The sequence below is a fragment of the Salmo salar genome, chromosome 19 (genome assembly GCF_965601325.2).
Source record: "Salmo salar chromosome 19, fSalSal1, whole genome shotgun sequence".
NCBI classification, from domain to species: domain Eukaryota; kingdom Metazoa; phylum Chordata; class Actinopteri; order Salmoniformes; family Salmonidae; genus Salmo; species Salmo salar.
The window spans coordinates 13,262,731-13,334,819 of NC_138309.1; the positions used below are offsets into that span (position 1 = coordinate 13,262,731).

General features: G+C 43.0%; 4 protein-coding genes across 5 annotated transcripts in view; 1 reads left to right on the forward strand and 3 right to left on the reverse strand.

Annotated features, from left to right (window-relative positions):
* nrros (negative regulator of reactive oxygen species) overlaps positions 1-1,056 on the reverse strand; it is a 19,392-nt gene extending 18,336 nt beyond the window's left edge. The window contains exon 1 of the mRNA XM_014157306.3: positions 925-1,056. The gene's annotated coding sequence lies outside the window, so the exon portion shown is untranslated. The remainder of the gene's footprint in view (positions 1-924) is intronic.
* A 10,946-nt stretch (positions 1,057-12,002) lies between these two features.
* On the reverse strand, positions 12,003-36,300 carry sh3glb1a (SH3-domain GRB2-like endophilin B1a). Its single transcript, XM_014157307.3, has 9 exons — positions 36,032-36,300; positions 33,220-33,361; positions 25,957-26,085; positions 22,810-22,943; positions 22,345-22,437; positions 15,086-15,175; positions 14,650-14,750; positions 14,257-14,485; positions 12,003-14,015 (listed from the first exon to the last, which is right to left on the reverse strand). Exons 1-9 carry the CDS (start codon positions 36,092-36,094, stop codon positions 13,908-13,910), a joined length of 1,089 nt encoding a protein of 362 aa, XP_014012782.1. The 5' UTR covers positions 36,095-36,300; the 3' UTR covers positions 12,003-13,907.
* Positions 36,301-39,089: 2,789 nt separating this feature from the next.
* selja (selenoprotein Ja) lies at positions 39,090-51,015 on the reverse strand. Its single transcript, NM_001193497.1, is given in 10 exon segments — positions 39,090-39,520; positions 39,981-40,120; positions 40,740-40,817; positions 41,444-41,559; positions 47,187-47,343; positions 47,616-47,708; positions 49,511-49,609; positions 49,760-49,939; positions 50,564-50,630; positions 50,950-51,015. Coding segments are annotated over 10 exon segments (1,035 nt in total). The 5' UTR covers positions 50,953-51,015; the 3' UTR covers positions 39,090-39,418.
* An 18,988-nt stretch (positions 51,016-70,003) lies between these two features.
* Positions 70,004-72,089, forward strand: part of vav3a (vav guanine nucleotide exchange factor 3a) — a 121,189-nt gene continuing 119,103 nt past the window's right edge. Inside the window, exon 1 of one of the 2 annotated variants that reach the window (XM_082965630.1) lies at positions 70,004-70,532. In XM_082965630.1, coding sequence (XP_082821756.1) covers positions 70,326-70,532 — 207 coding nt within the window. In that variant the 5' untranslated portion in view covers positions 70,004-70,325. The remainder of the gene's footprint in view (positions 70,533-72,089) is intronic. The other variant, XM_014157310.3, reaches the window with a different exon arrangement.

Below are 72,089 nucleotides of genomic sequence, written 5' to 3' on the forward strand. Positions count from 1 at the left end.
ATGAGTTCTGATTATGTAACCCCACTCTCCTCTACATGTGGTGATTTCTCATATTGACGAAACATAAAACAAACATCCTGCTAAAATAAACCAGATGTGATAAATAACTGCGTGCTATACATTTTTCGGAAGCCAGTCAGGATTTCCCATAAATTTGCTGGACCTTTTTGCATTGTTATAATCTGATGGCGCAATGTGTAGTTGGTTCCCTGCCTCTAAGGGCCTATGTTGGCCTATTGTGTGCGCATGATGTGTGTATGTGTGTGCAGAAGTCTTGTGATGCAAACTGTTGCTAAAAGTGGCCGAGGAAACATGAAATTTCCTGTTTTGTTGAGATGTGCAGCAACTGCCCAGTTCTTTATCTCAGAAAAGAGGGGTTGGCCTCGAGTCGCATTTGTGAGGCACAGCTACAACATTGGCCACAGGGACCGCATCCAGTATTCCACCAATATGGCTTTGAAAGGTACAATTTTAGTATAAAAGTGTGTTAGACTACGGCACAACTTTATCCTTCACATTTGCTATGTTGTCAGTCCTATGTACTGAACTAAGAGCAGTTAAAGGTTATGGATTTCCTAAAAGTATTGTGCTTTCACTGTGTTTAAAACTGACAATCACTATGCTCCGTACAAATAAACCTGCCTAAAGTGACGCACCAATTAACACCTGAGGAAATAAATGACATAGCTCAGAAAGCATTAACAACCTGTCTCAGGAGACACAGTCGTTCAACACACACACACACACACACACACACACACACACACACACACACACACACACACACACACACACACACACACACACTCTGTAAGTTGCTTTGGACTGCACCCCAGTAAAGAAACAGTCAACTGGCACACGGGCCACATTTCACGATCGGCACATGGGCCAAAATAATAAAAGTATGTAAGAAACAGCACATACCTTTATCTTCATGCTCTTCACTTCAGCTCTAGTTTAGTGTATGCTTGTATACCTTTAACCTCATCTGGTCATCTGGGCATGATGTGATGAAACGTGTGTCTTCCATAGCTCTAGGTTGAAGATGACAAAGGTTAAGACAACGGGATTCTAATATAGCATAGCTCTTTGCAACAATGGGACCAGTTTTCTAGTTAGCAACAGCGCTGGTAGTTAACAACGGTGCTGGTCCCAAATTTGTGACGACGTTGACTTAACCTGTATGTTTTCGACTTAGCTGCTTCCTGTCCTCCATTGCAGATGTAATCTCCTCCTCCAGTCCGGTGTCCCTCCTGAGATGGTCCTCATAAGTGAGCCTACGAGTGGAGAAATTACAAATTACAAATGGATTGAATTACATGTACATTTAATAAAATAATGGTTTGGTTAAATTAACCAGTCATTAATTCAGTCCAAATTTAAAGCCAAAGTTGAGTATTTTATTTTTGCTCACACTGAAAGTAGTCTATGAGCCAGGTGAAACTGTAATCCACAGCCACTACAAACTTCAGCTAACCTTAGCCACAGCTCGCTAACAATCAATGGAAGGGATAGGGGCAACCGGTTGATTTCAGTGAATATAAAAAATCCTCTTCATGTTCTTAGCCTACATTGGAAAGTACATAGACTTTTAGTTTATTAAAAAATAAGCAACCTGCCATGTAGACAGTAGACACCCATATAATTAAATAGAAATGCAGAATCCAGCAGAGGGGAAACCCATTTTCACAAAATACTTTTATGATGAGACAACTTAACCTTTACAGAAAGCCAGCAAAAGTCTAAATAAAAATAGCAGACTTTACGCTTTAGGCCTACTCCACAGGCAGCAGTTTTTCAAAATGGCCACCAACCATCTCAATGGGACCAAATTAGGCCTAGGGCTACTAAGAGTGGTTTAAATGGCAACAACTACTGAATGGCTTAAATAGCTTGAGATGGTCTGGAAGACCAAATAAAATGAAACAGATATCAGAACAGTGAATTACAGTCAAATAGCGAATTCATCCTTTAGACAGCTGAATCAACACACATTATCTTTAAAAGTTTTACTTTACCAAACAACCACACAGTTGTAAACCTCTAAAGTAGTTACACGAGAAAATGCCGTATTATTATGTTTCTTAATCACTGCACCACACAGACCTTAGGCCTTGCTACTTAAAACAAAGTTACAGAATAAAAACCTTGGCAAAAAACAGAATCCTATAGATCTAGTCGGAGACCGGGGCACAAAGTAACACAGGGCACAAAGTAAAAACTAAATTCTACATTGCTAGGAAGTTTTGCTTAAATCCATGAATTAAAAAAAAAAATGAATTGACAAGAAAAATCATTTCTGGCCTAATTCTAAATATTCTTGCTGCCACAAATTTTTTATTATTGACCTGTGCAACATTCCCCATGAAGGCTATCTAATCATAAATCATTTTGATCAGTAAGAAGAGATCTTTTGATTGGTATAGTTTATGACAATAATTATTGTTGTATTGTCTCACAACCCCTTACCTAAAATGCAGTGGTATTTTATATGGTATTTACAGTAGACACATTCACATAATATCACTAAACAGGGATTGGATCAATTTCCCAAAAAGGAACTGTTATCATGGTCGAATTGCCGGCCAGGGGGACCCCCATGATTGTGTCAGTCTCACTCAGATATCATATAAAAAAATGGCAAACATTTCCGTAGTCCGGGAAGGAGGGTTGCTGATGGGGCTAAAAGCATCTTATATAAAATGTATTCATTTTGGCTACTCCGTTTTTGGTCAATATGATATGACTACAAGATTAAATTAAGAATTTATCATTTATAATTAGTGTATGTTCATCCAAATATCAGTTTAAAATCAGAAATCTTTTCAATAACCCCTAATTTTTACAATTGAAGCCAGTAACCAGGTTTCGTTCCAACCATTTCATGCAGATTAATTACCTGACGCATGAAAAAAGTCAAGTCCGGGCTGATGGAAACAGGAAATGCCGGTACAATTTTATAAATGTCGACAGACAATTTGTTCGTCTGACATGGTGGGATCTTTTTGTGTCGGTGGTTGTATTTGATTAACATTTTAGTAAAAGTATGCATTTCAGCAAACAAAGAAAGGCACCCAACTACAGAGAACAAACATACGTACAAGGCAGGCGTTTCCTAAATTACATTTTTTGAAGTATTGGCCTTGGGCGAATTGATGTAGGCGGATCTGAATTCCACAAAGCCTGGTCTCTGCTCAATTCCGTTGGTGGAGTTCATCAGAAAATTACTTCACCATGGAGTTGAGTTTAGTCATCTAGCTACCTTAGCTCTGGTATGTAAAGAGTGTTGGTGTGTGTGTATCAGTTCAGGACTCTCAGGGTTACTGGCAGGCAGGCAGTACTGGGTGCCGGTCAGGATGGCTGTGGAATGTAGAGCAACCGTGAAGTGGAGTGAAGGTTTAACCAGAGCGTAACCAGATTACCACTGTGGTTATGCTGTGGCTGTAGGTCATGGTGGTTGGAACCATAGAGATAGATAGAGGACTCTAGTGCCCAAAATCCCATTTTAGCGTTGGCAGTGCTTTTGAGAACTTTCACAATATTTAAGTAGTCAACTGGGTGGTACTTCCTATGGGTTAGAGAAGGACCACGTAATTCCATCCAGGTCACCAGGAGGGATCAGCCAATGAATTATATTCGTGAGCAAACATTCCATAACTGCAGGTGGCAGTAAATTGCCAACTTTGAGTTATACCCAAAGTTAAGACACAGCTTAATGTGAGCTCTCACATTTTCAACATGTTTTTTTACAAAAGGATAGATTTGGAGTTAGACAAACTTGGATTTTTCAGCAGGTACGTATGCAGGATGCTACACTCCACAGCATGGCCTTCGCTCCAGATCAAAACTCCAAACCTACAACCTAATTTTAACCAAAATTAACCAGAGAGATTACTGCTTTCAAGGTTTTTATTTTTTCCAGCTATAAAGAGGGTGCTCTAGCCAACAAACAGCAGAGAACTGAGGACACCATTCCAACCTGGAACTGAGCCAAATACAAATTCAATTAGCACTAAGGTGTGAAGTAAAAGACCTTTGGGCCAACAAGTGTCAGGAGTTTTTGAAGTGTCCTCTGAAGCCCCCTCCTGCTGTTCAAAGACTGGCATTTTCTACAAGAAATCTTCCTCCAGAAGTAAAAGCTTCTCCCAAGTGGGTGGGACACCTACTCCCATTGCCTGCTGCTTGGATTCCACCTGGTGACCTGTTCACCATCTGCCCTGGCATGTCTCCCCATGTCTGGTACAGGTACCTCCACCACACTCACCCCTCTCTCCCAAGCACCTCCAGCACACATGCACTGTTGGGGCAAGTGACTCTGAACTTTTATTTGTACCTTTATTTATCTAGGCAAGTCAGTTAAGAACAAATCCTTATTTTCAATGACTAGGAACAGTGGGTTAACTGCCTTGTTCAGGGGCAGAACAACAGATTTGTACCTCGTCAGCTCAGGGATTTGAACTTCCAACCTTTCAGTTACTAGTCCAACACTCTAACCACTAGGCTACCCTGCCACCCCAACTTACAACAGTTAGCCCCAAGTTGTTATATATATAATTTTTTTCTTGTGCATTTTGCTATTTGCCTCATGACTCCTGCATACTTTGATGACTACAAACTTTCTTTACCCAACCGTGGGACAGACTATGTTTGCTCCCACACTCGGGACTCTGACTCTCTATTGGTTACACTGACTTTTGGCCTCCCATCTTATTCTAACCACCTCTTTGTATTCATGTTACCTGATTAAATTGCTGTACAATTTGATCTTGTTGCCATCTGATGCACATTCAGATGTCATAAATCAGCACTGCAGAGCTCCCCCTGTCCTATGCCGTGCCTTGATTGTATTACTGTTGATGATATCTGGAAATGTGCATGTAGACCCTGGCCCATCTACAGTTGCTAGCCCCAATTCTGACTTGTGTTCTGATATCTGTTTCACTGATTTCTGCTCTCGTAAAAGCCTGGGTTTTCTGCACGTTAACACTAGAAGGTTATTACCTAAAATGGATCAATTGAAAGTGTGGGTTCACAGCTCCAATCCAGATGTGTTGGTCATTACTGAGACGTGGTTAAGAAAGTGTTTTGGATAGTGATGTTAACCTTTCTGTTTATAACCTTTTTCGGCAAGACAGATCTTCCAAAGGTGGTGGAGTGGCAATCTTTACCAATGATCACCTTCAGTGCTCAGTTGTCTCCATCAAGTCTGTCCCCAAACAATTTGATTTGCTGGTTTTAAGCATTAAACTTTCAAATAGCTCTTTGTTGACTGTTGCTGGGTGCTATCGTCCTCCATCAGCACCGGCCTGTACCCTACCTGCCCTAAGCTCGCTCCTGGCCCCTTACACTAAGTCTGAATTTGTCCTGCTAGGTGACCTAAAGTGGGACATGCTTAAACCACCTGACCAAGTCCTAAAGCAATAGGACTCCCTAAATCTTTCTCAGATTATTACCAATCCCACAAGCTTTGACTCCAAACACCACTCTCCTCTATGTTATCCTCACAAATAATCCTGCTAGGTATCAGTCTGGTGTTTTCTGTAATAACCTTAGTGATCACTGTTTTACAGCCTGTGTTCGTAATGGCTGCTCAGTGAAACGACCTGTCCTGATTTGTCATATACGCTTGCTAAAACACTTTAATGAGCAAGCCTTCCTTCATGAACTGGCCTCTGTAAAATAGTATAGAATCAGCTTGATCCCCTCTGTCGAAGACGCTTGGACCTTCTTTTTTGATATTTTCAGTGGTATTGTTAACAAACACTCCCCCATAAAGAAAATGAGAATTAAAAACAGGTTCAGCCCCTGGTTCAACCGTGATCTTACAGTTACTCCACCTCAAGAATTGCATTTGGCGAAAGGCTCGGCACACGCATACTCAAGCTGACTGGCTATCGTTCAGGCAAATGAGAAATAAGTGCACTCAGGCTACCCGGAAGGCCAAAGTTAGTTATTTTAAGGAGCAGTTCTCTCTCTGTGGGTCCAACCCCAAGAAGTAGGGAAAACTGATAATAAACCCTCCTCCTCACAGCTGCCCATGTCCCTTTATGTTGCTGATGTGGTTGTTACTGACAAGAAGCCCATGGCTGAGCTCTTTAATCACCACTTCATTAAGTCAGGATTCCTATTTGACTCAGGCATGCCTCCTTGCCCGTCCAACATTTCCCCATCTCCCACCCCTTCTAATGCGACTATCCCCGATGCATCTCCCTCTTTTCCCCCTGCCCCGCTACAAAGTTTCTCCCTGTAGGCAGTCACTGAGTCTGAGGTGCTAAAGGACCTCCTTAAATTTAACCCCCAAAAACATATGGGTCAGATGTTTTAGACCCTTTCTTCTTTAAGGTTGCTGCCCCTATCGTCGCCAAGCCTATCTCCAACCTTTTTAACCTGTCTCTCCTTTCTGGGGAGGTTCCCATTGCTTGGAAGGCAGCCACGGTTTGTCCTTTATTTAAAGGGGGAGATCAAGCTGATCCTAACTGTTATAGGCCTATTTCTATTTTGCCCTGTTTATCAAAAGTTTTGGAAAAACTTGTCAATAATCAACTGACTGGCTTTCTTGATGTCTATAGTATTCTCTCAGGTATGCAATCTGGTTTCCGCTCAGGTTCTGTATGTGTCACTGCAACCTTAAAGGTCCTCAATGATGTCACCATTGCCCTTGATTCTAAGCAATATTGTGCTGCTATTTTTATTGACTTGACCAAAGCTTTTGATACGGTAGACCATTCCATTCTTGTGGGCCGGCTAAGGAGTATTGGTGTTTCTGAGGGGTCTTTGGCCTGGTTTTCAAACTACCTCTCTCAAAGAGTGCAGTGTATAAAGTCAGAAAATCTGCTGTCTCAGCCACTGCCTGTCACCAAGGGAGTACCCCAAGGCTCAATCCTAGGCCCGACGCTCTTCTCAATTTACATCAACAACATAGCTCAGGCAGTAGGAAGCTCTCTCATCCATTTATTTGCAGATGATACAGTCTTATACTCAGCTGGCCCCTCCCCAGATTTTGTGCAAAATGCTCTACAACAAATCTTTCTTAGTGTCCAACAAGCTTTCTCTACCCTTAACCTTGTTCTGAACACCTCCAAAACAAAGGTAATGTGGTTTGGTAAGAAGAATTCCCCTCTTCCCACAGGTGTTATTACTACCTCTGAGGGTTTAGAGCTTGAGGTAGTCACCTCATACAAGTACTTGGGAGTATGGCTAGACAGTGCACTGTCCTTCTCTGAGCACATATAAAAGCTGCAGGCTAAAGTTAAATCTAGACTTGGTTTCCTCTATCGTAATCGCTCCTCTATCACCGCAGTTATCAAACTAACCCTGATTCAGATGACCATCCTACCCATGCTAGATTACAGAGACATAATTTATAGATCGGCAGGTAAGGGTGCTCTCGAGTGGCTAGATGTTCTTTACCATTCGGCCATCAGATTTGCCACCAATGCACCTTATAGGACACATCACTGCACTCTATATCCCTCTGTCGCAAGACCCACTGGTTAATACTTATTTAAAAAAAAACCTCTTAGGCCTCACTCCCCCCATCTAAGATATCTACTGCAGCCCTCATCCTCCACATACAACACCCATTCTGCCAGTCACATTCTGTTGAAGGTCCCCAAAGCACACACATCCCTAGGTCACTCGTCTTTTCAGTTCGCTGCAGCTAGCGACTGGAACGAGCTGCAACAAACACTCAAACTGGACAGTTTTATCTCAATCTCTTCATTCAAAGACTCAATCATGGACACTCTTACTGACAGTTGTGGCTGCTTTGTGTGATGTATTGTTGTCTCTACCTTCTTGACCTTTGTGTTGTTGACTGTGCCCAATAATGTTTGTACCATGTTTTGTGCTTCTACCATGTTGTGTTGCTACCATGTTGTTGTTATGTTGTGTTGCTACCATGCTGTGTTGTCATGTGTTGCAGCTTTGCTATGTTGTTGTCTTAGGTCTCTCTTTATGTTGTGTTCTCTCTATTGTTGTGATGTGTGTTTTGTCCTATATTTATATTGTATTTTAAATTTTATTTTTAATCCCAGGCCCCCGTCCCCGCAGGAGGCCTTTTGCCTTTTGGTCGGCCGTCATTGTAAATAAGAATTTGTTCTTAACTGACTTGCCTAGTTAAATAAGGGTTAAATAAAACATTTCAAATAAAAATTATACCTGTTCAAACAACACACTCCAGGTGGCAGTATGCACCCTTTCCATTTGTTTACCAACTCATAGAAGTAGTAGAAGAGGAATATTGACTACTTCAATATGGAGATGGCCTCAATGGCGCTGCCTCAAGGCCCCAGGGTTCCGTTCTGGAGCACACTTTCCACTGTGCCCAGAGGACAGCAGTTCATATATACCTCAGTGCCTTGCCCCTGCTCACACAGACACAATAATGGGACAGATACAATAATGCAATGCCTATCTATGGTTGGAACAGAGGGAGAAAGAGAAACGCAACAGGCAGGGAGGGAAGGCCTTTGAGAAGCCTGGAGCTCAGGCTGCAGTGGCATTTATGAGGGTTCACTCTCTCTGCACACTTCAGGCTGCTCTCCACACCGGGGGTTATCTACTGAGCTGACTGAGAATAGGTTTGTGTATTGGTTTGTTCATTAAAAATACATGTAAAACGGCCATCTCCTGATGAAAGAGGAAGTGTGCTTTCACAACTCTAAAGTAATCTATGATGTTGTCTCTACGTGCACACCACTGCACCCAGTCTCATTGTAAACAAGTAATGATGCAATGCAACGGCAATCAAACTCAAAACAACAGAAAACTATGTTTAATGTAGGCCTATGTGGAAGCTTAGACATTCCTCAATGCCACTTTATTCAACCAAGTTGTGAAAAGTAGCAGACCCAATACAGATACTGGGTAACAGCCCAACCACAAGGGGCTTTGCCCTGAGACCAACAAAGCTACAGTACAAGTAGACTATATATATATAAAAGTATGTGAACAACCCTTCAAATTAGTGGATTTGGCTATTTCAGCAACAGGTGTATAAAATCGAGCACACAGCCATGCAATCTTCATAGACGAACATTGGCAATAGAATGGCCTTACTGAAGAGCTTAGTGACTTTCAATGTGGCACCGTCATAGGATGCCACTTTTCCAACAAATCAATTTGTCAAATTTCTGCCCTGCTAGAGCTGCTCGGTTAACTGTAAGTGCTGTTATTGTGAAGTGGAAACGTCTAGGAGCAACAACGGCTCAGCCGCGAAGTGGTAGGCCAAACAAGCTCTCAGAACGGGACTGCATTTCTGGGGGGAATGGTCCTAGCCCTCACCCTCCGATCCAACAGGTCCCAGATGTGCTCAATGGGATTGAGATCCGGTCTCTTCGCTGGCCATGGCAGAACACTGACATTCCTGTCTTGCAAGAAATCACACACAGAACAAGCAGTATGGCTGGTGACATTATTATGCATGTCAGGATGAGCCTGCAGGAAGGGTACCACATGAGGGAGGAAGATGTCTTCCCTGTGACACACAGCGTTGAGATTGCCTGCAATGACAAGCTCAGTCTAATGATGCTGTGACACACAGTCCTAGACCATGACGGACCCTCCACCTCCAAATTGATCCTGCTCCAGAGTACAGGCCTCAGTGTAACGCTCATTCCATCGACGATAAACGCAAATCCGACCATCACCCCTGGTGAGACAGAACCGCGACTCGTCAGCGAAGAGCACTTTTTGCCAGTCCTGTCTGGTCCAGCGATGGTGGGTTTGTGCCCATAGGCGACGTTGTTGCCTGGTGAGGACCTGCCTTACAACAGGCCTGCAAGCCCTCAGTCCAGCCTCTCTCAGCCTATTGCGGACAGTCAGCACTGATGGAGGGATTGTACGTTCCTGGTGTAACTTGGGCAGTTGTTGCCATCCTGTTTCTGTCCCAAAGGTGTGATGTTCTGATGTACCAATCCTGTGCAGGTGTTGTTACACGTGGTCTGCCACTGCGAGGACGATCAGCTGTCCGTCCTGTCTCCCTGTAGCGCTGTCTTAGGCGTCTCACAGTACAGACATTGCAATTTATTGCCCTGGCCACAGCTGCAGTCCTCATGCCTCCTTGCAGCATGCCTAAGGCACGTTCATGCAGATGAGCAGGGACCCTGGGCATCTTTCTTTTGGTGTTTTTCAGAGTCAGTAGAAAGGCCTCTTTAGCGTCCTAAGTTTTCATAACTGTGACCTTAATTGCCTATTGTCTGTAAGCTGTTAGTGTCTTAACGACCGTTCCACAGGTGCATGTTCATAAATTCTTTATGGTTCATTGAACAAGCATGGGAAACAGTGTTTAAACCCTTTACAATGAAGATCTGTGAAGTTATTTGGATTTTTACAAAATATCTTTGAAAGACAGGGTCCTGAAAAGGGATGTTTCTTTTTTTGCTGTTCTGGGTGGGCGTTCTGGGTGGGCGTGGTTACATGTGGTCTGCAGTTGTGATACCCGTTGGACGTACTGCCAAATTCTCTAAAATGACATTGGAGGTGGCTTATGGTAGAGAAATTAACATTAAATTCTCTGGCAACAACTCTGGTGGACATTCCTGCAGTCAGCATGCCAATTGCACGATCCCTCAAAACATGTTGCATTGTGTTGTGACACAAAACTGCACATTTGAGTGGCCTTTCATTGTCCCCAGCACATAGTGCACCTGTGTAATTATCATGCTGTTTATTCAGCTTATTGATATGCAACAGCTGTCAGGTAGATCACTTTGGCCGTGGAGAAATGCTCACTAACAGGGATGTAAACAAATTTGTGCACAAAATGAGAAAGATAAGCTTTTGGTGCGTATGGAAAATGTATGGAATCATTATTTAAGCTCATGAAACATGAGCCAACACCTTACATTTGCGTTTCTATTTTTGTTCAGTGTAGTTGATGATCCCTGATCTTAGTGCTGCGATGCATTTGGGAAACCCATCCCAGGAGGGTTGCTATGTGGCGGAAGCTGCGTGCGTGGGGCCCTGGTTTGCATACATGGTTACACGCTCATGTTTTTGGGAAGGAACTGCTCTGGGCCTCTGCCCCCGTCATGTGAGCATGAGTAACAGGCAGCAACACTGGAAGGTTTCTAACTGAGCTCCACTTCCTCTTAACCCTCTCCTCTCTGACCTCAATCACAGGCTGGTGGATTGCAACCAAAGAGAAAAGGCCTACTAGTGTACAATAGTGTTTACTTCAACCATGGGGTTTAATAGACTCTGTCCCAAATGGAAGCCAATTCCCCATAGGGCTCTGGTCAAAGTAGTGCACTCTATAGGGGGTAGGATAACATTTGAGATGCAAACATTGTATTAGTGTAAGTGGGCCTTAAAGTTATACAAACTAAATGAATCCTGACATATATATTTTTAAAGTTCATAATCAATCATGTGTCAAGGCCAAGCAGGATGAACCTTGATTATGTACCGGCCTTTATATAGTGCCTAAAGATGCATTTCCCCATGGGGATAAAGTCATTTGGTTACAGCTGTGCATACATAAGATAGACTAAGGACATATACAGGTAGAAAAAGTGCAATTCATGAGCAGATTAAACATTGATCGTACACAACAGAACACTATATAAACTACGTTAGCCATAGTCCAACCCGCTGTTCCTACTTGTGGATTTAAACATTCAGAAGCCTTACTGCCGTTGGGACAGAGGATCATTTGTCCCTAGTTGGATGCTTTGTAATATGTTGTGCAGAATGCTAATGAATATCCACAGAGAACAAGTTCTTGACAGTTTTGTAATGGGTCTCATTTGAATTTCCTTGACTCCGTGTCCCATCTCCTCGCTTCCTTCTCCAAGCGCATCGGAGAAGGCCTGAGGGAGGAACCTCTAACCTTCTCCAGTGCGTTTTGAAGAGGCAAGGAGAGGACATGAGGAGCACAATTGAGATTGACTCTTGGTCCTCAGAGCAGTCACAAGCCTGTCCTCTAGTGGTTACAAAAAGGAATAAATGACTTAATGTGACATGCTGCATGTTAATATGAAGAAAAACAAGAGACGGTCAAGCAATACGTTATTACTTTAATACCAAACTGCATATATTCTTTACAATTCTATGATTACAGTTTTAAAAAATGAGCAGCAATAAGCCATTATATAATTTAACCCCCCCCCCCCCCAATGAACTAGTGTGTGTTTGGGGTTGGTGGCACCTTAATTGGGGAGGACGGGTTTGTGGTAATATCTGGAATAGTATCAAACACATGGTTTCTATGTGTATGATGCCATTCCATTTGCTCCCTTCCGGCCATTATTAAGAGTCGTTCTCCCCTCAGCCTCCACTGGTGTGTGTGCTGGGGGTCTGGTTGGTTACACACTACATGTTAGTACTGAAAAAATGAAGACCACCTCTTGCTTTCCATTAAGGCACTGTTGCCCATCAAAGTAAACAAAGTCTAGCCACACACCGCAGAGCACCGAGGACAGCCCATATTAAAACTGACTAGTTAACCATATTGTATAATCAAATCAGAAGCAGTAAGAAAATACCTGAAGCTGCTTGAGAGTTGCTGCTACTGAATGAATGAAATAAAAAGGCTTACCTAAAGTCAAAATGTGCTTTCCTAAAATAATGTTGCCGAAGGTGAAAATGTTGGTCCCTAACTCTCAGACAACGTAAATAATATATAGATTAGGGGTCAATATTAAGAAAGAGGGTTGTTTTGAAATGGTTTCTTATTAACAAATACTTTACTGGGTAGCTACAGTTATGGCATACATATATATAACAGGGTCTTAACAGGGTTAACTGTAATGTTTAACCCACCCTTACATCAGAGATACAGCTCTCCAGATACCTCTGTCAGATTGAGAATGTGAGGCACATGCCTCTCCTAGCCGTGCCAGACAATCCTTAATGCAACTTACAGTAAGACCTTACCCATTCTAACTGCATTCGAATCTAATGGAATTTTCCTGGACCATTGTCATGGTTAAGGTTCCACAAAAGGCACTGTGCAATTGTCAAAAGGCAACCAGTAGCTAATATTTATTTAACCTTTATTTAACTAGGCAAGTCAGTGAAGAACAAATTCTTATTTACAATGACGGCCTAGGAACAGTGGGTTAACTGCCTTGTTCAGGGGCAGAACAACAGATGTTTATCTTGTCAGCTCGGGGATTCGATCTAGCAACCTTTCGGTTACTGGCCCAACGCTCTAACCACCTGCCGCCCCTGATTATGATATACAAAATAATACTTAATGTTAAGATCAGTTTATTTTTAAGTCGTCCTATGCAAATTAAAGTGCTTTTTTGTCTTGTTGAAAATACAAAAAAAAGACATGCCTAGCATTTCAACCATATTAAAAACGACTATAATTGGCAGTGAGTAGAAGAAAAAAAGTCACATCAAAAAGCACTAAGACCAACATCTGAATTGTATTTTAAACAAAAGGTTTGGTTGTACAAATGGAAGGTTGTGGAGAAAGTCTGGCACATATTGAATTAAGATTGCATTGAGCGAAAAACAGGCATCGAAGCAGCTTGTATAAACATAGTTGCATACATGGCACGGCAGGGATAGGGTCAGTTCCAATTCAATCCATCCAATTCCTTTGACGAATTTCAATTCACAATGTCATTGTCACCGTTTTTCATTGACTTACAATTCTCCTGATGAATTGACAGAATTAGCATGGAGCAGACCATATCCCGTGGTAGACAGTATAAATAGGGAAACCTTGCTCTACTACACTGGGCTTGCTTGTTGCTTTCCTCTGGATCCTGGTGCCTGTATTAACAAAGCGTCTCAGAGTATGACTGCTGAACTAGGATCAGGTAATCAGATCCCGCCTGTCCATATAGTTATAATCTAAAACTGATCCTAGGACCTACTCTGAGATGCCTTATGAATACGGGCCCCGCAGTCTGGAGTCTCTCCCACATACAGGCATCCCTCCGCTCTGATCAGTTCAACAGCTCCAGATAGGTGATGGGCACTTTACCCTTCTGGGTACCCCGCTCGCCCAACAGCCAATCAGAGTCCATGCCTGGGACACTGCTCACCATGATGACCTGGAAGTAAACAAGACATAACACGCCCCTTCTCAGTCATGCAATCAGCAAGAACCTCAGATGTTGCAGTCGGAACAAACAAGAGGGAAAGAGAAAGAAAAAGATGAGAAGGTGGGAAGGAAAGAAGGAGAAAGCTAAAAGGCAAAGAGCGAGCAAGAAAAACCAGAGAGACGGAAAGGCATGCCCAAAACCAGAGCCCATTAAAGCTTTTGAGAAGTGCTCAACCCCAGTCCCATGTTACCTCATCAGCAAGCAGGGAGAGTTCACTGCTGCCAGCAGCATCGTAGTCATAGAGAACGCGGGCTTTACGGCTGCCGCTGGAGATCCGGAGCTCACTGAAGCCTGACAAGCCCCGGCCGGGAGAGGGGCTGAGCATTGAGGCAGACAAGGGGATGGTGGGTATTGAGATACTGGCCCCACCGGAACTACTAGACGACTGGTTGTTGTTGGAGGAGAACGTAGATGGGAAGCTGGGGAGAGAAGAGGACCACCACTGGTAAAAAGAAAGGCTAACTACATTTAAGAACAGATCGTCACACTTTACAAATGGATGTTATGCTGCGCCAACAAAACTGTAGTAGAATAAACCACACACACTTAGATGGAGGTGATTTGTCAGAGTAGGTAAACATACCTCCCCAGTTGCTTCTGGAGGTCAACCATGTACTGGTAAGACTGGGCATAGTATGTCGTCTGGGCCTCCACAAAGTCAGTCAGACAGCGGAGGTGGTGTGCCTATTGTAAAGAGAGTACAGGGATTGGGGAGGGGGTGGCAGAGATAAGTGGAGAAAGAGAGGCATGTCTACCAACAGGAAAACTCCTCTACAAACAGGTATTTATGAATTAAACCAAAGATGCACGCTGGTACAGTAATTGACCCTTTGGGTTAGACAGAGTCTAGGTCATGCTGGCGTCATGGAGGGTTGTGGGCAGGGACAGGCAGGGCACCCTATTCCGCTAGGATCTGGTCAAAAGTAGTGCACTATTAAAAAAAAGGCAATAGGGGGCCCTTTCAGACAAACGTTGATTGAGGTCATGCGAGTCGTGGGGTCAGAGGTCAAGGTACGTACATGGGTGCTGCTGACCCCCTCCAGGAGCAGCCTGGTGATCTCAGCCTGTCGATCAAACTCACTCTGGGTCATCCTTAGGTCCTGCTCTGCCTGGGAGACACACACACAACACAGTCATCACAGACGCACAGAAACTTGAGGTCGACCGATTTAAATCGGAATGACCGATTAATTAGGGCCGATTTCAAGTTTATAACAATCGGTATTTTTGGCCACCGATTTGCCGACTTTAAAAAAAATAACTTTTTTACACCTTTATTTAACTAGGCAAGTCAGATTAAGAACACATTCTTATTTACAATGACGGCCTAGAAACGGGGGTTAACTGCCTTGTTCAGGGGGGATTCATTTTTGCAACCTTCGGTTACCAGTCCAACGCTCTAACCACCTGCCTTACATTGCACTCCACAAGGATTAACAGGCTGACTACCTGTTACGCGAGGGCAGCAAGAAGCAAAGGTAAGTTGCTAGCTAGCATTAGACTTATAAAAAAACTATCAATCTTAACATAATCACTAGTTAACTACACATGGTTGATGATATTACTAGTTTATCTAACGTGTCCTGTGTTGCATATAATCGATGTGGTGCCTGTTAATTTTCATTGAATCACAGCCTACTTCGACAAACGGGTGTTGATTTAACAAGCGCATTTGCGAAAAAAGTACTGTTGTTGCACCAATGTACCTAACCATAAACATCAATGCCTAACAGGAATATTTAGACTTAGCCACCCGTTAGATAAAATACGGAACGGTTCCGTATGTCACTGAAAGAAAAAAAACGTTTGTTTTCGAGATGATAGTTTCCGGATTCGACCATATTAATGACCTAAGGCTCGTATTTCTGTGTGTTTATTATATTATAATTAAGTCTATGATTTGATAGAGCAGTCTGACTGAGCGGTGGTAGACAGCAGCAGGCTCGTAAGCATTCATTCAAACAACCCTTCACTGTGCTTCAAGCATTGCGCTGTTTATGACTTCAACCTGGGTGTGTATAATTTGTGGAACGTTCCAACAGGAATCTATTCCAAAAACTTCGTAAATAACAAGGTTTCCAAAAAAACAACGCATACAAAGTTGTATAGCGGCAGAATAAGATACCGGGTAGGGAGTGGTCCATTTCATTGCGTTTTTCACTCATCACGTTTATTCCGAAAAATGTCTGTCCTCACTGTGGTTGCCTATGGACAAACATTAAGAATAAGCTACATGGTGAGTTGATGCCTATTCGGCAGCTAGTTAGCTAGGTTTGTATGCGTTGTTGGTTGGCAACCTTTTACTTTACGTTTTTAGGAACAGATTCCTGTTGGAACTTTCCACAAATTATACCCACCCCTTCAAGCCTATCAACTCCCAAGATTAGGCTGGTGTAACCGATGTGAAATGGCTAGCTAGTTAGCCGGGTGCACGCTAATAGCGTTTCAAACGTCACTCGCTCTGAGACTTGGAGTAGTTGTTTCCCTTCCTCTGCATGGGTAACGCTGCTTCGAGGGTGGCTGTTGTCGATGTGTTCCTGGTTTGAGGCCAGGTAGGAGCGAGGAGAGGGACGGAATCTATACTGTTACACTGGCAATACTAAAGTGCTTATAAGAACATCCAATAGTCAAAGGTATATGAAATACAAATCGTATTGAGAGAAATAGTCCTATAATAACTACAACCTAAAACTTCTTACCTGGGAATATTGAAGACTCATGTTAAAAGGAACCACCAGCTTTCATATGTTCCCATGTTCTGAGCAAGGCACTTAAACATTAGCTTTCTTACATGGCACATATTGCACTTTTACTTTCTAATCCAACACTTTGTTTTTGCATTATTTAAACCAAATTGAATGTTTCATTATTTATTTGAGGCTATTGATTTTGATGTATTATATTAAGTTAATAAGTGTTCATTCAGTATTGTTGTAATTGTCATTATTACAAAAAGCAAGGGGGAAAAAATTAATCGGACGATTAATCGGCACCGGTTTGGCCCTCCAATAATCGGTATCGGCGTTAAAATCATAATCGGTCGACCTCTAACAGAAACACAACACACTTTTCAGGGATGAAAATATGGTAAACCAGCTTTATTAATATACAGTTGAAGTCGGAAGTTAACATACACCTTAGCCAAATACATTTAAACTCAGTTTTTCACAATTCCTGACAATCAATCCAAGTAAAAAATCCCTGTCTTAGGTCAGTTAGGATCACCACTTTATTTTAAGAATGTGAAATGTCAGAATAATAGTAGCGAATGATTTATTTCAGCTTTAATTTCTCTCATCACATTCCTAGTGGGTCAGAAGTTTACATACACTCAATTAGTATTTGGAAGCATTGCCTTTAAATTGTTTAACTTGGGTCAAACGTTTTGGGTAGCCTTCCACAAGCTTCCCACAATATGTTGGGTGAATTTTGACCCATTCCTCCTGACAGAGCTGGTGTAACTGAGTCAGGTTTTTAGGCCTCCTTGCTCACACACTCTTTCAGTTCTGCACACAAATGTTCTATAGGATTGAGGTCGGGGATTTGTGATGGCCACTCCAATACCTTGACTTTGTTGTCCTTAAGCCATTTTGCCACAACTTTGGAAGTATGCTTGGGGTCATTGTCCATTTGGAAGACCAATTTGCGACCAAGCTTTAACTTCCTGACTGATGTCTTGAGATGTTGCTTCAATATATCCACAGTTTTCCTGCCTCATGATGCCATCTATTTTGTGAAGTGCACCAGTCCCTCCTGCAGGAAAGCACCCCTGTGCTTCACGGTTGGGATGGTGTTCTTCGGCTTGCAAGCCTCCCCCTTTTTCCTCCAAACATAATGGTCATTATGGCCAAACAGTTCTATTGTTGTTTCATCAGACCAGAGGACATTTCTCCAAAAAGTATGATATTTGTCCCCATGTACAGATGCAAACCGTAGTCTGGCTTTTTTATGGCGGTTTTGCTGTGGATGTAGATACTTTTGTACCTGTTTCCTCCAGCCTCTTCACAAGGTCCTTTGCTGTTGTTCTGGAATTGATTTGCACTTTTTGCACCAAAGTGCGTTCATCTCTAGGAGACAGAACGCATCTCCTTCCTGAGCGGTATGACGGCTGTGTGGTCCCATGGTGTTTACACTTACGTACTATTGTTGGTACAGATGAACGTGGTACCTTCAAGCGTTTGGAAATTGCTCCCAAGGATGAACCAGATAGGTTTTGGCTGATTTCTTTTGATTTTCCCATGATGTCAAACAAAGAGGCACTGAGTTTGAAGGTATGGCTTGAAATACATCCATAGGTACACTTCCAATTGACTCAAATTATGTCAATTAGCCTATCAGAAGCTTCTAAAGCCATGACATCATTATCTGTCTTTTTCCAAGCTGTTTAAAGGCACAGTCAACTTAGTGTTTGTAAACTTCTGACCCACTGGAATTGTGACAGTGAAATAATCTGTCCGTAAACAATTGTTGGAAAAATTACTTAGGACATCTACTTTGTGCATGACACAACTGACTTGCCAAAACTATAGTTTGTTAACAAGACATTTGTGGAGTGGTTGAAAAACGAGTTTTAATAACTCCAACTAGGGCTGGGCGATATCGATATAAAAAATATCGATATATTTTAAATGTGATATGAAATTAGACCATTTCGCATATATCGATATAGTTCAAATTTGCGCTTTGATCCTTGCTCCAAGCAAGCTGCAGACCCGGAGCTCTGTGCGCTGCTCCCCGCGCCCCGCCCCTCTCATGCACAGAGGGCGGAGGGGCAGGAACAGACACTTCAACAAACATGGAGGAAGCAACAGCGTCTGCGGAGCGTTTTGAGGAGGAATTGGTTAGTAAAAGAAAAAGCATTGGCTCAGTAATTTGGAGATGGTTCGGATTCAAAGTATCAGATGAGCAACAAAATCACGTTATATGTAGGCAATGCCATAAAAAAAGTTACAGCCAGGGGTGGAAGCACTACAAATCTTTTTCACCACCTAAAACAGTGGCACAAACTGCAATACGAAGAGTGTGTGAAACTGCGCGCTGCAGAAGCCCCAGCCGCAAGCCGTCGACAACCCGAAAAAGCTCCAGCCCCGAAACAAAGCTCACTGCAAACTTCATTTTCCCGCAGTGTGCCCAATGTCTACCTCAAGACAGCATTACTGTTTATCAAAGTAAAAATAGAGGGGGAAAATGTTTGAGTTGATAACAAGTTGCACAAGAAACAGACTGAGGCTGTTCAGATAAGAAATTGAGTTAACAAAAAGCAAATGGTAATCTCAGGCTGATGTTTAAAAAACATTTTCTCAAACTGAGCACTTTTTTGTTCTTTATTTATATATAATTGCTGCCCTTACTAGGGTTTGTCATATTTTATTATTTTGTAATGTTCGTTATTTGCATCTGGGGATTTGTTAGAAAGGAGAAGAAATCTGTAATTTGATTTTAATAAGCCATTTAAAGTTGTCAAACTAAAAAAAAGTTGACTTTTCTCATAAATATATATATTTATTTCAGAAAAAGATAGGCCTATTTTATTTTATAGGCTATTTTTGTTTAAGATATTTTATTTAAATGTGCACCTTATGGAGCTTTGATTTCAAAAAAGGTACTCCTGTTGTTCTACAGTGTTTATGTTTACATGTTATTGTTATTTGAACAGCTGAGCATTTAATCTGAACCAGGTGAAGAGCCCTGTTTATTATTTATTCATTTGATTTTTCAACTGTTCACTGAAATAGCCGGTTTCAATAAAACTACTTGAGACGTCATATCTGGCTTTGACTTTGACTGAACATTTGCTCTCACTTTGCGGAAAAAATATCGGGATATATATCTTATATCGATATTCAGCCTAAATATATCGGGATTTGACTTTTGGTCCATATCGCCCAGCCCTAACTCCAACCTAACTGTATGTAAACTTCAACTGTAGGTATGTTTCGGAGAAACTTATTGTGCATAATGAACCCATTTGTGAAGACCACAAAAGGAAGTTCAGGGCATTTGTTTCAACCAAGTGAAATCAGGACAACCTTTGTTTTTCATTAGGCTGTGTGGTAACTCTGTGGTTCAGGAACAGGAGTTATCAGGCAGAGTGAGGACAATGCCATATTCTTCTGACTCATTTGACTCTAGTAGTTGCATGCAGAGGAAAATACCCATAAACATTGACTGATGGCCACTGTGACATTGACAATGGTGTTGGACCCCTCTGTTCCTTCCAGCTTTACACTATTATTCCAGAGAGAGAGCGCGAGATGGCAGAGAGAAGGAGACCGAGAGTAGAGCGAGAGATACGGAGAGAGATGGGCGAGAGAGACAGACAGAGCGAGAGACAGACAGACAGAGCGAGAAAGACCAGAGTAGAGCGTGAAAGACCAGAGTAGAGAGAGATACGGAAAGAGAGGATGGGAGATAAGAGAGACGGCAAGAGACACACAAACAGCTGCTAACCATGACGCCAGCAGGAGGTGTTCCGGTCCTCAGTTCCAACATGGCTGCTGAACATTCCACTCACCTCGGTCACTTCCTATGGCCACATCTGTTCGTTAGTGCGGTGTGAAACAGTGACAGAGTCATTATATTAGAGCTACAGCTGCTGTGACACCACAGCCAACCATCCCTAGACTGTCAACAGCCAACACAACACAGCCTCCTATCCTGATATTGTGTGTGTGTTTATAGTACAACAGTCTGACTACAACACACAATAGTGCATGTCGGTTGACTAGTATTCACAGATCCACAGACTGATACACAAGCTGCACTACAACCACATGACACAGTTTCTCAACAAAACGCCAAGCGGCCTTCTCTTGCTGTTGTCGACATCCTTTAGGGAAACGGCAGACGGCTGTGCCAACAAGTTGACTGGGGCCTCCTACAGTACAGTACAAAGATACACCGCTAAGCTAAATGTAACTTTAGGTTCGCTGGTTACATTAAAGCCAATCTGGGATTGGTATAACATTGGTTACATTTCTCCATCCCTCATCTTTTTACCAAAACATTGGCGGGGTGACTGACCACTTTGCTGGTGTTTGAATCCCAGAACGCCCTACGGATCACGAGGATATGTTTTTTTTTTATCCATCACTGCTACTTGTTTCACAATGTCCCCCTTCATGGTTTGGTAATTTGCTGTGCCTGTTGTAACAGTCAACAGCTCAATCCTCTGAAGGACATGGTCAGTCAGTCAGTCATGATGACACATCCGATCATATCAGTCGGACTGGTAACAACGAGGCTTGCAGGGGAACCCAGGCCACAGCTAAGGTCTAGTGCTAGCTAGATATTGACGGGTGGACCACAAGATATGGCAGACCGACAGTCGCCATCTGATGAGGGAACACCACTTTACATCGACCTTTGACCCTAGATACGTTAGTGGAATAGGCCTGTTTCAAGCTGCTCTGTAGTACAGTATGTGACATCCAGTTCTCTTGTATAATAGGTTAAGTGCTGTAAGTAAATTACTAGAGCAGGGTTCCAAAAGTATTCCCACGCATAAGAGATATGTGATCGTATAGAAAATGTAAGCAACGTTTGAAACGATTGTTTTAATCTAATATATTTGTTCGGGATTCATGCGGTTAATTTGCAGTCTACAAATTGTTTGTAATTATGTTCCGGCCCCCTGACCATCCGCTCAACAAAATAAATGGGGCCGTGGCTGAATCTAGTTGATGATCCCTGAATTAGAGTATGCACGTACCTGGTCGGGTAGAGGCTAGTTAGCATTAGCCTAGAAACTATTCCACTATAGTTTTCAATGACACAGGCCATGCATTCACATGAATGAAAAGACAACCAACCTTCAGCCACCCATGTGACGTGCAGGAGACTGAACCTGTAGCCAGAAAGAGAAGACGTGCACAGAGGAAAGGACAGAGTAGAATGGGAGTAAGGAGGAGGAGTGCTACAGGAAAACAGGATTGTGGAAGAGAGAGGAGCTCCAGAGAAATTGAAAAGAGGAACTGGCCCTTCTCATAACGAGCCATGTGACAGTGTGTTGGTCAGGGAGGGGGAATGGTTCAGCCAATGTTGTGTAACCAAGGCCACAGAGTTGTAGGTCAGTCTAGTGACTTGTGTCTGGAGACTTAACAGACTACGCCCAGATAACTTTCACCCGTCCGACAACGTCTCCCTCGACAAGGTGTTTTGTTGTTCTTCTTAGTAATTTAGTTATCTACAAATGAACACGGTCCTATATTACCATCCATTTCAGACGTGCGTGCGCATGCGTTTTGAAACTAAAGGAACAGTAAAACAGCCCACTCACCACTGCTCTAGCATCAGGAACTCTGGCTTTCTTTAGCCTGGTTTTTGCCGCGTCCAGATCCAAACGCTTCACCTGCAAAAGCTTCCGTTCTTTCTGCACACAACACAACAAACAATGACAGATTACTATCAAATCAGCTGCATCGTCATTACATAGAGTAATGACAATGAAACTAGAGTGTACTGTACGAGGGACTGCAGAGAAAGAGCAAGATAACGTCATGCCACAAATATGACTGGACTGACTATTACATCTATTAGGGCAATTAGCTTTCACGTGGTGGGCACTGGCAGAGAAAAGTGACCTTCACTCTTTTAGATTCAATTACTTCCAACCACCTAGTTTCAATCCAAAAGGTCATGACCCTCAGGGTAATGAATGGGGACTGGTCAAAAGTAATGCTGCATTACATAAGGAATAGGGTGACATTTGGGACGCTGAATGGATCATCCCGTTGACACTCACCAGGATGGTTTTGAAGTCTCCTTCTAGAAAGTTCCTGAATGGCGTGAGGAAGTTGATGGCTGAGCTCTGGATGAACTCTCTCTCTGCTCCTCCAATCTGCTTCTCCGTCTCGCCACATTTAATAAGTGCGTTTCCTGTAGGGACAGGATTTTTTTTTTAAATGATAATATAGTGCTAAAGAAAATAAAGGGAACACTTAAACAACACATCCTAGATCTGAATGAAAGAAATAATCTTATTAAATACTTTTCTTTACATGGATGAATGTGCTGACAACAAAATCACACAAAAATAATCAATGGAAATCCAATTTATCAACCCATGGAGGTCTGGATTTGGAGTCACACTCAAAATTAAAGTGGAAAACCACACTACAGGCTGATCCAACTTTGATGTAATGTCCTTAAAACAAGTCAAAATGAGGCTCAGTAGTGTGTGTGGCCTCCACGTGCCTGTATGACCTCCCTACAATGCCTGGGCATGCTCCTGATGTGGTGGTGGATGGTCTCCTGAGGGATCTCCTCCCAGACCTGGACTAAAGCATCCGCCAACTCCTGGACAGTCTGTGGTGCAACGTGGCGTTGGTGGATGGAGCGAGACATGATGTCCCAGATGTGCTCAATTGGATTCAGGTCTGGGGAACGGGCGGGCCAGTCCATAGCATCAATGCCTTCCTCTTGCAGGAACTGCTGACACACTCCAGCCACATGAGGTCTAGCATTGTCTTGCATTAGGAGGAACCCAGGGCCAACCGCACCAGCATATGGTCTCACAAAGGGTCTGAGGATCTCATCTCGGTACCTAATGGCAGTCAGGCTACCTCTGGCGAGCACATGGAGGGCTGTGCGGCCCCCCAAAGAAATGCCACCCCACACCATGACTGACCCACCGCCAAACCGGTCATGCTGGAGGATGTTGCAGGCAGCAGAACGTTCTCCACGGCGTCTCCAGACTCTGTCACATGTGCTCAGTGTGAACCTGCTTTCATCTGTGAAGAGCACAGGGTGCCAGTGGCGAATTTGCCAATCTTGGTGTTCTCTGGCAAATGCCAAACGTCCTGCACGGTGTTGGGCTGTAAGCACAACCCCCACCTGTGGATGTCGGGCCCTCATACCACCCTCATGGAGTCTGTTTCTGACCGTTTCAGCAGACACATGCACATTTGTGGCCTGCTGGAGGTCATTTTGCAGGGCTCTAGCAGTGCTCCTCCTGCTCCTCCTTGCACAAAGGCAGAGGTAGCGATCCTGCTGCTGGGTTGTTGCCCTCCTACGGCCTCCTCCATGTCTCCTGGTAGCGCCTCCATGCTCTGGACACTACGCTGACAGACACAGCAAACCTTCTTGCCACAGCTCGCATTGATGTGCCATCCTGGATGAGCTGCACTACCTGAGCCACTTGTGTGGGTTGTAGACTCCGTCTCATGCTACCACTAGAGTGAAAGCACCGCCAGCATTCAAAAGTGACCAAAACATCAGCCAGGAAGCATAGGAACTGAGAAGTGGTCTGTGGTCCCCACCTGCAGAACCACTCCTTTATTGGGGGTGTCTTGCTAATTGCCACCTGTTGTCTATTCCATTTGCACAACAGCATGTGAAATGTATTGTCAATCAGTGTTGCTTCCTAAGTGGACAGTTTGATTTCACCGAAGTGTGATTGACTTGGAGTTACATTGTGTTGTTTAAGTGTTCCCTTTATTTTTTTGAGCAGTGTATAACATAGGAATTCCTTGGCACCTGGCCAATGTGAATGTTGTGCTCAGCTGAATGAGGCAACTCTATACAGATTTTAAATATGTCCAATAAAATTGATTCAGTCACAGGCGCATCAATATCCATAAACGCTCATTCCTTTTTATTTTAGCAACTGCATTGTTGATAAGGCATAGCCTATACAGGGTTCTACACCATTTTTTCCCCAGTTGGTGGCACCAGTAAAATCATTTATAATGGTCTGGCCTGTGTCCAATAAAGTTCCTGCATTCCATACAGAACCAGGATAATAACGACTATCCATCTTTTAAATTAGCATGCCCTTGTTTTTACATTGATTTGGATCGATTTACAGCAACAGAAAAGAGACTTAAAATGAATTGAAAAATATTGGAAAAAAACGACAGACAAATTAAATGGGGAGGACTGATTTCCCCTAGTTTCATCAGGTTTTACTCTCAAAACACTTAATAGAAAAACACCAAATGTGGATGTTCCAAGTCTACAACAATGCTTAAACCACGTCAGGGGACCATTTGAGGTCTGGGAAAAATCAGATATTTTTTTGTGTGTGCACCAGCCAGGTTGTTTGGCTAGTGGTGTTTCTGTAGCGCACCTGTAATGGAGTTTGCGCACTGAGCAAGTAGCCTATTAGGTTATATGTTTGCAGCGCACGTGTGATAAATAATGGTGAAAAAGGTAACTCAAATTCAACCTAGCTAATTTCCAATTCATACAAAATTGTTTGACTATAGAGGTAGCAAAACTGTACTTCCAATCTATGCTACTCCCCCACTTAACATACTAGTCTTCCTGGCGTCCGACACATAACGAAAAAGACATTACAGACAAAAATACTTTACAATTTACATACATTATCATAGACAATGCCAAAAGTGTGCAAAGGGTGGCTACTTTGAAGAATCTGGTTACTACATGATTTTTTGGTTACTACATGATTCCATGTGTTATTTCATAGTCTTGATGTCTTCACTATTATTCTACAATGTAGAAAATAGTCAAAATAAAGAAAAACCCTGGAATGAGTAGGGTGTGTCCAAACTCTTGACTGGTACTGTATAATTTATTTTTAAAAAGACAAAAATAAACAATAAAACGAAGGAATCATAGTGTGTGTACATCTACCAGTTACACATACATGTCAGTACATACACACAAGAATTAGCAGTTGTCAACAGTGCCATTTCTGATAGATGACATTGAGTTAATTGGGGGGGGGGGGGTGATATGACAGTGTTCCCTCCTATCGGCCTTTGTTCACTCCTTGTGGAATGAAACGCAGCCTAAGGGTAGTATTCATTTGGAACCAAGCAGAGCAACAACAAAAAAGAGGGACTACCAGCATTTGTCCAATAAGAAATGCCTGTTTTGATTTTCCGTTGCACTTATTAATGCACCCCAGGTACAACTCACTCACCATAGGCCGTTCCAGGGCCAAACTCAGTCCCCGACTCGATCATGGACTGGCCAAGCAACTCGTGGTTGTTCATCCGCGTGGGGACTTTCTTCTCCAGTTTCTCGTACAGAAATTCCTCTATTCTGACATCTGAAAATTGTACGATAAACTCAATTAGAGAGAAAGGAGAGTCACGAGGAAACAAGACTAAGGAGCAACCTTGTGCTGCATGACCCGACAGCCAGATAACAGGGATATCACACAGGCTATCCAGGCAAATCCAGTCTACGATCTAGTCTAGTAAATCTTCAACAACATTACTGGGGTTCAAAGAGCCTTATAGTAGGCTAATTGAGCTAGCACAGACTTACATAAGACCGTACACTGACTACACAAGTCAATTCTGGCACTAGGCTAACTAACCACCTTTGATGGAGCCAACTGCTTTATCTACTAAACCAGAAACTATAAGACTAGCTGCTGAGTACAATCATAATAACTATGCCTAACAGCAAGCAGAAGTAGGTGTGCTTTGGTTGTGAGTGTGCCTGGAGATAAGATGTGTGTGTGTGTGTGTGTGTGTGTGTGTGTGTGTGTGTGGCCCTAGCAGCAGACTGAGCTATGCAGCACCATGGTGTAAACTCAGAGGGTCCACAGCTGAGCTTACAGTTGCATAGACACCCAACTGTGGTTTAACAGTCCATACTCATAAGTACACATGGTGTGGTTCGTTGAAGAATTGGCAATATGGCTGCATTTACACAGGCAGCCAATTCAGATCTTTTTGACCATCTTTTTCAGATCTGATTGGTTAAAATACCAATTAGTAAAACATTTTTTTTAAAGATCAGAATTGGGCTGCCTGTGTAAACGCTGCCTATGAAGCCTAGGCTTAGAATGTAAAGGATTAGGACCGTCCAATTGTGGCACAAAAACGGGATAAAATGTAGCCAATTGACTATGAAGGGAAAGTTGCTAACCAGTTACTGCTTATTTACTGAGGGGGAACTTGGCCCAAAAACCAACCATTATTCTTACAACCAGTTTCAAGGGAATCTGTCAAAGGCTGAATAAAGGATACATTAGCCTAGATTTTTACTAACATGTAGGTAAAAAGTAGCGTGTCTAAGTATTCGAAGACTAATAATAATGTTAAAGTAAAACAGCAGCACCGTCTAATCTCTTCTTCTTTGTTAACATTCAGAGTAGGCTAACTGTGCATCAGTTAAATCCCTCAAGAGTTGAATTTGAACTACAGCAACAGATGCATGAATACCCTGGCTCTCACTGTGTCTATAGCACAGTCATACCTAATAGACTTGTGTAACATCTAGGCCTGTTTCCCAGACCTACTCTACAGCTGACTGAAGCCAAGACAACACACAGCAATAGAACATACAGTATTAGACACCATACCATCCTCCTGGACCATGACAACATCCACATGTAATGCTTCATAACTTTTTAAATGGGGCTGAATCAATGACTGTATATGAACGGACAAAGCCATTGATCACGTGACACCATTCATTGCCATCTGAAGACTCAACAGCACATTGAAGTGCTAAATGATCCGTATATTATATCATTTGCATAGATTATATCCCTGTGTGCAATTTTTTTACCTGTTTAGGATAGGGGGCAGGATTTTCACGGCCGGATAAAAAACGTACCCGATTTAATCTGGTTATTACTCCTGCCCAGAAACTAGAATATGCATATAATTGTTTGATTTGGATAGAAAACACCCTAAAGTTTCTAAAACTGTTTGAATGGTGTCTGTGAGTATAACAGAACTCATATGGCAGGCCAAAACCTGAGAAGATTCCATACAGGAAGTGCCCTCTCTTACCATTTCTTGGCCTTCTATAGCCTCTTTATGGAAAATAGAGGATCTCTGCTGTAACGTGACATTTTCTAAGGCTCCCATAGGCTCTCAGAAGGCGCCAGAACGGAGAATGATGACTCTGCAGTCCCTGGCCGAAAAACAGTAGCGCATTTGGAAAGTGGTCGATCTGAGAACAATGACACGGGTGCGCGCGTGCACGTGAAGACACCATTTTCTTCTTTCAGTCTTTGAACGAAAACAATGTCTCCCGGTCGGAATATTATCGCTATTTTACGAGAAAAATCGCATAAAAATTGATTTTAAACAGCGTTTGACATGCTTCGAAGTACGGTAATGGAATATTTTGAATTTTTTTGTTACGATACGCGCCGGCGCGTCACCCTTCGGATAGTGTCTTGAACGCAAGAACAAAACGCCGTTATTTGGATATAACTATGAATTATTTGGAACCAAAACAATATTTGTTGTTGAAGTAGAAGTCCTGGGAGTGCATTCTGACGAGGAACAGCAAAGGTAATCCAATTTTTCTTATAGTAAATCTGAGTTTGGTGAGTGCCAAACTTGGTGGGTGTCAAAATAGCTAGCCTGTGATGGCCGGGCTATCTACTCAGAATATTGCAAAATGTGCTTTCACCGAAAAGCTATTTTAAAATCGGACACCGCGATTGCATAAAGGAGTTCTGTATCTATAATTCTTAAAATAATTTATGTTTTTTGTGAACGTTTATCGTGAGTAATTTAGTAAATTCACCGGAAGTTTTCGGTGGGTATGCTAGTTCTGAACATCACATGCTAATGTAAAAAGCTGGTTTTTGATATAAATATGAACTTGATTGAACAAAACATGCATGTATTGTATAACATAATGTCCTACGAGTGTCATCTGATGAAGATCATCAAAGGTTAGTGCTGCATTTAGCTGTGGTTTTGGTTTTTGTGACATTATATGCTATCTTGAAAAATGGGTAATTTGTAATTCGCGCCACGCCCCATCATTGGATATTGGCGAAGCGTTCCGCTAGCGGAACATCTAGATGTAAGAGGTTAAATAAAACCGGTTCAAATCAAATTTTATTTGTCACATGCACCGAATACAACAGACCTTACCGTGAAATTATTACTTACGAACTCTTAACCAACAAATATAGCTAAGTTACTAAATAAACTAAAGAAAATGTTATAAAAAGTAACAATAAAATAACGAGGCTATATACAGGGTACCGAGTCAATGTGCGGGTTTACAGATTAGTCGGAGTAAAGCGACTATGCATAGATAATAAACAGCGACTCGCAGCAGAGTAAATGGGAGGGGGTCATTGTAAATAGTCCGGATGGCCATTTGATTAATTGTTCAGCAGTCTTATGGCTTAGGGGTAGAAGCTGTTAAGGAGCCTTTTGGTCAGAACAGTCTATGACTTGGGTGACTGGAGTCTTCCTCTTACACCGCCTAGTATATAGGACGGCAAGAAGCTCGGCCCCAGTGATGTACCGGGCCATACGCACTACCCTCTGTAGCTCCTTAATGTCAGATGCCAAGCAGTTGCCATACCAGGTGATGATGCAGCCGGTAAAGATTAGAGGTCGACCGATTAATCGGAATGGCCGATTAACTAGGGCCGATTTCAAGTTTTCATAACAATCGGAAACTGTATTTTTGGACGCCGATTTGGCCGATTTATTTATAAAAAAATTTTTGGGGGACCTTTATTTAACTAGGCAAGTCAGTTAAGAACACATTCTTATTTTCAATGACGGCCTAGGAACGGTGGGGTTAACTGCCTTGTTCAGGGGCAGAACGACAGATTTTTACCCTGTCAGCTCAGGGATTCAATCTTGCAACCTTACGGTTAACTAGTCCAACGCTCTAACCACCTGCTTTACATTGCACTCCATGAGGTTACGCGAATGCAGTAAGAAGCTAAGGTAAGTTGCTAGCTAGCATTAAACTTATCTTATAAAAAACAATCAATCATAATCACTAGTTAACTACACATGGTTGATGATATTACTAGTTTATCTAGCCTGTCCTGCGTTGAATATAATCGCTTAGGTACACGTTGCTCCAACCATAAACATCAATGCCTTTCTTAAAATCAATACACAAGTATATATTTTTAAACCTGCATATTTAGCTAAAAGAAATCCAGGTTAGCAGGCAATATTGACCAGGTGAAATTGTGTCATTTTGCGTTCATTGCACGTAGACTCAGTGTATATGCAACAGTTTGGGTCACCTGGCTCGTTGTGAACTAATTTGCCAGAATTTTACGTAATTATGACATAACATTGAAGATTGTGCAAAGTAACAGGAATAACGTTATGTTTGAGATGATAGTTTCCGGTTTCGACCATATTAATGACCTAAGGCTCGTATTTCTGTGTGTTATTATGTTATAATTAAGTCTATGATTTGATAGAGCAGTCTGACTGAGCGGTGGTAGGCAGCAGCACACTCGTAAGCATTCATTCAAAATAGCACTTTTGTGCGTTTTGCCAGCAGCTCTTCGCAATGCTTCAAGCATTGCGCTGTTTATGACTTCAAGCCTGTCAACTCCCGAGATTAGGCTGGTGTAACCGATGTGAAATGGCTAGCTAGTTAGCCGGGTGCGCGCTAATAGCGTTTCAAACGTCACTCGCTCTGAGACTTGGAGTAGTTGTTTCCCCTTCCTCTACGTGGGTAACGCTGCTTCGAGGGTGGCTGTTGTCGATGTGTTCCTGGTTTGAGCCCAGGTAGGAGCGAGGAGAGGGACGGAAGCTATACTGTTACACTGGCAAGACTAAAGTGACTATAAGAACATCCAATAGTCAAAGGTATATGAAATACAAATCGTATAGAGAGAAATAGTCCTATAATTCCTATAATATCTACAACCTAAAACATCTTACCTGGGAATATTGAAGACTCATGTTAAAAGGAACCACCAGCTTTCATATGTTCTCATGTTCTGAGCAAGGAACTTAAACGTTAGCTTTTTTACATGGCACTTTTACTTTCTTCTCCAACACTTTGTTTTTGCATTATTTAAACCAAATTGAACATGTTTAATTATTTATTTGAGGCTAAATTGATTTTATTGATGTATTATATTAAGTTAAAATAAGTGTTCATTCAGTATTGTTGTAATTGTCATTATTACAACAAAAAAAATAATATATATATATATATATATATTTTTAAACGGCCGATTAATCGGTACCGACCTTTTTTGCTCCCCCAATAATCGGTATCGGTGTTGAAAAATCATAATCGGTCGACCTCTAGTAAGGATGCTCTCAATGGTGCCGCTGTAAAACTTTGAGGATCTGGGCCAAATCTTTTCAGTCTCCTGATGGGGAAAAGGTATTGCCGTGCCCTCTTCATGACTGTCTTGGTGCTGCTCAAAAGGCTACCTCGACTATTTTCATTCACCCACCTTTTTTTGTTATTTTTGCACTGACATTCTTGCACTTGCTCTATACGCACTCACTGGACTCTACCCACGCACATACTACAATGACACTCCAACACACACAGACACACTGCTGCTACTCTGTTAATTATCGATCCTGATTGCCTAGTCACTTTCACCCCTACCCACATATTACCTCAATTTTTTTATTTGAACCTTTATTTAACTTGACAAGTCAGTTAAGAACAAATTCTGATTTACAATGACGGCCTACCGGGGAACAGTGTGTTAACCTGTTGAGGGTAGGGGGCAGTATTGACACGGCTGGATAAAAAACGTACCCGATTTAATCTGGTTACTACTCCCGCCCAGTAACTAGAATATGCATATAATTATTGGCTTTGGATAGAAAACACTCCAAAGTTTCTAAAACTGTTTGAATGGTGTCTGTGAGTATAACAGAACTCAAATGGCAGGTCAAAACCTGAGAGATTCCTTTACAGGAAGTGGCCTGTCTGACCATTCGTTGTCTTTCTTTGACATCTCTTTCAAAAACTTAGGATCTCTGCGGTAACGTGACACTTCCCACGGCTCCAATAGGCTCTCAGAGCCCGGGAAAAACCTGAATGTCGTCATTCCAGCCCCAGGCTGAAACACATTATCGCCTTTCTCAAGTGGCCTTTCTCAAGGGACTGTGGGCTTAGGCGCGTGCACTGGCCGCCCCCGTCTTTGTGTTTTTTCCTCTGTTTACCGAAAAGGAGATTCCCGGTCGGAATATTATCGCTTTTTTACGAGATAAATTGCATAAAAATTGATTTTAAACAGCGGTTGACATGCTTCGAAGTACGGTAATGGAATATTTAGATTTTTTTTGTCACGAATTGCGCCATGCGCGCGACCCTGATTTACCATTTCGGATAGTTTCTGGAACGCACGAACAAAACGCCGCTATTTGGATATAACGATGGATTATTTGGGACCAAACCAACATTTGTTATTGAAGTAGAAGTCCTGGGAGTGCATTTTGACAAAGACAACAAAGGTAATAACATTTTTGTTATAGTAAATCTGATTTTGGTGAAGGCTAAACTTGCCGGGTGTCTAAATAGCTAGCCCGTGATGGCTGGGCTATGTACTTAGAATATTGCAAAATGTGCTTTCACCAAAAAGCTATTTTAAAATCGGACAGAGTGCATAGAGGAGTTCTGTATCTATAATTCTTTTACTGTGAGTAATTTAGTAAATTCCCCGGAAGTTTGCGGGGGGTATGCTAGTTCTGAACGTCACATGCTAATGTAAAAAGCTGTTTTTTTTTATATAAATATGAACTTGATTGAACAAAACATGCATGTATTGTATAACAATGTCCTAGGGTTGTCATCTGATGAAGATCATCAAAGGTTAGTGCTGCATTTAGCTGTCTTCTGGGTTTTTGTGACATTATATGCTAGCTTGAAAAATGGGTGTCTGATTATTTCTGGCTGGGTACTCTGCTGACATAATCTAATGTTTTGCTTTCGTTGTAAAGCCTTTTTGAAATCGGACAGTGTGGTTAGATTAACGAGAGTCGTCTTTAAATAGCTGTAAAATAGTCATATGTTTGAGAAATTGAAGTAATAGGATTTTTAAGGTATTTGAAAATCACGCCACTGGATTACACTGGCTGTTGCGTAGGTGGGACGAATTCGTCCCGCCTAGCCCAGAGAGGTTAACTGCCTTGTTCAGGGGCAGAATGACAGATTTATACCTTGTCAGCTCGGGATTTGATCCAACAACCTTTCGGTTACAGGCCAAACGCTCGAACCACTAGGCTACCTGCCGCATTACCTCGTAACCCTGCACATTGACGCGGTACCGGTACTCCTTGTATATAGCCTCGTTATTGTAATTTTAGTGTGTTAATATCTTTTTTTCTTTCTTACTTTTTAACTTAGCATTGTTGGGAAAGGGTTCTTAAGTAAGCACTTCACGACAAAGTCTGCACCTGTTGTATTCGGCGCATGTGACAAATAGAATTTGATTTGACATCAGTGAGTGCAGTCTTACTTGGGTTTGGTTGTAGTAGAACCTCTGTCTGCTTCATGATTCTCTCCGTGTTTTGCTTGGTGCATTCTGCTCTGCACAGAAGGTTCTCCAGGTGAGCATCCAACTCAGTCTTCTCAGCTTGCCCAAGTTTTTCCTCTGTAAACTGAAGATGAAATGAAAGGGTGAATCTCTAGTGGCTACAAACTGACAAAAGTCAGATGGTTGTCAAACTAGGCTACCTGTAGCTCAATGAAAGTGAAGCTTTTATTTGACATAAGTACTTGGCACTGTCTATTTACCTCTTCCAAGTTGGCTTAGCTTGCCTGACTAGCTAACCCAATCATAGCTCTGATCCAGGACATTACGTGCAGCTGAAGCCTTCTTGCGGTACTGATGAACCAAGTCTGGAACCAACAGGACCCTGACCAGCTTCTACCCCCAAGCCATAAGACTGCTAAATAGTTAGTTAGTCCCGGTAGCTATTTGGGTAACTTTATCTGGATTGACCCTTTGCATGTTGACAGGCCATGTCAGAGCAAAAACCAAGTCATGAGGTCGAAGGAATTGTCCGAGACAGGATTGTGTCAAGGCACAGATCGGGGGAAGGGTACCTTCTGCAGCATTGAAGGTCCCCAAGAACACAGTGGCCTCCATCATTCTTAAATGGAAGAAGTTTGGAACCACCTACTCTTCCTAGAGCTGGCCGCCTGCCCAAACTGAGCAATCGGGGGAGTAGGGCCTTAGTCAGGAAGGTGACCAAGAACCCGATGGTCAATCTGACAGAGCTCCTCTGTGGAGATGAAATAACCATCTCTGTAGCACTTCACCAATCAGGCCTTTATGGTAGAGTGGCCAGACAGATGCCACTCCTCAGCTCGCTTGGAGTTTGCCAAAAGGCACCTAAAGGACTCCCAGACCATGAGAAACAAGATTCTCTGGTCTGATGAAACCAAGATTGAACTCTTTGGCCCGAATGCCAAGCGTCACGTCTGGAAGAACCTGGCACCATCCCTACGGTGAAGCAAGGTGGTGGCAGCAGAGCCCCGACTTGAAACGATCGAACATATCTGGAGAGACCTGGAAATAGCTGTGCAGCAACACTCCCCATCCAACCTGACAGAGCTTGAAATAATCTGCAGAGAAGAATGGGAGAAACTCCCCAAATACAGGTGTGCCAAGCTTGTAGCGTCATACCAAAGAAGACTTGAGGCTGTAATCGCTGCCAAAAGTGCGTCAACAAAGTACTGAGTAAAGGGTCTGAATACTTACGTAAATGTGCTTTCATTTTTTGTATTTCTAAAAATCTGTTTTTGCTTTGACATTATGGGGTATTGTGTGTAGATTGATGAGTGAAAAAAAAACAATTGAAACCATTTTAGTATAAGGCTGCAATGTAACAAAATGTGGAAAAGTGAAGGGTCTGAATACTTTCCGAATGCACTGTATGCTGCTGCTACTGTTTCTGTCCGTTTATTCCTAGTTATAAACTGGGTGATTCCAGCTCTGAATGCTGATTGGCTGACAGCCGTGGTATACCATGGGTAAGACAAAACATGTATTTTTAATGCTCTACTTAGGTTGGTAACCACTTTATAATAGCAATAAGGCACCTCTGGGGTTTGTGGTATATTGGCCATATACGGCTGGACTTATTGCTTAATTATAAGTCAACTTGTCAGATTTACATGGCTATCAAAATGTTATGCCAGGGTAAGCCTACATGAAACACAGCCCATATTTTAATTGTTTCTAAAATTCCCTACGGGAAAAATGTATGTAGGAAAAATGATTGGAACCATTTCCCTGTTTGACCGCTAGGTTTTAGGGGTATTATGACACCTCCACTGTGGGGCTCTATTAAAGATGACTTGGAATTAAACAGTAAAGTCATCAAATAAAAGAAATGTAATGGACAACTGAAATATTTTATTGTAGTAAAGTTAATAAGTGATAAGCAGTAATGGGCAGTCACTACCATCATGGGCATTTTATTAATAGTTTTATTCTGGGTTGCTAAAGCAGCCATCCCACATAATGCATAGTGCATTTAATGTTGAAAAGATAATCGAAACCAACATCGAAAACCCCCGATTTTGTTTAGTGACTGGCTTCAATATACGTCCGTTAGTCACCAAAGTAAAAATGTTGCTAGAGGGATAAGCTTCTCTCTTCGTGGAAACTGTCGTTTCTCAAAAATATATATAAAAACCTATATATAAAAATATATTAAAAAAAGAGTAACGCTTTCACTTTGTTTTCCTGCGCACGCGTCTGATCTATACTACGAGGCATGCACATGGAACAGAGTATGGACAGCGCATTCAGAGAAAAACACGTCCACACTCCAGAAACACCTTTACTTTGGTCGGTGACTAAGTACACTTTACAAAACCGGAAACCACCACATAGGGAGGAGGGATACATGGAAAGATGCAGGGCTCAAGCCGCACGTAACGCCCTGGACCAGAGTTGACCCAATCACTGCCTAATTTACTCCCGTTACAAGCTAGAGCGGATGTGCTAAATTTACTATTCTAAACTTTTGGTCAAACAAAACATGTATTTGTTAGTTGGCTGTTAAAGTGCATCAAATAAAGTAAGTCATGTAGAAGTAATGACATTAACATTACACACACATCTTTAGCCAAATATGACAAATTCCAAACTAGTTAACTAGCCTAGCAATAGCATATCGCCAGCAGTCGCAGGCCTGAAACAGCAGCGGAGTTTCCAAAGTTGATGCCTAGCTCTCAACATTGTTAGCTAGCTAGCGACAATGTGAAGACCGCAAAATATCTGAATTCAAAAAATAACAACAAATGTGTAAACTTACTTGAACCGCACGACTGAATAAAGTACCGGCGTCTGCTGCTAACCTTTTGACGTTGAAATCCATGTTTAATTGTAGATTACACTTTGTGCTAAAAAAAACTGGCAAATTACTTATCCATACAGAGGAATGGTAAACAAATTAATATTTTCCTTGCTAGCTACGTTTCCCGTGGTTAGATTTGGACAAGAAGCAGCTAAGTGTTGACTGTTTCGTTTTAGGGAGTTTTCCGACTGTCGATGTGTGGCATTCGTAGATAGAGTAGGCGGGGCTGGCAGTGTAGTCAGAGTTGATTAAAAACCTTTTGTCACCACTAGGGGGCAGATTTGTCTCAGATTTCAGCTGTTGCCTTCACTCTTCTGTGGGCCATATTAAACTTGAACCTAAAAAACATGCTTAATTGGAACATCTCCATTGAAAGTTATTTTTAGTCCAGGACGAGTCTTATTCTTGCTCTTGGAAACCAGCCCTATGTGTTCAGGGCTAAGCTTTTGCACTGATTTTACTTCTTAATAATGTTATGAGGGTCTTGATGGTGTGGAGATACTGTTCAATGTATGGGGTATACGTTTACATTTTAGTCATTTAGAAGACGCTCTTATCCAGCATACATTTTCATACTTTTTCATATACAGTCAGAGACATGCATTAGCCATACTAATTTGAGCAGTCAGAGATTATTTCTCTGGTGCTGTCATGAGTAACGCTTGAAGTGAAACATAAAACGTGCCAGTGGTTTGTTTACTAGTTCATATTTTACAGCTGCTGGATGGTAGGCTACTCCATTACTAAACACTTAGGGGGCCATGCCGCTTGGTCGGCACCGGCTCACTACTTCAACCACATTGCCGTGGTCATAGTGACACTTACTGTAGGTAGTCTACAATTTGTCTTTAATTAGGCAAGTCAGTTAAGAACAAATTCTTACTTACAATGACGGCCTACGCCGGCCAAACCCTCCCCTAAATGACACTGTTCCAATTGTGCGCCGCCCTATGGGACTCCCAATCACAACCAGTTGTGATAAAGCCTGGGATCGAACCAGGGTCTGTAGTGACGCATCTAGCACTGAGATGCAGTGCCTTAGACCGCTGCGCCACTCGGGAGCCCAAATCTCCTGCACTGTGAAGCAGAGAGTGAGCCAGGTTTTGTTTATCAGGGGAAAATGACACGTTGGCCATGCAATGCAGCGTGTGATCTGTTTCTCATTAGTGTGAGTCTGGTCTGGGCTGTAGTCGGCTGTTTTGTTTCCCCTTTCATCTTTTACAGTGTTTGGTGGTGGAATCAGAAGCCTAGCACACACACACGTCTGGGCAGAGTCTCTTCTATATATGGGCGGGGTCTCCTCTCTCTGACAAGCTGGCTAAGCAGAGGCCTTCTGCCACACAGCTGATAAAGCCTGGAGACCATCACTACAGTATTTCCATCACCAGGGAGACAGGAAAGGGAAACTCCCCTTGTCAGATGTTACAACATGAGATAAGTTGACTTTGTAAGGAACTCAGAGCTTGAGATGTAATCTAAACACGTTGCGCTGACTGACAACACAATGCACCAGATAAATGATATTGCTCCCCCTCTCTCTTTACTCTCTCTCTTTATATCTCTCTCTCTCTCTTTATCTCTCTCTCTCTCTCTTTATATATCTCACTCTCTTTATCTCTCTCTCTCTCTCTCTCTCTCTCTCTCTCTCTCTCTCTCTCTCTCTCTCTCTCTCTCTCTCTCTCACACATGTCAATGTAGAAATTCTGTGAATCAGTGCACGGACCAGATTTGAAGATAAAAAAACAAGACACCTTGAAGATCTGGATACAATTATCTCCGATACAGCCGGTTACCTGCTGTGGTGCCTGCTGGGTAAGGGGAAGTAGGTGCGAGGGATCAAATGACTTCCCCTCATTACTCATAGACAGACACACATTGATACACTGATGTTCCTCCTGTTGGAAGGGCTGTGTTGTGTTGCCTCAGTTTACTGATGACTAGCAGTGAGTTTACCATAACACACCTAGTGAAATATTTAACATACAAAACAATACAAGAGGAAAATGTAATGATGAAGTAGCCTTAAAGTAAAATGTGCTGTCAATACTTTGTCAGTACACATAGGTATTGAGTCTCCTATGGTTATCCGACTTATACAGATTGAAATGTACACATTGTTTAAGGCTGGACTCTTGTAATGTAGGCCTATGCAGTTTACGCAAACTTAATAAGCCATTAACAGGTTGTAGTTTTGAATGCTGATCTGACTAGCCATGGCCTCCGGTTAGAGAGAGCAATGTAGCTGTTTTAAATTATGCCAGCCGTATAAATAAGTAGTAGTCGATGTTAGCAAAGTCACTATCTATGATTTTACAAGTGCATATAATGTAATTCAGTTATACTGCCCTAAATTATAACGTCTACTAGTCAACTTTCACCACATCGTATAGCCAGAGCCATGCAAACCAATGAAAGGCTTTACACTGCATTACGTCTTATATTCCTGTTTTCATAACCACACTCCATGTCAAAGATATTAAGATAATGGCTTCATTTTATGCAGAGAGTATATTCAAAATCATCAGAGGAGCCATTGAGAACATGGTAATATGGAAGTCAGCAGTTTTAAGAAAACAGACTAACTCCTTTGAGGGAGGGATAAGTTGCAGTCCCTTCAGTTGTTTCAGCACGGTAAATCTTTGTGCCTCTGTTATTTCACTTCAACAGAACCCATGCCAGAGAGAGAAAGAGATAGAGTATTGAAACTTGCTGAAATTCATTTCCTCTTTTGCAAAATACATTTCTGTTCTTTAAATTATTGCAAGCCCTCAGTTTCTCTAACCAGAGCAGAGGTTATTTCAACTCAAAAACCACCCAAAACCATAGAGACAGTATTTCAGAGCTGTAGCTAAGTTAAAGTAAACAATTGCAATATGTGATAAGTTAATAATTTCCTATACATGCAAGTACTACAACACACAAATGCTATTTGTAATCTTCCTCATCTAGTTTAGATGCTGTGTTAATTCATTTTACATACTCAGTTACCTCAAAAATGGACCACAAGTATCCTTCCTCTTTTAATCCTAATGTATACATGACAAGAATATTCCATATTTCATATACTCATCATTTTGCAACATACTGCAGCTTTGACAGAGCAACAAGGTTCAAGTTACATCCGTCAAATGTTACTTTAGAATGTAACTTTCATAAACTGTTTTGTCAAAGTACAACTGTGTTATAAAATGGGCTTACAAAGCAATTGTAAAAAAAAAAAAACACATCAATACATAATTCATATTCCCTAATAATATGTTGGACTGGTTATGTTAATCAGCTTTAGCAATACATTCATTTAGTAATATACATTTGCATAACTGCCTTTAACACAATGTGCCAAATCTAGGCTTGCTGTGAGTCTACAACTTTCTTAGCCAGTCCCAGCAGCACAGGATATTTGAGGGTCCTGTTCTTCCAAGACTCTGGGATTCCCTGAAGACCTGTCTGGAAAGACAAGGGAGGAAGAACAGATAAAGGCTACAGTATATAAAATGCTAAGCCTTCAGAGCAGACACAAAGCAATCCATCCGAGGTCAAACTCATTACCCAGGCTGAAACTATGGACACGGGATACAGAAACGTTTTTTTATTGCTTACTCATTATATAGGCTACACCTTATAGTCAACATTTATAAATTGGAGGAAGGTTGACTTATAGAACAAATAACTTGAATAATTAGGTTTGAATATCCCGCTGTGTGGAATGTCTTACAATCAAATGACCATGTAACAACTATGTAAATACTAGCTACTTGAAATACTAGCTAGCTACTTCTGATGAATAAAAGTTCTATATTTGGATAATATTTGCATGGGCCATACAGTATAACTGACTGTAAGTTGCTCTGGATAAGAACACCTGCTAAATGACCAATGTAAATGTAGGGTTTTGCTCCAACCCTACCTGTGCTCCAAAACAGGCCCCTATGAATGAGGCCCTACTGGCAGTGCATCCCCCGCGGCGCATGGTTCCCCTGACTGCCTCCTCCAGCTGGCTCTGTGTCAGGACCCCGTGCAGCGCTCCCTGGAATGCACCTGGCAAGGCTGGGAATAGGAACCGCAGACACAGATAAGGACCAAGAGGTAATTGTCTTCATACTATTTACTCATGTCATCAATCATTCAATATATTTCTTAAGTTTTATTGGGCAGTGTGTGTGGTTACATTTTCCATGTCAATAAATCCTTTTGAACTGAGAGGGGAAGGGAGGAATACACCAACATGAGTTACACACATCCTAACATGAGTTACACACATCCTACCATGACTTACACACATCCTACCATGAGTTACACACATCCTAACATGAGTTACACACATCCTACCATGACTTACACACATCCTACCATGAGTTACACACATCCTAACATGCGTTTTGGCTCCAAAGATGCAGGAGCTCCCGTCTCCCACTTCAGACGGGAGGGAAATTTAAGGACGGGTTCATTAATGACGGGATCAAAGACTAGAGAGAAGGAAAGCACTTTCTTAGACCAGAGCTAACTAACTAACTAGCTAACGGATGTGCTGACTGGGATGGTGTGGTTACGATGCCAAGTCGACAGACTGGACCCTGCTGCTGCCACAGCCGTGCTGGCGACGCCACCTACCTTTGTGTGTGTGTGTGTGTGTGTGTGTGTGTGTGTGTGTGTGTGTGGGACCTACCTCATGTGTTAGTGAACACAGCAGGTATCAGCTCTGGGGAATGCTTGGCTAAGTTGTCCTTCACCTGACAGATTTGTGCTGCAATGGTGAAAGGCAGAGTGAAATGCAACATTTAACACTTCCCATATGCATTTTTTATTACCATACTTTGGGGAAAAATCCTATTTTCTTCATTAACCTGCCACTCAAGATTCTATTCCATTTACATTTTACAGTCTTGCGTTACCTTTTTAGGTTTTGACTGGGTGAGATTTGGCTGTTCCCACCATTGTATTAATATTTAATATACAATATGTATAATCTAACGCTCACAGGAGATTAGTAAAATAAATCAGTTGAGCTCTACATCCTTACTTAACATTCTAGCTAGGTTGCACATCAAATGGCACCCTATTCCCTAAATAGTGTACTACTTTTGACCAGAGCTCTATGGGCCCTGGTCCAAAGTTTGCGTAAACTGCATAGACCTACATTACGAGAGTCCAGCCTTTAACAATGTGTACATTTCAATCTGTATAAGTCGGATAACCATAGGAGACTCAATACCTATGTGTACTGACAAAGTAGTGACAGAAAATTTTATTTTAAGGCTACTTCATCATTACATAAATATGGAATAGGGTGCCATTTGGGATGAAGCCCTAATAATGCATGAGCAGAAAGATTGTGAATGTTTATAAGCAGGAGCGGCATTAGAGTCGTACCAATGACAGCCCTGTCCAGATCCTGAGGGTTGTTTCTGTTTGGGTCGTTGAGCTGGGCCAACACTGAGTCCAGAGCATTGGGGTCAGAACCATTCAGGATGAAATGCTCCAGGAACCTGACAAGAAATGCATACTGAACAAATTTATAAACTCAACATGCAACAATTTCAAAGATTTTACTGAGTTACAGTTCATATAAGGAAATCAGTCAATTGAAATAAATTCATTAGGCCCTCATCTATGGAATTCACATGACTGGGAATACCGATATGCATCTGTTTGTCACAGATACCTTAAAAAAAAGAAGGTAGGGACGTGGATCAGAAAACCAGTCAGTATCTGGTGTGACCACCATTTGCCTCATGCAGCGCGACACATCTCCTTCGCATAGAGTTGATCAGGCTGCGCGAAGGTGCTGGATATTGGCAGGAACTGGAACATGTTGTCGTACACATCGATCCAGAGCATCCCAAACGTGCTCAATGGGTGACATGTCTGGTGAGTATGCAAGCCATGGAAGAACTGGGACATTTTCAGCTTCCAGGAACTGTGTACAGATCCTTGCAACATGGGGCCGTGCATTATGATGGAGAAAATGAGGTGATGGCGGATGAATGGCCCGACAATGGGCCTCAGGATCTCGTCACAGTATATCTGTGCTTTGAAATTGACATTGATAAAATGCAATTGTGTTTGTTATCCATAGCTTATGCCTTGCCATACCATAACCCCACCACCACCAATGCGGCATTCTGTTCACAATGTTGACATCAGCAAACCGCTCGCGCACACGACGCCATACACGTGGTCTGTGGTTGTGAGACCGGTTAGACGTACTGTCAAATTCTCTAAAACGATGTTGGAAGCGGCTTATGGTAGAGAAATTAACAATAAATTCTCTGGCAAGAGCTCTGGTGGAAATTCCTGCAGTCAGCATGCCACTTGCACTCTCCTTCAAAACTTGAGACATCTGTGGCGTTGCTGTCACGTCCTGACCAGTAAAGGGGTTATTTGTAATTAGAGTTTGGTCAGGACGTGGCAGGGGGTATTTGTTTTATATGGTTTTGAGTGTGTGTTTAGGTAGAGGGGCGTTTGATTTATGTTTCCGGGGTTTTTGGTTTAGTTCTATGTTGTATAGTTCTATGTCTGTTTCTAGGGTGTTTATTTCTATGTTTAGTAATTGGGATTGGGGCCTTAAATTGGAGGCAGCTGGTTATCGTTGCCTCTGATTGAAGGTCCTATAATTAGGAGTATGTTTGTTTTTAGGAATTGTGGGAGGTTGTTTTGCACTGCTAGGGTTAGCCTGCAAACTGTTATGGTGTCGTCCGTTTTCTTGTTTTCGTGAAGTGTTCGTGGTTATTTAAAATAAACGTCAAAATGAGCACTCAACCCGCTGCGCCTTGGTCCAATTCATACGATGGCCGTTACAGTTGCATTGTGTGACAAAACTGCACATTTTAGAGTGGCCTTTTATTATCCTAGCACAAGGTGCACCTGTGTAATGATCATCTTGTTTAACCCCCATTTTTTTCAATTTTTTTTCAATTTTTTTATTTTTAAATATTCTTTTTTTAGGGGTGGATCAGCTTAATATTGCGGAAAGAATATTGCTTCCATCAATGTAATTGTCTGCATCATTTCCAATCCCCCATATATTTTTTTGGTAAATATATATCCATATATGCATGCATACATATACACATATATACATACACATACCTATATAAACATACTTTTTTAAAGAATATACCCTTATTATTATTCCCCGCAAACCCTACCACCTATCCCCCAATTGGAGTAATTGAAAACTACATGGTAATGTAAAATGTGCATTTCTTAGTGATCCAATACGTAATATAGTACACTTATCATAATTTGGTTTTAATCCAGAGAGGATAGCAAAAGTATCTTGATCCTCTATGAGGCCGTGGAGAGACTCTAATTGTGGTTTTAAAAGAAACCATGAATCATCGGCGTACAATGACACCTTAGTTTTTAAGCCACGGATATCTAATCCCTTAATATTATTGTTTAATCTAATCTTAACAGCTAACATTTCGATGGCAATAATAAATAGATATGCCGATAGTGGACAACCTTGTTTTACTCCTCTAGATAGTTTAAAACTTTCTGAGATGTAGCCATTATTTACTATTTTACACCTAGGGTTACTATACATAACGTTAACCCATTTTATAAGAGATTCCCCAAAATTGAAATATTGTAGGCATTTATATATAAACTCCAGTCGTACTTTTTCAAAAAGCCTTTTCAAAATCAGCTATGAAAACCAGGCCTAGTGTCCCCGATATTTCATAGTATTCTATTGTTTCCAGTACTTGTCTTATATTATCTCCAATGTATCGTCCATGTAAAAAACCTGTCTGATTAGGATGAATAATATCTGACAATACTTTTTTAATTCTATGCGCCAAGCATTTTGCTAGGATTTTTGCATCTCAACACTGAAGTGTAAGAGGGCTCCAATTTTTTAAATGGACTGGATCTTTATATATACCACTTGGGTCCTGTTTCAGTAATAATGATATCAGACCTTGTTGCGTGTCTGATAATCTACCATTTATATAGGAGTGGTTAAAACATGCTAATAATGGTCCTTTGGGTATATCAAAAAAAGTTTTGTATACTTCCACTGGTATGCCATCCAGCCCTGGAGTTTTCCCATCCTTAAAGGCCCCAATTGCATCAAGCAGTTCCTCCTCTGTAATTTGGCCTTCACATGAGTCTTTCTGTACAGATGTTAATTTTACATTATTATTAGGAAAAAAATCCATACAATTAGTTTCAATTAGTGGAGATGGAGCAGCCTGAAACGAAAAACAAAATCTTAAAGTACTTTACTTCCTCTTTCAAAATATCATTTGGTGAATCATGCGTGACTCCATCATTTGTAACAAGTTTTAATTAAAAAAAATTGGTAGCATTTCTATATTGAAGATTGAAAAAGAATTTGGTGCATTTTTTTCCCCATATTCCATCCAGTTCGCTTTATTTTTATAATATATTACACTGGATCTTTCTTGAATAAGTTCCTCCATTTCTTTTTGTTTTTCCTCTGTGCCTCTATGGTACCGTTTTTATTGCTATCTAACTGTACTGTTAGTCCTTCAATTTCCTTTGTTAATATGGATTCTTTTGATCTAAATTGCTTTTGTTTTATAGATGAGTACTGAATTGCATGGCCTCTAAAGGCACACTTAAAAGTGTCCCATACAATAAGGGGATCTGCTGTACCTATGTTATGTCTGGAAAAAGTCAGTTATAAATTCTTCTGTCCTAGTTCTAAACAATTTATCATCTAGTAGGCTTTGATTAAATTTCCAATATCCTCGCCCACGTGGAAATTCTGTAAGAGTAGTATATATGCCAATTATGTGATGATCCGACCGCATTCTGTCCCCTATCAACACTTTTAAAACTTTTGGTGCCAGAGAGAATGGCATAAGAAAGTAGTCAAGACGACTAGCTTGATTAAGCCTCCGCCATGTATATCTCACTAGGTCAGGGTATTTAAGTCTCCATATATCCACTAATTCCAATATATCCATGACATTCATGATTTCCTTAAGTGCCTGAGGGTGATAGTTTGTTGTGTGATTTCCTTTCCGGTCCATAGAGGTATTTAAGACCGTATTAAAATCTCCCACCATAATAATAGAGTCTAGTGTTGCTTGTAGAGTTGATAAATTCTTATATTTCAAAGAAGCTTGGATCATCATTATTCGGACCGTATAGGTTAATAAGCCATATCGGTTTATTGTCCAATAACATATTTAAAATAATCCATATAATCTGATAATCTGTTTGGACAATTTGCACATTTGGATCAAAATTTACTGTTAATTAAAACCATCACCCCTTTTCAATTTCTTTGCCCATGGGAGAAATATATTTCGCCCCCCAGTTCTTTTTCCACAAAACTTAATTTAAAATTGTTGAATGGGTTTACTGTAAACAATAGATATTATATATATATATATATAGCCTTCCCTGTAGCTCAGTTGGTAGAGTATGGTGTTTGCAACGCCAGGGTTGTGGGTTCGATTCCCACGGGGGGCCAGCACAGAAAAAAATTAAAAATAATAATGTATGAAATGTATGCATTCACTACTGTAAGTCGCTCTGGATAAGAGTGTCTGCTAAATGACTAAAATGTAAAAATGTATATTCCTTCTCTTTTAGCCAGGTAAATACTGATTGCCTTTTCTTATTATCTGCTAGGCCATTACAATTGTAACTGGTTATACTTATTTCACCACTTACCATAATGAGACACAACTTTAAATTCTATTTATGAAAATATATGTTTGTAAACGTACCATTAAAAAGTAACATGATGATTGAGTGTCTATATAGCTGTTCCATGATATTTGCATTGCTACTAAGTAAACCTCCAATTGGTCCCTACTATTCCACCCGCTAAAAGCCTTCCTCATCCCTAGTTGGGTTGTCATCCCAATGCCCGGCAGACCACCCCCAACCCCCATATCCCATAGCCCTGAACAGACTGGGATCCATCCTTCGAAAAGAACACACAGTGCCATTTACCGAATTTAAGTAAATCAATTGCCAAATGCATTTCCATCGCCCTCACCTCGATTTGTATTATATATAGCTGTGGATCATCCTCTATTGTCCCTAACATCTTTTACTCCTTCGCAACAGTTGTGGGATACACACATACACCCACACACACTCAACCCTTTCCCCCCACACAACCATAAGCTCACATTCTCAACAGTTGCACCATCCCAGAGCCCAACTCAAGAAAGGACTTGATTTACAAATGCACTTAGATTTGCAGCTGCATTAGAAAGCCTGCAAGACCGTGCAAAAAATGGGCAGAAATTGGGAGATTTTATTAACCATTGTCACATCCTAGATGATGGAGGTCAAATGTACACCTTTTCCCTGAAACACCCACAGTACGGTCACCCGTATTGACCATATTCCCAAGCATCTCCATGCAGTCAGACTTTTGATTTTGTGCCACCAGGGTCACAATAATATACCCCCTCTCTGAATGTCCGAGTGTGACCCCCTCCCCATGGGTTACTGCAGCTAGTGTTGCCAGCACTGCCACTGCCTGGGTGGGGGCACCCCACCGAAATGTCCACCGGCTAGGTACATAATCACCTTCTTGATATACTACATGGATTATCTTGGCAAAGGAGAAATGCTCACTAACAGGGATGTAAATGAATTGGTGTACAACATTTTAGAGAAATAAGCTTTTTGTGCTTATGGAATTTTTTGGGGGATATTTTATTTCAGCTCATGAAACATGTGACCTTTCCATGTTGCATTTCTATTTTTTGTTCAGTTTAGATATGGCATAATCTCGTAAATTGTACCTACCACAACCATAGTCAGTATTTTATTTTTGTAAAACATTTTTTTTAACCTTTATTTAGCTAGTCAAGTCAGTTAGGAAACAAATGATTATTTACAATGATGGCCTACACCGGCCAAACCTGGATGACACTGGGCGCCACCCTATGGGACTCCCAATCACAACCTGTTGTGATACAACCTGGATTCGAACCAGGGGGTCTGCATTGACACCACTAGCATTGAAATGCAGTGCCTTAGACCACTGCGCCACTTGGGAGCCTATTAAGCATGGATTGTGTTATTAAGCACGGTTAATGGAGTGAGTAATGAGATAAATTACACAATTTATGAATTAAGAGCCATTTTCTGCTCTATAGGCCTACAGTACCTTGCTGCAGCCAGTGTCATGGCCACACACATATCGTTATTCTGGGTTACACGTATGGCCGTCTCCACCTTCTCCAACATCTCTGGCATCCCAGCAAACATCGCCACAACAGGAGCCATCTTGGTGACCCCGTCCATCTGACAGTCCACGTCACATCCTGAAATGGAGAGTGAAAAAGTAAAATCTTTGATTCCCTCAATTCCTCACGTCCCTCTCAAAGCTCATTGGAGGAGGAGGTCTAAGGAGAGGGACCTTGGAGACTATCCTCCAATGCGCCTTGAGAGGGAGGTGAGGAATCAGTGACAGAAGGAATCAGCGATTTGACAGCTTGTACTTTTTTCAAACAGGTTGTGTCTAAATGTAACTCATAATAAATTAACCCAGGACAGACGTGCTTCCTTTCGGCTGGTGATCTTTTTGTTACTGTACCTGTCTCTTCTTTTCCTGCATCCACGTTCCTCATGAAGGCTTTGAGGCTTGCGTTTCTCCAAGGGCCATCAATGGGGAGGACAGCTTTAGGACCTTTACATTTCAATTGAGAGTGAACAGCTTTAGCTGACTGAAAAAAATATAAACTCAACAAAAAAAGAAACGTCCTCTCACTGTCAACTGCGTTTATTTTCAGCAAACTTAACGTGTAAATATTTGTATGAACATAACAAGATTCAACAACTGAGACATAAACTGAACAAGTTCCACAGACATGTGGGGGGGTCAAAATCAAAAGTAACAGTCAGTATCTAGTGTGGCCACCAGCTGCATTAAGTACTACAGTGCATCTCCTCCTCGTGGACTGCACCTGATTTTCCAGTTCTTGCTGTGGATGTTACCCCACTCTTCCACCAAGGCACCTGCAAGTTCCCAGACATTTCTGGGGGGAATGGCCCTAGCCCTCACCCTCCGATCCAACAGGTTCCAGACGTGCTCAATGGGATTGAGATCTGGGCTCTTCGCTGGCCATGGCAGAACACTGACATTCCTGTCTTGCAGGAAATCACGCACAGAACGAGCAGTATGGCTGGTGGTATTGTCATGCTGGAGGGTCATGTCAGGATGAGCCTGCAGGAAAGGTACCACATGAGGAGGATGTCTTCCCTGTAATGCACAGCGTTGAGATTACTTGCAATGACAACAAGCTCAGTCTGATGATGCTGTGACACACTGCCCCAGACCATGACGGACCCTCCACATCCAAATCGATCCCGCTCCAAAGTACAGGCCTCGATGTAACGCTCATTCCATCGACGATAAACGCAAATCCGACCATCACCCCTGGTTAGACAGAACCGCAACTCGTCAGCAAAGAGCACTTTTTGCCAGTCCTGTCTGGTCCAGTGACGGTGGGTTTGCGCCCATAGGCGACGTTGTTGCCAATGATGTCTGGTGAGGACCTGCCTTACAATAGGCCTACAAGCCCTAAGTTCAGCCTCTCTCAGCCTATTGCGGACAGTCTGAGCACTGATGGAGGGATTGTGCGTTCCTGGTGTAACTCGGGCAGTTGTTGTTGCCATCCTGTACCTGTCCCGCAGGTGTGATGTTCTGATGTACCGATCCTGTGCAGGTGTTGTTACACGTGGTCTGCCACTGCGATGACGATCAGCTGTCCATCCTGTTTCCCTGTAGCGCTGTCTTAGGCGTCTCACAGTACGGACATTGCAATTTATTGCCCTGGCCACATTTGCAGTCCTCATGCTTCCTTGCAGCATGCCTAAGGCAGGTTCATGCAGATGAGCATCTTTCTTTTGGTGTTTTTCAGAGTCAGTAGAAAGGCCTCTTTAGTGTCCTAAGTTTTCATAACTGTGACCATAATTGCCTACCGTCTGTAAGCTGTTAGTGTCTTAACGACCGTTCCACAGGTGCATGTTTATTAATTGTTTGTGGTTCATTGAACAAGCATGGGAAACAGTGTTTAAACCCTTTACAATGATCTGTGAAGTTATTTAGGTTTTTACGAATTATCTTTGAAAGACAGGGTCCTGAAAAAGGGACGTTTCTTTTTTTGCTGAGTTTTACATGTTCAATAACCATACTGTGGAGAATAGTTTAAAAACCCTGGCTTCATGATATCCCAATAGGAAAGTGTCATTGTCCAGAACATCGTCTTTTCAAAAGGGGATTCCCCATAAGTTACCAAAGGATAAAACAGAACTCTGTGGTATAAAAACTGACAAAAGCACACAACCACTCTACCCCTCTGTGGGACCAGATGCCTAGTCAGTTATTCACTTTTTTACACTGTTTCTCTTGTCATAGGTCAGATGATGGGGCACAGAAAAGCAACAGTTTACACACATACAGGAAATGACGGCTGATCGGTTCCCTACCGTTCTTTTGTCTGTATGGGTTATTGAGAGGAAGATCATACACAGTGTCTGGGCCAAAGAACTTGTAGATGCGCTTGGTCAAGTCCTCCACGTTCACATCTAGTGATTACCAATACAAACATAGAGCATATGAGTATATTAAGTCATTCATGGAGTGAACACGATAAAACAAACTCGACATGAAATGTTCTTTATTTAGCAAGACATTAGGCCATTGGATGTTTGTCCTATTTAGTGTCAGTATGTTACCTCCACATTGACTGAGTGACTCTAGCAGTACATAGGCCTGGTCTCCGTAGCACGTCTGCTCTCCGGTCTCTCTGCGGTAGAACGGGTTAGCAGACTGAGGGCGGAACTCGGGACACGGTTCCAGATCTGACAGAACCTCCTTGAGTCGCTCTGGGTTGTAAATCCAATGCATGGGCTGGGCTGTTGGGGTGGGGTACATCGAAAAGAGAAAGTTACTGGACTGATATTAGTGTAACCTTAGTTGTATTTGGACTTTTATTTTGGCATAGACCTAATGTATTGAGTCATTGTTATAGTCTGTGACCCTTATTTCCTGTGGATGTAGTATAAGGTATCTACAACCAGAAATAGAGGTTTCATCAGCTTATATTATGACTTCCCTGTCATAATATTCAGTCTTCGGTATGCGTTATGTACTGTGGTTATTAGACATAATGATATTGAACACTTTCCACTTTCCAATTCTAGAATGAGTCCAGATCATAAATTGCCATACTGTATGTGTACGGCTTGTAATATTGCACATAGCAAGAGCGCAACGTTAATCAATCCATATGACATTGATTGTATGTACTTTAATTCTAATGGAACATTATTGATTTTATAACACTGTTGTTGAACTTTGTTGAGAAGGCAGAGTAGGGTAACACCCTTTTATACTCTTAATATCATCATTGGCAGCTGTGCAGCTTTCTCATACTGATTAACACCAAGACATTACATCAGAGCTATGTTTGAGCCAGTGCTGCAGTATCTTATTGGGATGTTACTGTTAATGAAAAGATATCAGTCCCATGAAATGACCTGCTGCGTCTGCCACAGCTGCTCCAATGATTGCACCTATGGCTCTCTCTGCCACCGTCGAAGCCGTCTGTGTCATGTAGTCCAACAGAAACAGAATTAGTGGTTAAAATGGCTCTCTCCTGAAATGTACTTCAGCTTTTCAGTTTTTCTCCGTTTTTATTGTACTGGATGACAAAATGTGAATTTTGAATAATTGAAATTGAAAACATTATTACTAGATACTATATTGGCAAGAAAAATAACAATATTTAACATGGCTGTAATACAAAATATATGAATCAACTAAGAAATGTAACAGACAGTTGACCATACCACCCTCTGTACTGTACGTCATGCATTCAAAACAATATGAGTCAATTAGCACACAGGATTAACACTTTCCTTACCATAGTTTTCTTCTTACTCTCCCCCCAGCTTCACACTGATGTTGTTTTGAAAACTTGACTGACGCTGTGTCATCTGACGCTGGAGGACTGCCCAGATATACTGAGACGGTTATAACACTGCAACGATGACTCATGAAAAGGTCTGAGAGAGACCGGTAGGGGGCATATATTCTGATCTGTTATTGCATCGCTCAGGTTTAAGATAAGATGGTTTAATAAAATATGTTACTCAGTAAAACCATGGTAACCTTTTTTGAATATAGTGTTTGCTCCCAGGATACTCATGTGGATGATCCCCCCCCCCCTCCTCTATTTCCATGTTTGTATGCTTTCCACTCCACTGCTTTGCCCATCAGTTATACACAGCTGATGCCCTCTGGCCGTCTGATCTGATCCCCCTCATCCTAACCCTCTCCTGGGTCTCCCAGCCCATTGATTTGTCAGGTCTCTCCTGGCCCTTTCAGACCAGCCACATACTGAGAGTGTTAGGGTTATATCATTCAGACGATCAATACAGGAGACAAAACAATGAACACAACCTATGGCGCCTCTTCTATCACTTAGGGGCTATAATGCTAGCTCTCAGATCCATTTAGACCATTTCTGCTCTGTCCAACAGTGTTTTGACTATTCATCTGTAAGACAATAAACCTCAGCTCAATAATATTATATTTATATATTAACCATAATACACATATAATAACTTTATCTACAGTGTATATACACATTTTAAATCATGTTTATAGCATAGGATTATACTATGGGACAAGGCCTAGGTAAAATCTAACATGGCACAACATGAGAAGTGTTTGTTCCTGCAAAAGGCTAATGTTACATTCTGGATGTAGCTTAAATAAAACCACCTGCCCACCCGACCTATCCAGCAACATCATCTCAGGATGTGGAGTGAAAGGAGCCCTGTGGTGTAAAGATATTATCCATTGTCACCAGATGAAATGTCAGCGTGAGCGAGGGCCGAGGAGAGGGTTTCCATATATTACAAACATGATGCCGGGCTCGAGAGAGAGAAGTGGATTGTGGGAATGTGGGCTATGTGACAGGGCCTGGGTGCTCAGGAGGACTGAGCTTTAGGGCTTGATCATCTGGCTGCCCAGTGGGGGTATGCCACTATGCCATCATGTGCCAAGCCTCCGAAATAGCGACAGGGACTGAGAGAGGGACAGGGGAGGGAAGAGGAGATAGCTTGACAGTGACCCTGGCCTGAACACATAGTGCCTCTGTCTCGCTCTCTCCCTCTCTCTCTCCCTCTCTCCCCCTCTATCTTTCTCTTTCTCTCTCTCTCTCGCTCTCCTCTCTTGCTCTCTCTCTATTCCTCCCTCCCTCCCTCCACTTCGTTCCTCTGTTGGCCCTGCCCTGTCAGGCTTCCAATATCCAAATATGAGTTCTAAAAAATAACAGTATCAAACCAAGTTGATGTTCCATAATATAAATAAACAGGAAATCTTACTCACCATTGCTCTCGTGAATCAAAACAGTTTTAAAGAAAGTTCAGGACAAATATGTACAAACACGGTCAGTGCTTTTCAGCCGGTCTCCATCGACTGTGTCTCGTATTGTATGCCCCAAATCTAAACATGGACTCAGACTCCAACAAACAGTTTTCAAAATAAGACAATGGCACACTATGGGTATGTCCTCTGTGACGAGGATTACGATTCAAAACATAATTCACATTATCAGACAAGGGGATTAGATCCATTTGAAGCCTGTCTGTATGTGTCTATCTATGTTGATAAATCTCAATATTTATCTCAACACAGTGCCTTCGGAAACGTTTTCAGACCTCTTTACTTTTTCCACATTTTGTTACTTTACAGCCGTATTCTAAAATGTATTAAATTGTTTTTTTTCCTCATCAATCTTCACACAATACCTCATAATGAAAAAACTAAAACAGGTTTTTTGACATTTAAACCCCCCCCGGAAATGTTCATAAGTATTCAGACCCTTTACTTAGTACTTTGTTGAAGAACCTTTGGCAGCGATTACAGCGTCGAGTCTTCTTGGGTATGATGCTACAAGCTTGACATTTGTGGAGTATTTGTGGAGTTTCTCCCATTTTTCTCTGCAGATCCTCTCAAGCTCTGGCAGGTTGGATGGGGAGCGTCACTGCACAGCTACTTTCAGGTCTCTCCAGAGATATTAGATCGAGTTCCAGTACGGGCTCTGGCTGGACCACTCAATGACCTTCAGAGACTTGTCTCGAAGCCACTCCTGTGTTGTCTTGGCTGTGTGCTTAGGGTCGTTGTCCTGTTGGAAGGGGAACCTTCACCACAGATTTTCATCAAGGATCTCTCTGTACTTTGCTCCGTTCATCTTTCCTTCGATCCTGACTAGTCTCCAGTCCCTGCCGCTGAAAAACATCCAACCCTGCTTCACTGTAGGGATGGTGCCAGGTTTCCTCCAGACGTGACGCTTGGCATTCAGGCCAAAGAGTTTAATCTTGGTTTCATCAGACCAGAGAATCTTGTTTCTCATGGTCTGAGAGTCCTTTAGGTGCCTTTTGGCAAACTCCAAGCGGGCTGTCATGTACCTTTTAGCGAGGAGTGGCTTCCGTCTGGCCATTCTACCATAAAGGCCTGATTGGTGGAGTGCTGCTGAGATGGTTGTTCTTCTGGAAGGTTTTCCCATCTCCACAGAGGAACTATGAAGCTCTGTCAGCGTGACCATCGGATTCTTGGTCACCGCCCTGACTGTAACGGCCCTATGTGTAGCTGGTGTAGAGAGTCAGTCGCAGGACAGCAGATATGCGTAATCAAAGTTCTTTACTCAAAAAGCCAAATATACAAAGTAAATCACGAGCACACAAAGATGGACCGAATTACAACAAACAAACAATCACTCACAAACACAACATGGGTGTCACGGGCGTCGTAGTGATTGGACGAAAATGCAGCGGGGATGTGAATGCTCATTTTCTTCTTTATTAAATAAATGAACACTGAACAAAAAGAACGACGAAAACAGTCCTGTCAGGCACACAGCTAAACAAGAAACAACTACCCACAAAACCCATAGAAAAACACCCCTACTAAATAGGACCTTCAATTAGAGGCAACGAGGAACAGCTGCCTCCAATTGAAGGTCAAAACAATAAACTAAACATAGAAATAGAATAACTAGAAAATAGAAGATAGAAATACAAAACATAGAACACTACCCAAAAACCTCGACAACACAAAACAAACACACGCCTGCCATGTCCTGACCAACCTACAATAACAAATAACCCCTTATACTGGTCAGGACGTGACAATGGGAAACAGAGGGTTAAATAATAAACAAGTAATTGGTGAGTGAAGCCAAGTGTGTAAGACAAAGACAGAACAAATGGAAAATGAAAAATGGATCGGCGGCGGCTAGAAAGCCGATGACGTCGACCGCTGAACGCCGCCCGAACAAGGACTTAGGCGGAAGTTGTGACAGTACCCCCCCTTGACCCAGCCGCGTGTCGACACCGACCTTGGGGACGACCCGGAGGACGAGGCGCAGGGCAATCCGGATGGAGACGGTGGAAATCCCGCAGCAAAGAAGGGTCCAGGACCGGCACCCAGCATCTCTCTTCCGGACCGTACCCCTCCCACTCCACGAGGCACTGAAGGTCCCTCGCCCGACGCCTCGAGTCCAGGATGGCTCGAAAAAGCATACGCCGGGGCCCCCTCGATGACCAGAGGGGGCGGAGGAACCTCCCGCACCTCAGCATCCTGGAGTGGACCAGCCACCACCGGCACATGGAACGAGGGATTAATACGATCATCTGGGGGAAGCTGTAACCTGTAGCATACTTCGTTCAGTCTCCTCAGGACTTTAAATGGCCCCCACAAACCGTGGACCCAGCTTCCGGCAGGGCAGGCGGAGGGGCAGGTTTCGGGTCGAGAGTCAGACCCAGTTCCCCGGTGCAAACACCGGGGCCTCGCTGCGGTGGCGGTCGGTGCTCGCTTTTTGCCGCCTCACGGCCCATTGTAGGTGCACATGGGCCGCGTCCCAGTTCTCCTCCGATCACTTAAACCATTCGTCCACCGCAGGAGCTTCGATCTGGCTCTGATGCCACGGTGCCAGAACCGGCTGATACTCCAGTATGCACTGGAAAGTAGAGAGGTTAGTGGAGGAGTGGCGGAGTGAGTTTTGTGCCATCTCTTCCCAGGGGATGAACGCCGCCCACTCCCCCGGGCCGGTCCTGGCAATATGACCTACCCCCATCCTGGTTTACTCTCTCCACCTGCCCGTTACTCTCGGGGTGAAAACCTGAGGTGAGGCTGACTGAGACCCCCAGATGTTGGATGAATGCTTTCCAGACCCTGGACGTGAACTGGGGACCCCGATCAGAAACTATGTCCTCAGGCACCCTGTAGTGCCAGAAGACTTGTAAACAGGGCCTCTGCAGTCTATAGGGCCGTAGGGAGACCGGGCAAAGGGAGGAGACGGCAGGACTTAGAAAACCGATCCACAACGACCAGGATCGTGGTGTTGCCCTGTGAGGGAGGAAGATCCGTCAGGAAGTCCACCGACAGGTGCGACCACGGCCGTTGTGGAGCGGGTAGGGGTTGTAATTTCCCTATGGGCAGGTGCCTGGGAGCCTTGCACTGGGCGCACACCGAGCAGGAGGAAACATAAACCCTCACGTCCTTGGCCAAGGTGGGCCACCAGTACTTCCCACTAAGGCAACGCACCGTCCGACCGATGCCAGGATGACCAGAGGAGGGTGACGTATGGGCCCAATCGATCAAATGGTCGCAGACAGCAGACGGAACGTACAAGCGCCTAGCTGGACACTGGGGGGAGTGGGCTCTGTGTGTAACGCCCGCTCGATGTCCGTGTCCAGCTCCCACACCACCGGTGCCACCAGGCAAGAGGCCAGAAGTATGGCAGTTTGATCCATGGACCGCTCCTCTGTGTCATACATCCAGGACAGTGCGTCTGCCTTAGCGTTCTGGGAACCTGGTCTGTAGGATAGAGTGAAAACAAAACGGGTAAAGAGCATAGCCCACCTTGGCTGGTGGACCGGATGTACTCCAGATTGCGGTGGTCAATCCAGATGAGAAAAGGGTGTTTAGCCCCCTCAAGCCAATGTCTCCACGCCTTCAGAGCCTTGACAACAGCCAACAGCTCCTGGTCCCTCAGCTCCGCCAGGCTGAGTTTCTTCGAAAAGAAAGCACAGGGGTGGAGCTTTGGTGGCGTGCCGAATCCCGCTGGGACCGGGTGAAGGAGGGGTGGACAGTGGGACCTGCTGTAGTGGGGCTGGTAGAGGCGCTGGAAAACCTCCTCCTCTCTCCAAACGATCCATCGTCTGCAGCACGCAATCCATGGCTGTGCCCAGACGTTGCAACATGGTCGCGTGCTGCTGAACGCACTCCTCCACTTCGGGGCGTATCCCCCGCTCCGCCCGCTGATCCCTCTGCTTTTGTGTCACCGGACCCTGGATTGTCGCCGAAGGACCCGGACCATCACCGGAGGTTCTGGACTGCAGACCGCCGCTGGAGGTTTTGGACTGCAGACCGCAGCTGGAGACTCCGGACTGCAGACCGCCGCTGGAGACTCCGGACTGCAGACCGCCGCTGGAGACTCCGGACTGCAGATCGCCGCTGGAGACGCCGGACTACAGACCACCGCTGGAGACTCCGGACTACAGACCGTCGCCAAAGGACCCGGACCATCACCGGAGGTTCTGGACTGCAGACCACCGCTGGAGGTTCTGGACTGCAGACCGCCGCTGGAGGTTCTGGACTGCAGACCGCCGCTGGAGGTTCTGGACTGCAGACCGCTGCTGGAGACTCCGGACTGCAGACCGCCGCTGGAGACTCCGGACTGCAGACCGCCGCTGGAGACTCCGGACTGCAGACCGCCGCTGAAGACTCCGGACTGGAGGACGTCGCTGGAGGCTTCGGACTGGAGGACGTCGCTGGAGGCTTCGGACTGTGGGCCCTCTCAGGAGGCTCCGGACTGTGGGCCCTCTCAGGAGGCTCCGGACTGTGGGCCTTCTCAGGAGGTTCCGGACTGTGTGCCTTCTCAGGAGGTTCCGGACTGTGTGCCGTCTCAGGAGGTTCCGGACTGTGGGCCGTCTCAGGAGGTTCCGGACTGTGGGCCGTCTCAGGAGGTTCCGGACTGTGGGCCGTCTCAGGAGGTTCCGGACTGTAAGCCGTCTCAGGAGGTTCCGGACTCTAGGCCGATCTCAGGAGGTCCGGAGCCGGAAGCTCTGGACTGGGAACTGTCGCCGGAAGCTCTGGACTGGGAACTGTCGCCAGAAGCTCTGGAATGGGAACTGTCGCCGGAAGCTCTGGACTGGGAACTGTCGCCAGAAGCTCTGGACTGGGACTGCCCACTGGAGGCCTGATGCGTGGGGCTGGCACAGGTGGCGCTCAGACTGGTAACACGCACCTCAGGGCGAGTGCGGGGCGCAGGAACAGGACACCCTGGACTGGGCAGGTGCACTGGAGACCTGATGCATGGGGCTGGCACAGGTGGCGCCAGACTGGTAACACGCACCTAGGGCGAGTGCGGGGAGCAGGAACAGGACACACTGGACTGGAGAGACTCACTGGAGACCTAATGTGTGGAGCCTAAGTGCGGGGCGCTGGCACAGGACGAACTGGGCTGTGAAGCCATACTGGCGACACAGTGCGTGGAGCTGGCGCAGGATATCCTGGACCGAGGAGGCGCACTGAAGACCAGGAGCGCTGAGCCGGCACAATCTGTCCTGGCTGAATGCCCACTCTAGCACGGCAACTGCGGTGCGCAGGCACAGATCGCACCGGGCTATGAATGCGCACTGGTGATATAGTGCGCATCACAGCATAACTCGGTGCCTGACTGGTCACATGCTCCCTACGGTAAGCACGGGGAGTTGGCTCAGGTCTACAACCTGACTCCGTCAATCTCCCCATGTGCCCCCCCACCCCATTTTTTTTTTTTAGCTGTCTCTCGGGCTTCCGTCGTTGCCGTGCTAGTTCCTCGTATTGTCGCCGTTCCTCTCTTGCTATCTCCGCCTGCTTCCATTGCAGGGTCTTTGTCCCCTGCCATTACCTCCTCCCAGGTCCAGGATGCTCCTCCAGGGCTCGCTGCTTGTTCCTTTGGTGGTGGGAGATTCTGTCACGGCTGTCGTATGATGAAGGAGAGGACCAAAGCGCAGTGTGTGTATTGTTCCACATTTTCTTTATTAAACTGTGAAACTATGCAATACATACAAATAAACTAAAGAACAAAAACAGCAAACCGTGACGAAGAGGTGAACCATACACTAACTCAAAAACAATCTCCCACAAACCCAGGTGGGAAAAACAACTACTTAAGTATGATCTCCAATTAGAGACAACGAAGACCAGCTGCCTCTAATTGGAGATCATCACATAAAACAAACAAACAAACAAAAACAACAACATAGAAATACAAAACTAGAACATAACAAAAAAACCCTGTCACGCCCTGACCTACTCTACCATAGAAAATAACAGCTTTCTATGGTCAGGACGGGACACTTTGTTGTGAAATAGGAAGCCAATTCTAGATTTAACTTTGGATTGGAGATGTTTGATGTGAGTCTGGAAGGAGAGTTTACAGTCTAACCAGACACCTAGGTATTTGTAGTTGTCCAAATATTCTAAGTCAGAACCGTCCAGAGTAGTGATGCTGGACGGGTGGGCAGGTGCAGGGAGCGATCGGTTGAAGAGCATGCATTTAGTTTTACTTGTATTTAAGAGCAGTTGGAGGCCACGGAAGGAGAGTTGTATGGCATTGACGCTCGTCTGGAGGGTAGTTAACACAGTGTCCAAAGAAGGGCCAGAAGTATACAGAATGGTGTCGTCTGCGTAGAGGTGGATCAGAGACTCACCAGCAGCAAGAGCGACATCATTGATGTATACAGAGAAAAGAGTCAGCCCAAGAATTGAACCCTGTGGCACCCTCATAGAGACTGCCAGGGGCCCGGACAACAGGCCCTCCGATTTGACACACTGAACTCTATCAGAGAAGTAGTTGGGGAACCAGGCGAGGCAATCATTTGAGAAACCAAGGCTATTGAGTCTGCCGATGAGGATGTGGTGATTGACAGAGTCGAAAGCCTTGGCCAGGTCAATGAATACGGCAGCACAGTATTGTTTCTTATCGATGGCGGTTAAGATATCGTTTAGGACCTTGAGCGTGGCTGAGGTGCGCCCATGACCAGCTCTGAAACCAGATTGCATAGCGGAGAAGGTGCGGTGGGATTCGAAATGGTCGGTAATCTGTTTGTTGACTTGGCTTTCGAAGACTTTAGAAAAGCAGGGTAGGATAGATATAGGTCTGTAGCAGAGGGGGATGACCGCAGCTGCTTTCCAATCTTTGGGAATCTCAGATGACACGAAAGAGAGGTTGAACAGGCTAGTAATAGGGGTTGCAACAATTTCTGCAGATAATTTTAGAAAGAAAGGGTCCAGATTGTCTAGCCCGGATGATTTGTAGGGGTCCAGATTTTGCAGCTCATGCAAAAAAAAACATGCACGGTCAACTGTTGGACCTTATATAGACAGGTGTGTGCCTTTCCAAATCATGTCCAATCAATTGAATTTACCACAGGTGGACTCCAATCAAGTTGTAGAAACATCTCAACGATGATCAATGGAAACAGGATGCACCTGAGCTCAATTTCGAGTCTCACAGGAAGGGTCTTAATACTTATGTAAATAAGGTATTTCTGTTTTTTAAATCAACGTTTGCAAACATTCAAAAAAACTATTTTTGCTTTTTCATTTTGGGATATTTTGTGTAGACTGATGAGGATTTATTTATTTTTTAATTCATTTTAGAATAAGGCAGTAACGTAACAAAATGTGGAGAAAGTCATGAGGTCTGAATACTTTCCGAATGCACCGTATGTATTCATCTGAAGAATGATGATAACTACCTGGCAATCAGATGGTCCTGCACATTGTACTGTGCTGTGTGGAGTCTCTGGGAGATAGATAGCTGTACTGTAACAGGAGCTGAGTGGTGGTGAGAGGACAGAGGAGGGTTGTGTCCCAAATGGCACCCCATTCCCAATGTAGTGCACTACTTTGGGCCCTGGTGGGCACTGATCAAAAGTAGTGCACTATATAGGGAATAGGTTGCGCTTTGGGACGCACATGAGATAGTGCCTGGTCTGGACATAGGCCACCTCTCCAGTCATATGCTCTGCTGCGCTATCCTTGGCATTCAGAAACAACCATGCTAGGCCACGCCATGCCAGCTGCTTACTGTTCAATCACTTCACTCCCCATCCTCCTCCTCTTCATCCCTCAGAGAGAGAGAGGGAGAGAAAGAGAGATGGAGAGAGCGACAGAAAAATATATCTCTGCGGAAAATGTAAAGAATTGAATAACACAGAGAACAGTGTTTAATGGATGTCTAAACTTTACATGTTGGTGATAAGAGTACGGCTGGAACAGGCCTATACTGAATTCCATGGTTGTCCAACCCCCTCATACAATGTAAGCATAAGAAACTGGTACCTAGCAGAGATGGGAGCTGTGTTAGCCCACACACATTCCCCCAGTGAATCATAGCCTATACCTGTCACGCCCTGATCTGTTTCACCTGTCTTTGTGATTGTCTCCACCCACCTCCAAGTGTCACCCGTTTTCCCCATTAGTCCCTGGGTATTTATTCCGGTGTTCCCTGTTTATCTGTTGCCAGTTCGTCTTGTTTTTCCATGCTCCTGCTTTTTCTTATCTCTCTTTTGCTAGTCCTCCTGGTTTTGACCCTTGCCTGCCTTGACTCTGAACCCGCCTGCCTGACCATACTGCCTGCCCTGACCTCCAGCCTGCTTGCCACTCTGTACCTCCTGGACTCTGACCTTGTTATGATCTTTTGCCTGTCCATGACCATTCTATTGCCTGCCCCTTGGATTATAATAAATATCAGAGACTCGAAAAATCTGCCTCCCGTGTCTGTATCTGGGTCTCACCCTGTGGCCTTATAATACCTGTAATGAATAAGTCACACATAGCAATTATTTGGGGATTTTGGATCCTTGCATTGGTCCCTAAGTCTCATTCAAAACTGAATATGAATGCCTATTTCCATTCTTTTTCAGAGCTTTAATTGCTGTGTTCTTGGGAGAAAATTGGGATTTTTATACTTAAGTCACAACAGTACATGTACCATTATACCCAAGCATGAAACAATTTATTTTCAAAAACATGTAGGATTTCCTGCTTTGTTTCATATTTCCCTGGCAATCAAAATGCATAGAGGACCAGTGAACAGGAGAGAGGTGGGGAGAGAAAGAGAGAGAGAAAGGGGGGGAGAGAAAGAGAGAGAGAAAGGGGGGAGAGAAAGAGAGAGAGAGAGAGAGAGAGAGAGAACCTGGGCCCTGGCAGTAAACCCCAAAAATAGTAAAATAATGTTTTTCCAGAGAAGATCAAGATCTAAGGGAATTAGACCAAAGTTGATGATGCAGTGAATGAACTTGAGAAAAAAATTAAACGCCATTAAAAAAACAAATTCAAATTCCTATAAAAATTTGGCTAAAATGAATTTAATGTGTCATTGAACCAATTGCACTTTATGGCAGCGAGGTGTGGGGTTCACTTGCAAAACAAGATTTCCCCCAATGTGACAAACACCCCATTGGAAAACTACAAACAATGCATGCAGGGCAGAATTAGGCCAATATCCACTAATAATAAAACCTAAAAAAATAGCAATTAAGTTTGGGAAACATCTAAAATACAGTGACCCCTCTCATATCATTACCAAGCCCTGCAATATCAAGAGCTGAGACAAGAAAAGAGTCCCCTCGTTCAGCTGGTCTTGGGGCTGATTTCACAAACCTGTTCTACTAACACACTGAAGCCTCAAGACCAGTACATCTAATCAATCAGATCAAAACAAATTACAACACAGTCAAAACAAAACTACATGACTTATTGGGAAGCAAGCACAAGCACAAAGCAAAATGCAGTTCTATCTGGCCCTAAATTGACAGTACACCGTGGCTAACTATTTGACCATGGTTACTGATCAAAACCTTCGAAAAACCTTGCCATTGAGAAGGGTAGACACAGGAAAAAATGTCTCCCTGTAGAGGAAAGGCTGTACAACCTCTGCACCACAGCAGAACCCAAGACGGAGCTGCATTTCCTGACTAAATGTCAAAAATATAAAACAATTAGAGAGTGTAATTTCCCCAAATTTGAAACCCTTATTCAAGGTTTCAAAGACCTCTCTGATGAGGATAGGCTACCTGTCCTGTTGGAGGAGGACACAGAGAGCTGTGGGTTGGCAGTTCACTACTTTGCTGCCCGCCAGAAGATGAGGGACAGTGCCTGACAGACCAACCAACCTGCACATGTCCTCTTTGCTTATTGTTATTGTTCAATGTATGGTTATTTTGACCCTTGGTTATTGTTGTTACTGTTGACAATATTGATTATTATTATTAATTATGTATATATTGTAAATCTCCAAAGTAAGCTTTGGCAATATATACATTATTAAGTCATGCTAATTGTCACAAGCGTTGTATAGAGGAGACCAAGGCGCAGCGTGTAGAGTGCTCATTGTTAAATATTTTAATGAAAAAACAAACACTAGAAAAATAACAAAATGACAGCCAACAGTTCTGTCAGGTTAACAAACTAAACAGAAAGCAACTACCCACAAAAACAAAGGGAAAAACGGGCTGCCTAAGTATGGCTTCCAATCAGAGACAACGATAGACAGCTGCCTCTGATTGGAAAACATAAAAAACTAAAACATAGAATGCCCACCCACCTATCACACCCTGACCTAACTAAACAGAGAAAAAACAACTCTCTAGGTCAGAGCGTGACAGTACCCCGCCCAAAGGTGCGGACTCCCGGCCGCAAACCTGAACCTATAGGGGAGGGTCTGGGTGGGCATCTATAATTGGCGGTGGCTCTGGTTCAGGGCGTAGCACCCCCACCGCCCACTGATCCCCCCGCTTCTGTGTGTCCGGAGGAACCAGACCGTGGATAATTGCCGGAGGCTTTGGGACGCCAACCGCCACTGACGACTCTGGGCTGCAGACCGTCGCTGGAGGCTCCGGACTGGGGAGCGTCGCTGGAGGCTCCGGGCTGAGGAATGTCGCTGGAGGCTCCGGACTGAGGAGCGTCATTGGAGGCTCCGGACTGAGGAGCGTCACTGGAGGCTCCGGACTGAGGAGCGTCGCCAGAGGCTCCGGACTGAGGAGAGTCGCCGGCGGGTCCGGAATTGGAGAGCGTCGTTGTAGGTTCCAGACTAGGGACCATTTCTGCAGGCTCCTTGCATGGATCATCTCTACAGGTTCCGCGCCATGGATCATCACTGGAGGCTTCTTACCATGGATCATCTCTACAGGTGCCGGGCCATGGTTTATCCCTACAGGCTTTGTGCCATGGATTATCCCTACAGGCTCCGGACCATGGATAATCCCTACAGGCTTTTTGCCATGGATTATCTCTACAGGCTCCGGGCCATGGATTACCTCTGGAGGCTTCGTGCCATGGAACATCCCTACAGGCTCCGGGCCTTGGATCATCACTAGAGGCTTCGTGCCATGGATCATCTATACAGGCTTCGGACCATTGATTATCACTGGAGGCTTTCTTCGTGGAGCTGGAACAGGTCTCACCGGACTGGGGAGACGCACTGAGGACTGAGTGCTCAAAACAGGCACCGGCCGTACTGGGCTATGGAGGCTTACTGGAGGAAGAGTGCGAGGAGCAGGCACCGAACGTACTGGACTATGGAGGCGCACTGGAGAGAGAGTGCGAGAGGCAGGCACATGCTCACCAACATAAGCACGGGTAGTTGGCTCAGGTCTCACCCCTGGCCCAGCCAAACTACCCGTGTGCCCCCCCCAAAAAAAAAATGTTGGGGGTGCCTCTCATTCCTCCCCGGTAGGCCACGACACTTGTCCAATACCTGTTCCCTGGGAGGCGCTCCTCTCCTGCCTCTAACTCCTCCAAAACCCAAGATATACTCCTCCTTATCTCCTTAATTGTCCATAGCTCCATATCACGCTGCTTGGTCCCTTGGTGGTGGGTAGTTCTGTCACAAGCGTCGTATAGAGGAGACCAAGGCTCAGCTCATTGTTAAATATTTTAATTAAAAAACGAACACTAGACAAAATAACAAAATGACAGCCAACAGTTCCGTCAGGTTAACAAACTAAACAGAAAGCAACTACCCACAAAAACAAAGGGAAAAATGGGCTGCCTAAGTATGGCTTCCAATTAGAGACAACGTTAGACAGCTGCCTCCGATTGGAAACCATACCCGGCCAAAACATAGAAAACAAAAACATAGAATGCCCACCCACCTATCACACCCTGACCTAACTAAACAGAGAAAAAACAGCTCTCTAGGTGTGACACTAATAATGCAAATGTAATTGAATTGACAGAGAAAGAAAAAGAGAGAGAGAGAGAGAGAGAGTGAGAGAGAGAGAGAGAGACTTCCGTTTTCCCCAACACACAAGTGGTTGTCTCCACACTGCTACCATGAAAATACTTTCACCCTGCCACCATATAACGGGGTGAATGCAAGCATTTAACGAGACTGTGCCTCAAAACCTAATGTATACCTGGCCCACCACTCCACCCTGGACTTGAACAGCCTTTATGACCAGGTCCACCTGTACAAGGTAGCAATCACAACTTTTGCCAGGACCCTGGAGGACATCACCCTCAACCGTAGCCCCAGCACCTCACACAGGAGCAACAGATTAACGGGCCCCCCGCCCAGACCACCTATAGCTCATCTCTTGGCAGTAGTACTGTTGACTACTTTATCACTGACCTCAACCCAGAGTCTCTTCAGCGTTCACAGTCAGTCTACTGACACCCCTATCAGATCAGATCACAGCAAAATCACACTCTACTTGAACAAAGCTATGCTCAATCATGAGGCATCAAAGCCAAAGGAGCTGAATTATAAGAAATGCTATAGATGGAAGGAAAGTAGTGTGGAAATCTACCAAAAAACAATTAAGCAACAACAAATTCAATCCCTTCTAGACAGTTTCCTGGACAAAAGGTTTCACTGTAATAGTGAAGGTGTAAACTTGGCAGTAGAAGACCTAAACAGTATATTTGACCTCTCAGCTTCCCTATCAAATCTAAAAATGTCAAGCAGACAACCTAAGAACATTTACAACAATGACAAATGGTTTGATGAAGAATGCAGAAACCTAAGAAAGAAATTGAGAAACCTGTCCAACCAAAAACATAGAGACCCAGAAAACCTGAGTCTACGCCTTCACTATAGTGAATCACTAAAACAATACAGAAATACACTACGGAAAAAGAAGGAACATCATGTCAGAAATCAGCTCAATGTAATTGAAGAATCCATAGAATCTCCTGGGAAAATTGGAAAACTCGAAACAAACAACCAACACAAAGAGTTATCTATCCAGAATGGAGATGTATGGATAAAGCACTTCTCCGATCTTTTTGGCTCTATAACAAAGAACAAAGAACAAACAGAAAAAATATATACATGATCAAATACAAATCTTAGAATCAACTATTAAAGACTACCAGAACCCACTGGATTCTCCAATTACATTGAATGAACTACAGGACAAAATACAAACCCTCCAACTGTGGGGTTGATGGTATCCTAAAAGAAATGATCAAATATACAGATCACAAATTCTAATTAGCTATACTTAAACTCTTTAAAATAATCTTCAGCTCTGGCATCTTCCCCAATATTTGGAACCAAGGACTGATCACAAATGTGACCCCAGTACCTACCGGGGGATATGCGTCAACAGTAACCTTGGGAAAATCCTCTGCATTATCGTTAACAGCAGACTCGTACATTTCCTCAGAGAAAACAATGTACTGAGCAAATGTCCCCAATCAAGGAGGGCCTACAGCAGCACCCAGATCTTCTGCACAGATTCTGTCAGACCTGGGCTCTGACATTAAATCTCAGTAGGACAAAAATAATGTTATTCCAAAAAAGTTCCAGTTGCCAGGACCACGTATACAAATTCCATCGAGACACCGTTGCCCTAGAGCACACAAAAAACTATACATACCTCGGCCTAAACATCAGCGCCACAGGTAACTTCAACAAAGCAGTGAACGATCTGAGAAACTTGGCAAGAAGGGCCTTCATTGCCATTAAAAGGAACATAAAATTCGACATACCAACTAGGATCTGGCTAAAAATAATTCAATCAGTTATAGAACCCATTGCCCATTATCGTTGTGAGGTCTGGGGTCTGCTCACCAACCAAGAATTCACAAAATGGGACCAACATCAAATTGAGACTCTGCATGCAGAATTATGCAAAAATATCCTCAGTGTACAATGTAAAACACCAAATAATGCATGCAGAGCAGAATTAGGCCGATACTTGCTAATTATCGAAATCCAAAAAAGAGTCGTTAAATTCTACAACCACCTTAAAGGAAGCGATTCCCAAACCTTCCCCTAACAAAGCCATCACCTACAGAGAAATTAACCTGGAGAAGAGTCCCCTAAGCCAGCTGGTCCTGGGGTTTTGTTCACAAACACAAACACACCCCACAGAGCCCAAAGACAGCAACACAATTAGACCCAACCATATCATGAGAAAACAAAAAGATAATTGCTTGACACATTGGAAAGAATTTACAAAAAAACAGAGCAAACTTATATGCTATTTGAGAAAGGCCGCTGAAGGCAGACTTGGCTCTCAAGAGAAGACAGGCTATGTGCACGCTGCCCACAAAATGAGGTGGAAACTGAGCTGCACTTCCTAACCTCCTGCCAAATGTATGACCATATTAGAGACACATATTTCCCTCAGATTACACAGACCCACAAAGAATTATCTATTGGGTGAAATACCACTTGTGCAATCACAGCAGCAAGATTGGTGACCTGTTGCCACAAGAAAAGGGCAACCAGTGAAGAACAAACACCATTGTAAATACAACCTATATTTATGTTTATTTATTTTTCCTTTTGTACTTTAACTATTTCTACATCATTACAATTATTTTGGAACTTTTGTGAGTGTAATGTTTACTGTTAATTGTTATTGTTTATTTCACTTTTGTTTATTATCTATTTCACTTGCTTTGGCAATGTAAACATATGTTTCCCATGCCAACAAAGCCCCTTAAATTGAAATTGAAATAGAGAGAGAGAGAGAGAGAGAGAGAGAGAGAGAGAGAGAGAGAGAGAGAGAGAGATGCTTCCCAGTGTTCATTGTGCCAGCAGGAGGAGACAGGAACTGGATATCCATGACATTGTGCCTCTGAGCCTTTGCCATTTCACTCTTATGTGAGGAACGCCATAGCACCAATACTTCACCCCACCTCCCCTTATTCTGACTGTCACAGCTATGTACTATTGCTGGAGCATGGATCAGATAGCCTGCATCCAAAATGAATTGATCTGTTTCACTATTGTTTCACTTCACAATTTAAATGGCGGGAAGTCCAGACTGAAATTGTGAAGTGAAACAAGACAATTCAGTTTAGATCCAGGCTATGGCTCTGACACAACAATGGGGAAGTGGCCTGTACCTTTAAAGGCCCGGTGCAGTCAAAAAATAATTTCCTGTGTTTCATATATTTCCACACAATGCGGTTGGAATAATACTGTGAAATTATGAAAATTATGATAATGCCCTTTAGTGTAAGAGTTGTCTGAAGAAAAAAACGCCTACAATTTCAACCTGTTTTGGTGGCAGGGAGTTTTTGGACTTCCATGGTGACATCACAATGCGGTAAATTAGTTAATAGATCAATAAGAGAGCAGTAGAGGAAGCCAAGCTCCCACGCAAAAAAAGTGTGGTGATAATTGCGTTGTTTGCTCTATAACCTGTTAGTTCATATGCCTTGCGATCGTGATATATAGGCCTAAGGTCGAGACAATAAGAAGACACAGTGGCAGAATTAATTAAACCACACCTTTGTTTCATCACAAACTGGAGAGAATCTTCTGTCCATTGAAGTCCACCAAACATGTTGCATGTAACAAACAGTTACATGACCTACAGCATGGTCAATCAAGTTAATGTTTCCGGAAATATACTACTAAACAATCGTTGATTTAGAACCACGGAGAGTTAGAAAAAACGTGTTGACTCGCCCTACTTGTAGAGAAATGCCAATGCCATTCTCCTCTCTTTCGTGTTGATGAAACGGTCTATCACTCTGTCATACAGTACACACTTTTAGTTTTTGTTGTCCTAGGCTACAGTACCTGGCTAAAATGCTTGCTCGCTAGCCTATCTTCCTTTCATGGGCAACAATGCGCAAAACCAGCTAGTTAACATTAGTCTACTACATCTAGCTACATATTGAACTTCCATCCTCTCAGGCCAGGGGCACAATTAATTAATTTATGATTGGATCAGAGTCACCATTATAATCATTGGCCAGTACGGAGAATTAAGAAAAACCAGAAGTCCAAATCCCTAACTCCATCCATGGCTAATTTAGGAAATGGACAATTTTAGCTAGCTAGCTAGCTAGCTAGCCACTGGAGGACAAGAACACAACGAGATGCAACATTTCAAGTTGTTTCTGTCAATTACGTTATGCTCTGGGTGTGATTGGAGTGAAGCCAAATCCAAACTGGCTTCCAGGACCATTCACAGTTGAGCTCACTCAGTTTAGCTCAATGCTTATTGGCTATTATTTTATACTTTTTTGTCAAGGGAGGCCAAATGCTCGCTGGCTTCCCTTATATTCAATGCTACGGGCGGCAACAATGTCATACTCTTTTTGACCAGACAGCATAAGATAGTCTACACATAGAGAAAAAGAGGGGTGAAGTTTTGCAAATTGAAGGAAAATTATAAAACACAGAGAGACGAAAGCTAAATTATTTTATATGTTTGGCATCCATGAATACATGCCACTGTAAGAAAAAGAGTTCCAAATCTCTCTGCCAATAACAGCTCATTTTAGCTTTCCCCTCCCCACTCAAACCACTCCCAGACAGTCCAAACTAAATTATTGCTTGAGAAATTGCTCTTTGCTAAAAAGCGATTTTTGTTTCTTTTTGACCATTTTAATTGAATACAATCACAGTAAGGTACTTAATTGTTACCCAGAATTGATTTGATATTGAGATAAAAACGACTGCATTGGACCTTTAAGGCATAAAACGGAATGAAATAGAGCTCTGATGGACATGTACAGTAGGACAGACCAAAGCATGTACTAGCCTACTAATAAAACCCCATTCTATGATCCAGACTTTGACCTTCCCCCATTCCAGTATAACGAATCCTCTCATGCACATATATTTACCCACAAAATGTTTTTTTTTATTTGCTATTCAAATAATTTCCCCCCACCTTTAATTAATGGATAACAACGGAAGCCATGTGATGCACTGCAGACCACAGCACTACTAAATGGAGAATGGAGAACATAGATTATCAAGCCATAACATATTTATATTTTCATCAGCAGAATCATGCAAAGGGTAGTCTAATTTTGGTTGTTGGTATTTAGTAGGATCCCCAATAGCTGCTGCAAAAGCATCAGCTACTCTTCCAGGGAAATAGAATGTTTATCTTGACGATTATCAAATAAAATGAAATATGTAGGCCTACATAAACCGATTGTGCATTATTGGAGTCTTCATTCAAGCAGCAATAGATTTATTTGACTGATAAAGATGCATTCATCTATTCCTATCAATTATTAATAGGCTATCTCTTTGAAGTCACCAGTGCTGAGACAGACAATTTACATATTTAACCAAATTGAACCAAAATCTGTTTTCGATAAATTGAACAGACAAAACCCATTCTATTTATGTTAAATAATTCAAATAATTTTATGGAAGTGAATTTTTCTAACTAAAGTTAAGTCATTTAATATTCATCCTCTCCGAATAGACTACGACTACTTCTAAATCGTTCTTAATAGGCTTCAATTTTCCAAACAGGACTGTGTTTTTTTTTATTTCTAAGAATGTTCTGAGGTGGGTGACACAATGCTAATATCAATGCAGTAATTAACTCTATGGAACATATGAGTGGCAAGCGGAAAAGGAGAGGCGGAGGGTTGGTATGGACGGAGAGAGAAAGCGAGAGAGAGAGAGAGAGAGAGAGAGAGAGAGATGGAGAGAGGCAGGGAGGCAGGGAGGGAGAGCGCACAAACAGTGTTGCCTTTACTGTCAGCTGTGGAACGATTCAGTCATCAATGGACAGAGTACACACGTAGCCAGTAGCATAGCCTCTTTCAATGTACCTTCATTTCTGCTATGAAACGGAGGGAAGTATAATCAAATCCGGTTACCTAGTTTCGCTTTCATCGTTTATATTGCAGATTGAAATGGAGACAACGTTGTGTTAGCGCGCGCTATTGATTAGACTCCAATAGGCTTTATTCCTTGCGGAAGATTTGTTTGATCTCAACCATACTTTAACAATGATGGAGTATTGGAGGCAGTGCGCATTATGGCTGATCAACTGCAAGGTGCTTCCACCCAACCATCGGGTAACATGGGAGTCCGCCCAGGTATTCGACCTCGCTCAGACACTCCGAGATGGAGTGCTCCTGTGTCAACTTCTCAACAACCTCCGACCCCAGTCCATCAACCTCAAAGAGATCAATCTCAGACCGCAGATGTCACAGGTAAAACAACAAACGTGTTTACAATAATTTCATATCAAAAACATTAAACGCTTCAAATACTCTGCTAAACTACAATGCCCATATTTTCACGCATCAAATGGAGTAATCAAAAACATAGAAGACTCTGCACAGAGGGAGGGAAAACCTGTTGGCAGTTTGAATCACATTAGTTTAACTTAGTTCGCTGTGAACTTGGGAATTGTTTCATATCCTCGAAAGTGTTCATTTTTTTGTCAACGAGGGAAGATTCCATTATTTTGATCTCTTAAAGCACTGCTTTACCGTTATCTGAACCGAGTCAGACCTCGCTTGCCCTCTATGGCAACCAGGCCTCAGAGCATTTCATATTATTCTGTACATAAATCTGACACTCCATTTAGTATGATATGTTAGGTTTCGATGGTATGGATTAATTTTGGATGTTCATCATCCATTTCGTATGATATGTTATGAATTACAATTCCTATTATATGTTAAGATTTTGCAAAATGTACACTACCTGATGTTACAGATTTGTAATGTACAATATGTTATGAATTTGCAAAAACTATGATATGTTAGGAATTCCAATTTGTTGTGGCTAACATTAGCTAGGGTTAGGGGAAGAGAAGAGTTAGCTAACAAGCTACGTAGTTGCAAAGTAGCTCAAATGTAGTAAGTAGTTGAAAAGTTGCTAATTGAATAAAATGCCAAAGTTGATGAGATTTGAACCTTTGGGTTGCTAGACTTTTGCATTATACACCCACCTATAGACCCCGACCAATCATCCTCCTTTAGTTTTTGCCTTAATTAACCTTCTGTCTTATATAACCATACATCTAGTCTATGAGACCAGGCTGTCTGTAGGATATGAGAGTCACACATTCAGCTGGAGGTAGAGAGGTTACTTTGAGGATATGGCTTTATATACATAAACGAAACAGTTTCAATCAATTCTTATGTTTCCCCCTCCCCCATATTTTGATTTATATTTATTTATATAAATAAATAATCAAATGAATAGCCCCACAAAGGCAGTAAAATTACATGGGCCAACTATCACATTTCTCTGTGATGGTACATTACACGTTTTATCTATTGTAAATAAGTGGTAGCTGGTCTTTTCTGTGCTTTCATTTTCCCTTCCCTGTAACATAGTTGTTTTTTGATTTGTGCTCTTGCGTCTCTACACTTTCATCCTTTCATATTGATTTATTGTCACATATTGAGTCAATAGCCAGTATGAAGTACAGGTATATGACAATATCTATTATGTTCCTATCACACAGAAAGGCTGACAGACAGACATACATACAGATAGACAGATAGGTAGACAGACAGACAGACATACAGACAGATAGGTAGACAGACAGACAGACATACATACAGATAGACAGATAGGTAGACAGACAGACAGACATACATACAGATAGACAGATAGGTAGACAGACAGACATACATACAGATAGACAGATTGGTAGACAGACAGACATACATACAGGTAGCGTGACTGTCAGATACAGGTACAGCTCCCCTGTCTTCTGCGTTATTAAAAACAGAGGTTCCAGCCTCCTGCCA

Bases quoted from the DNA above. Each gene is read 5' to 3' on its own strand.
- sh3glb1a (XM_014157307.3), bottom strand. From the start codon at position 36,094: ATGGATTTCAACGTCAAAAGGTTAGCAGCAGACGCCGGTACTTTATTC. The intron at 26,086-33,219 runs GTAAGACTGCAC...TACAATTTTCAG, and splicing joins TCTACTACAACCAAACCCAA to ATGTCAGAATAGAGGAATTT. The intron at 22,944-25,956 runs GTGAGTGAGTTG...CTGTCCCTACAG, and splicing joins TGGCCCTGGAACGGCCTATG to GAAACGCACTTATTAAATGT.